Source organism: Nomascus leucogenys, chromosome 12 (genome assembly GCF_006542625.1).
Source record: "Nomascus leucogenys isolate Asia chromosome 12, Asia_NLE_v1, whole genome shotgun sequence".
NCBI lineage: Eukaryota > Metazoa > Chordata > Mammalia > Primates > Hylobatidae > Nomascus > Nomascus leucogenys.
The window spans coordinates 49939551-49999840 of NC_044392.1; the positions used below are offsets into that span (position 1 = coordinate 49939551).

At 48.8% G+C, this 60290-nt stretch overlaps 2 protein-coding genes and 1 long non-coding RNA gene across 15 annotated transcripts; 2 read left to right on the plus strand and 1 right to left on the minus strand.

Annotated features, from left to right (window-relative positions):
• The first annotated feature begins 2073 nt into the window (after nucleotides 1–2073).
• PI4KB (phosphatidylinositol 4-kinase beta) lies at nucleotides 2074–39445 on the plus strand. 10 transcript variants are annotated; one of them, XM_030824557.1, is made up of 15 exons: nucleotides 2084–2517; nucleotides 3409–3610; nucleotides 4867–5037; nucleotides 14931–15867; nucleotides 21184–21228; nucleotides 23665–23892; nucleotides 25110–25337; nucleotides 27818–27927; nucleotides 29168–29272; nucleotides 29499–29622; nucleotides 32202–32467; nucleotides 36709–36841; nucleotides 37111–37231; nucleotides 37787–37849; nucleotides 38220–39118. In XM_030824557.1, exons 4-15 carry the CDS (start codon nucleotides 14959–14961, stop codon nucleotides 38399–38401), a joined length of 2514 nt encoding a protein of 837 aa, XP_030680417.1. In that variant the 5' UTR covers nucleotides 2084–2517; nucleotides 3409–3610; nucleotides 4867–5037; nucleotides 14931–14958; the 3' UTR covers nucleotides 38402–39118. The 10 variants fall into 10 exon arrangements, with proteins under 10 accessions (XP_030680419.1, XP_030680416.1, XP_030680423.1 ...); XM_030824562.1 differs by lacking the exons at nucleotides 4867–5037; nucleotides 37787–37849 and adding an exon at nucleotides 37659–37735; XM_030824555.1 differs by lacking the exon at nucleotides 4867–5037.
• Nucleotides 39344–48973, minus strand: ZNF687 (zinc finger protein 687). Of its 4 annotated transcripts, XM_012511222.2 has the most exons (10): nucleotides 48824–48932; nucleotides 45154–46022; nucleotides 42822–44953; nucleotides 42522–42700; nucleotides 41958–42134; nucleotides 41685–41847; nucleotides 41217–41540; nucleotides 40992–41104; nucleotides 40653–40794; nucleotides 39344–40511 (listed from the first exon to the last, which is right to left on the minus strand). In XM_012511222.2, the coding sequence occupies exons 3-10, from the start codon at nucleotides 44934–44936 to the stop codon at nucleotides 40017–40019; spliced, it is 3708 nt and encodes a 1235-aa protein (XP_012366676.1). In that variant the 5' UTR covers nucleotides 44937–44953; nucleotides 45154–46022; nucleotides 48824–48932; the 3' UTR covers nucleotides 39344–40016. The 4 variants fall into 4 exon arrangements, with proteins under 4 accessions (XP_012366676.1, XP_003259274.1, XP_030680413.1 ...); XM_003259226.1 differs by lacking the exon at nucleotides 45154–46022 and having other exon boundaries at nucleotides 48824–48973; XM_030824553.1 differs by lacking the exons at nucleotides 45154–46022; nucleotides 48824–48932 and having other exon boundaries at nucleotides 42822–45131.
• Nucleotides 48974–49207: 234 nt separating this feature from the next.
• On the plus strand, nucleotides 49208–51167 carry LOC105740602. The gene is made up of 2 exons (XR_001116669.2): nucleotides 49208–49676; nucleotides 50933–51167. It is a non-coding gene; the product is annotated as an uncharacterized LOC105740602 (long non-coding RNA).
• The last annotated feature ends 9123 nt before the right edge of the window (nucleotides 51168–60290 follow it).

Here is a 60290-nt window from a genome sequence, read left to right on the forward strand (position 1 = left end):
TCAGCCTCCCAAAGTGCTGGGATTACAGGTGTGAGCCACTGTGCCCAGCTGATAAATTTAAACTATCTTTGGCACTCTTGTCCCCATTCTTTGTTCATCTTTCATACTGTACTCCTGCTTTAACCTAGCTTGTCTGCTTGCCCTCTCCTCATGATATAAGCAAATTCCCATTTCTATTCTTCAACATACAATTTTTTTGCTTTCAGAATGCTCGCTCGTCTTTTATTTTGCTGGGTTATATCCAACATCTATTCTAAGACCTGACTCACAATATTTCTAAGAAGCCTTCCATTCATTCATTCACCATATACTGGTGTGTGTGTATATATGTGTGTGTGTCCATACACATATAGGCCTTCCAAATTAACTTAAACTCTACTATGTCCCTTCAGCAATTAGGTTAGCTACCCCATTTGTTCTACTGTTGTACATACTGCATGTTTTACACAGGCATTTTCAAGCTATTACACTTTATTCTGCCTTCCAATTAAACATTGTAGCAATGACTCTTTCATCATCTATCCTGTATGATTGTCCCAATAATTAATAATAAAGTACTATAGTAGCAACTTGTACTCTCTTGATCCTAACAAAACCCTGTAATTGGCTAATATTACTTCATCCATATGTCTTCTTCATAGACATAGAAACTGAGGTTCAAAGAGGTTACATTAGTTATTCCAAATCAAATGGTTTGTAAGTGGCAGGGAAGATGGCATTCAAGACCCGGACTCAAATAACTAGCCTCAATGTATTAAGTAAGGCCCTAATGAGGGGCATTGTATATTAAGTAAAGCCCTAGGAAAGGCATTGAGATGGAGGTTCTGAGGACCAAGAGGGCTCTAAATCAACAATCTTAACCGAAAAATACACAAAAAACTGGCTGGGCGAGGTGGCTCAGGCCTATAACCCCAGCGCTTTGGTACCTGAGGCCGGCAGATTGCTTGAGGCTAACAGTTCGAGACCAGCTTGGGCAACATAGCAAGACCCTGTCTTTACAAAACAAACAAACGAAAAATACACAAAAGCAACACCAGAGGCCATTTGCATGGCATGTTTTTGTTTATTTGCTTAGCCTAATATGGTTTCGTTTTGTTTGGAAGAAGGGATTGTGCCCTCCAAGCCTTTGTCGTTTCACTCACCTCTCCCAACCTGGCCCTGTCCAGCCCCTCCCTGGAGGGCTGGGCATATGGATGCTGGAGGTCACAGGCTGCCCTGGCAGGTGGTGACCTCGGAGGCAGAACCACGGCCTCGAGTCGGGCCTCTAACGGGGAAAGATTGACGCGGTTGGACCGCGCCATTCCCGAAACGTTAAAGAGCTTAATCTCCGCATCGTCCTCAAAGATAAGTAGGAAAAGCGCAGTGAGGAAGAACGTCTTCCCCGTCCGCCGTCTTCCTGCGCGCCCTTCTAGGAACCCAGCGTCCATCCCACAGCCTGATTTACTAAGGGAGTCTTGTAGCATACGGGAGGGGGAAAAGTCATTGGTTGCAATTACGGTAATTTGGTTAGTTACTCAAACGGTCATTTACATATAACTTGCATGTTAATATACTTCTGGAAGTATGCATATGTCCATACTTCTTTAACAGGGCACCCACGCCCGCCTGCTCACCCTACTCATGCAGCAAATTTTACTTCTCTCTCGGCTTCTGTCGCTTAGGTCCGCTTCTTAAAGATTGGCCCCTCTCGCCGGGCGCGGTGGCTCACGCTTGTAATCCCAGCACTTTGGGAGGCCGAGGCGGGCGGATCACGAGGTCAGGAGATCGAGACCACGGTGAAACCCCGTCTCTCCTAAAAATACAAAAAAATTAGCCGGGCGTGGTGGCGGGCGCCTGTAGTCCCAGCTACTCGGAGAGGCTGAGGCAGGAGAATGGCGTGAACCCGGGAAGCGGAGCTTGCAGTGAGCCGAGACTGCGCCACTGCACTCCAGCCTGGGCGACAGAGAGAGACTCCGTCTCAAAAAAAAAAAAAAAAAAAAAAAAAAAAAAAAAAAAAAAAAAGATTGGCCCCTCCTCCCACCCGTAAGCTCCTCCCTTCGCCCTCTCTCCCTCGAGAGCTTCCAAACATCTTTTCCCCGCCCCCTTTTCTATTTCTGAACAGGCATGTTCCGGGCAGCTCACTCGACTCCTTAGATTACTATGGAATCGGTAGGGTCCTGACCGTTGGGGAAGCAGGAAAGCGTATCCTGGGAAGAAAGGCTTGGCTTGGACTCCGTAGAAGAATACTACATCGAGACCTGCTGGGGAATTTTATTTTATTTTATTTTATTTTGGTCTTGGTTGTACTGAAGGAGGAAGAGGAGATTGTGTGGCCCGGTCGAACTTGTGGCAGCCTGAAGGCCCCCTCAGGCGGCGCCGCGGGCAGCCCCGCAGCCGGGGCCTGGTGTAGCCGCCGCGGCCGCTGTCAGGGAAGCGCAGGCGGCCAATGGAACCCGGGAGCGGTCGCTGCTGCTGAGGCGGCAGTGTCGGCAGTCCCACCGCGACTGCCCGCACCCCCTCCGCGGGGGTCCCCCAGAGGTAAGCTACTCCTCCTCCATGAGTCACCTTTGCCCTGTTGGGGGGATGGTCCCTCTCCCACCCTGTCCCGCACAGTCTTCCCCACCTGAGTTCGACTACGAAACTGCCCTCCTGGTGTCAGCTGCACTCCGGGTTGCTTCTCCACCCTTTCCTCTCAGGCCTGGGGTCCTCCTCCGCTTTTTGGCTTCCTCTTCTATTAGCTCCTCCTCTGCCTCGGGGATTCCCCCCTCCCTCACTCATCCCTGTTGCCTACGTCTCGAATTATTCTTTTTTTCAAGTCATGAACCCTTTCCACATCAGTCGACTCCCATAATGCCCATCCTTGTCCTTCCTTGTCGTCTCTGCCCCTGCCCCAAACCTCTTCCATGGACTCCACCTTTATCTCTTTTCCTAGTTTGCCCTTTTCCTCCAATGTCCCTGTGCAACTCCAGCACTGGGTTCCCATTTCCCTGAGCTAAAGATTGTATCCCTGTCTTCCTGTGCTGCTTCTGATTCCATTACCTCACCGTCACCCACCCACCCAGCCAGCTCCTGGCTTCCAAGAATTGCCTGTTCCCTTCTCCTTAGGGGATCTCGGGCCCTTGTCATCAATCCGAAAGTACCATTTACATTCTTACTTTGAACCTAGTCCTCACCCTTCTCTGGGATGCATTATGATCCCTATAACTTTCTTTAGCTTCTCTTTCTCCCTCCTCAATCCCCCAACCTTCTGGAGGTTTCTGTCTGTAGGGGAGAGATTTGACAGTGCCCTTCCCATTCAGGATTTCCAACTTTGACACCTCCCTCGAGTTTCAAGGATTTCCCTGATCCTTGTGACATTTGGTCTGTTTTTCCCGTGGGCTTCATGTGTTCTCTGTCACACTCTTTATCTCCACATACCACTTATTTCAGGATCAACTAAACCTTGAACTAAGAAGAAAAATGTGTTGTGAGCAGGGGGAGCCTCAGCTGCCTCAGGCCGTTCAGGACAGAAGGGTGTTTCTGAAGGCCGGAGCAAGTTTTGAAGAAGTCCCTATCAGATTACACTTGGTTGACTACTCCGGAGCAGCCACTAAGAGGGATGAACAGGCCTGCGTGGAAATTGAATGAGATTGTGAGAAATCTTGTTTCAGATTATTTAATTTTAGGCTTTTGTTAAAGGAATCACAGAATAGAGTGCCTTCCCACCCCTGTCCAGATCCATGAGGAATCAGTTTATTCTTGTGGTTTACTAGAATAGTTTTGGTTGGTTCCATAAGAACTCAGGCCTGGAGTGGGGTAAGGGTGTAAGTGGAAAAAGGAACATGAGACAATGGAAAGAGCTTGTACATTCAGAATCAGGACTCCTGGGTTCAGCATGTGACTTCCTCACTTGACCTCTAGAGCGATCCTTTTGGAAAATGGCCCACTCTCTATAGGCATCAGTGCAGTAATAAGTTGGTAGCAGGATGTGGGTTGGGGGAAAAAATCAGATTTGGTTTATTTGTTTACAAAACATTTTGGGTTCCTCAGGCAAAAGGTATTTATTAGTAGTGGTTTAGTCATCCTGAGAATTTTCCTTCACCTTGGTCTTTCTGTCAGATGTTTCTAGTCCACAACCAGGGGTGTAAGTCATTTTGAAAGACAAGCTCCAGGCCTGCTGCTTTCATCTGCTTTGCTTTTTCCCCCAGTGCATTAAGTGGCTGATTTTCTGTGCTGTTCCTCATGTACTTGATCCATAACTCCAGATTCTGTAGGTGGAAAGTATGTTTGTGGGAAAGCACTTTGAGGAAGCTGGCTGGAAAAGAGAACTTGGAGTGAACTGAGACTTAGGCAACTAGTTGCCGCCATGTCTCTCTCAGCCTGTGATAGTGAAAGGGCACATGAGATTCCATTCATTTTCTGATTCTAGGCCTGTTTGGGAGTAGTTATGTCATCTTATCCCACTTCTTTCTCTTCCTTGTCGTTAAGTCATGGTGCAGTCTCCTCATAATTCCCCTTATTAGAAGCTTTCCTATAAGGCGCGGTGGCTCACACCTGTAATCCCAGCATTTTGGGAGGCCAAGGCAGGCAGATCACCCGAGGTCAGGAGTTCGAGACCAGTCCGGCCAACGTGGTGAAACCCCGTCTCTACTAAAAATAAAAAAAATTAGCCGGGCATGGTGGCGGGCTTCTGTAATCCCAGCTGCTCCGGAGGCTGAAGCAAGGAGAGTTACTTGAACCCAGGAGGTGAAGGTTGCAGTGAGCCAAGATCACGCCACTGCACTCCAGCCTGGGTGACTGAGTGAAACTCCGTCTCAGGAAAAAAAAAAAAAAAGAAGCAGCTTTCCTCCTTGGAAGTATCCCCAACCAGAAATCATATTTCCTCTTGTTTCCCTGCTTTCTTCTTAGAGTTGGGTCCACACTCCATGAGAATGCTGAACACCATCCAAAGCAGCAAATTGAGATTCCTTGATTTGGGGAAAAGGTTTGGGAGGAACCCTTCAATAATTGGCATGGGACAAGAGGGGACCCAGTCCAAGTGTATTTGGGACTCGCAGTAGGGAGGAACAATTCAGAGAGGTGAGTGCACAGGCTGCTTTCTTTGCCATCTGTCTGTTTCAGTAGCGGCTCCCATAGCTGGCTTGGGCTGTCTGGCTGGAATCTGCTTATACCAGCTCCATGGCTCTGCACAGAGTTCTCAGCCTGAATCAATATTGACTTAACTACCATGAGACCACTGCCCTCCCTACCCTCGTGCTAGTAGCTTGAGAATGCCCTCTCCCCTAATGCCCGCACTCTCTGGGCCCTTGTGTCAGCATTTACCTGGATCCTGGTAGGGCTGGAGCTGGCTTGACTGCCTGGCCCTGAGTTTCTATAAGGAAAAAGGAGTACTCAATCTCTACCTTTACCATTGAGGTCAAAGGGGAGAGATGAGTTGAGACATCCTTAAAGAAAGGTTTGAGTTAGATGTTAAGACATGAGGAGGAACTCCTCAACAGCAGAACAGGCAGCCAAAGATGATAATGGAGTCTCTTTTGAGGAGCAACTTCTCTTTAAAAATTATTTTTGGGCCGGGCACCATGGCTCATGCCCGTAATCCCAGCACTTCAGGAGGCCAAGGTAGGCGGATCACTTGAGGTCAGGAGTTGGAGACCAGCCTGGCATGTTCGAGACAACATGGTGAAACCCCATCTCTACTAAAAATACAAAAATTAGCCAGGTGTGGTGGCGTGTGCCTGTAATTCCAGCTACTCGGGAGGCTGAGGCAGAGAATCACTCGAACCTGAGAGGCAGAAGTTGCAGTGAGCTGAGATGGCCGCCACTGCACTCCAGCCTGGGTGACAGAGCGAGACTCCATCTGAAAAAGAAAAATTTTTTTTGAAGGGATGCATGCATTTGGTAACAAATCCAATGGTACTCAAGGAGTTTATGAAGAAAAACAGCAGTCCTGTTTCCGTTCATCCCTACTCCTGTTCTCACAGAGTTAACCTCTTTAATTATCTCAGTGTTCTGAAGGTTATCACCATAGCTTTAGATAAAATGCTAGTTCCTCTATTTCTTTGGTTTTTTTGTTTGTTTTTGTTGTTGTTTTTGTTAGTTTGTTTGTGTGAGATGGAGTCTTGTCCTGTCGCCCAGGCTAGAGTGCAGTGGCACGATCTTGGCTCACTGTAACCTCTGCCTCCGGGTTCAAGCAGTTCTCCTGCCTCAGCCTCCCAAGTAGCTGGGATTACAGGCACCCACCACCACGCCTGGCTAATTTTTTGTATTTTTTAGTAGAGACGGGGTTTCACCATGTTGGCCAGGCTGGTCACAAAGTGCTGACCTCAGGTGATCCACCTGCCTCAGCCTCCCAGAGTGCTGGGATTACAGGCATGAGCCACTGCGCCTGGCCATTTGTTCCTCTGTTTCTTATTGTTACACACAAGGATTTAGCTTTAGAGGATATACCTCTCATTTATGTAATTATGTCATTTTTATTTCTTCTACTGGACACCTGTATAACTTTAAATAATATTTAATATATTTGAACCTTTCTTTTCCATTAACTTTTGACAGTCTCTCTTAATTCACCTTGTAGAATGAATGTCAGATATTGGTTTCCTTACCCGTTTTTCCATCTCTTGTGGATCCATCTCCAAGGATTATGAGATGTATAAAAAAGGATAGAGGAGACTAGTTGTGGTGGCTCATGCCTTGTAATCTCAGCACTTTGGGAGGCCTAGGCGGGAGGATAGCTTGAGGCCAGGAAGAAGCTTTCCTCCTTGGAAGCATCCCCAACCAGATTCCACCACTGCGCTCCAACCTGGGCAACAGAGTAAGAGTTAAAAAAGAAAAAGGAAAAAAATAAAAAAGTAAGGGGTGAGGAAATAAAGGATCCTTTAAAAGGAAGAAAACTGAGCCTGCCTGCCTGCTTGGAAGCAGGGCACTAGATCAGATGATCTCTTGAAGCCATTCTATGAAAATATAAGAACATAAAAATATCAGAATTGGCACAAACCAATCCATATTTATCTAGTCCATGGAAAAAGATTTGAAAAAGAGAATGGTGATTAACTGGGTGAGGGGATTGGTTTGGGGCTCTTTACCATTCTGTCCTAGCAGAGACCGATCCAGTAAGTCCTTTAATGGAGGCCAGTAGAAGGTTGTTTGCCTGGAATCTTTTGAGGTGATAAGAAATGGGGAGCTAGGTTAAGCGATAGCATCTCCTCCCCACAGAGTCCTCTGCAGACATGTATTTTTAACTGCTCAGTCACACAGAACATATGTGTATATCTTCTGTGTCTTCTCCAGCTGCTGCTCTGCATGACCTGTAACAATTCCTTGTCACTCAGACCAGAATTCCCTACTTTGCCCAGTTGGGAGTTGTGGAACTCAGTCAGTTGTCAACTTTTCCTAGGGGCCAGCTGTTAGGCTGTGGAACAGGGGAGGCCTCTTCCATTTCCCTTCCAGTCTGACTGGAAGGAGAATTTAGGTTCCCAATGTGAAGTGTAGAGCCTCAGTTGTCTGAACCCCCTTGAAGGCCATAGGAGTCATTTAATATTAAAAATTTAGATTGTCTTCTGTCACTTTTTTCTTATTCCTCTGACTTAGAAGGGGAAGGCTGTTGAATACAGGACTTTTTCCTTCACTTTTTCTTTTGCTTTCTAGTCCTTTCACTTTCTTTAGAACAGTTACCCTCAAAGGCATTTTTTTTTTTTTTTTTTTTTTTTTTTTAAGACAGAGTCTCACTCTGTCGCCCAGGCTGGAGTGTAGTGGCATGATCTGGGCTCACTGCAAGCTCCGCCACCCAGGTTCATGCCATTCTCCTGCCTCAGCCTCCTGAGTAGCTGGGACTACAGGTGCCCACCACCACGCCCGGCTAATTTTTTGTATTTTTAGTAGAGACGGGGTTTCACCGTGTTAGCTAGGATGGTCTCCATCTCCTGACCTGATGATCTGCCCTCCTCAGCCTCCCAAAGTGCTGGGATTACAGGCGTGAGCCACCACGCCCTGCCCACAAAGGCATATTTTTTTGGCATTCAAAAATAAATGAATCAAGCTGGGCACGGTGGCTCACACCTGTAATCCCAGCACTTTGGGAGGCCAATTGCTTGAGGCAAGGAGTTCAGGACCAGCCTGAGCAACAGAGCAAGACCCTGTGTCTATAAAACAATTGTTTTAATTAAAAAAATTAAAGAAAATGAATGAACTGATGTTGAGAACCATATCTGGATTTAGGTTTTGGAGAATCCCTTTCCTATTTTTTTTTTTTTTTTGAGATGGAGTCTCGCTCTGTTGCCAGGGTGGAGAGCGCACAGTGGCACGATCGGACTCCCTGCAATCTCTGCCTCCCGGGTTCCAGCGATTCTCCTGCCTCAGCCTCCTGAGTAGCTGGGACTACAGGCATGCGCCACCACGCCCAGCTAAGTTTTGTATTTTTAGTAGAGATGGGGTTTTACTGTGTTGGCCAGGATGGTTTTAATCTCTTGACCTTGTGATCCACCCGCCTCGGCCTTCCAAAGTGCTGGGATTACCCGCCCCCAGCCTATTTTTTATTACTATTATTTTATTATTATTATTATTTGAGATGGAGTTTCGCTCTTGATGCCCAGGCTGGAGTGCAATGGCACGATCTCGGCTCACCACAGCCTTCGCCTCCTGGGTTCAAGGGATCCTCCTGTCTCAGCCTCCCGAGTAGCTGGGATTACAGGCATGCACCACCAAGCCCAGCTAATTTTTTATTTTTAGTAGAGATGGGGTTTCTCCATGTTGGTCAGGCTGGTCTCAAACTCCTGACCTCATGTGATCCGCCCGCCTTGGCCTCCCAAAGTGCTGGGATTACAGGCATGAGTCACCACGATGGCCATCTTTTATTATTTAAATTGCTAAAGCAGGCTGGGTGTGGTAGCTCATGCCTATAATCCTAGCACTTTGGAGACTGAGACGGGAAGATCACTTTGAGCCCAGGAGTTTGAGACTAGCCTGGCCAACATGGCGAGACCTCATCTCTACCAAAAAAATACAAAAATTAGCTGGGTGTGGTGGTGCATGCCTGCAGTCCCAGCTACTCGGGAGGCTGAGGTGGAAGGATCACTTGAGCCCAGGAAGTCAAGGCTGCAGTGAGCTATGATCTCACCACTGCACTGCACCCTGGGCAACAGAGCCAGACCCTGTCTCAAAAAAAAAAAAAAAAAAAAAATAGGCCAGGAACAGTGGCTCACACCTGTAATCCCAACACTTTGGGAGGCCGAGGCGGGCACTTTGGGAGTCTGAGGCCAGGAGTTCAAGACCAGCCTGGCCAACATGGCGAAACCCCATCTCTACTAAAAATACAGAAATTTGCTAGGCATGGTGGTGCATGCCCGTAATCCCAGCTGCTCAAGCTGAGGCAAGAGAATTGCTTGAGCCTGGGAGGTGGAGGTTGCAGTGAGCTGAGATCACGCCACTGCACTCCAGCCTGGGCAACAGAGTGAAACCCTGTCTCAAAAAAAAATTAAAATAAAAATAAGGCCAGGCACAGTGGCTCACATCTGTAATCTTAGCACTTTGGGAGGCCAAGGCAGGCGGATCACCTGAGGTCAGGAGTTTGAGACCAGCTTGGCCAACATGGTGAAACCCTCTCTCTACAAAAAATACAAAAATCAGCCCGGCATGGTGGCAGGTGCCTGTAATCCCAGCTACTTGGGAGGCTGAGGCAGGAAAATCCCTTGAACCTGGGAGGCGGAGGTTGCGGTGAGCCGACATTGCGCCACTGCACTCCACTCCAGCCAGGGCAACAGAGGGAGACTCTGTCTCAAAAAAATAAATAAAATAAAATAAAAATAATAGTAATAATAAATAGCTAAAGCAATTTAACCCTATTCCCTACAACACCTTCTTCTCCATATGACTTGCTTCAGATGCAGGCAGTGCCTGGGTTCCTGAGAGGCCAGGGAAGAGACCAGCTCCAGTTTGGTGGTTTCTAGTGGCAGAGCTGCATATATAGGAGAGGAATCTGTTTTTCTTGCACCTCTCAACATTGTCTAGCTCCCTGAGGAGTAAAAGCTGCCAGGAGGGAGAGTGTTGAGTAGCAAAATCCTCTGAATACTGCGATGTGATTCTTAGCTGAGCCCTGGGAGTTTTTCTTTTGCCTGTGAGATAAAAGAGGTGATAGTATCCTTATTTGCCTTCCTGGTGCCAGTAATAATCCCAATTGTAGTTAATTGGGGCAGGCATTTGCTAAATTTTCTAGTGAGGTCTGAGACACTATTATGTGGGAGAATGTCTGAACTGTATTTCCCTTGAAAGTTTTGAAAAGTGGACTTCTAGGAGCTTCCAGTGACTTAAAAGTCTATGGAATAGAGGGAGAGGAAAGGATGTACCAAACATAGAGACTGAGAAAAAGAAGTTGATTGTTTAAGTTGATTGAGGCTATCACATGAGTTTCTAAGCAGACGTAAAAGGTAGTGGTCCCAGTAGAATCGGTGACCCTCTGATGAGAATGCCCTACGAAGGTGTGGCAGGGAATGATTAAAGCTTCCGTATTATTCCTGTGCAACTCACAGTTGCGAGTAGAGACAGATCCACATAGGCAGCCATGCTGGTTCTACTGCTCAGAGGGCACTACCTAATTTTGAGAGAGAGCATAGTGAAAGAGTTGCCACCTTCTTACCAATACCAAGCTCAGTCTGCATCAGGGATATTAAATTCAGGAATGAACTTGCTTGGCAGAGTTGGCAGAAAGAAACAGAAGTAGCCTTTTTTGATGATCTCTGAGAACAGAAGAGTTCCCCATCCGTCTTTCTGCAAAACTTCAGTGGTGACTGCTGGGAGGCAGGGAGCTGGACTATATGATATTGGGCAGTTAAAAGTAACCGGCCGGGTGCGGTGGCTCACGCCTGTAATCCCAGCACTTTGGGAGGCCGAGGAGGGCGGATCACGAGGTCAGGAGATCGAGACCATCCTGGCTAACACGGTGAAACCCCGTCTCTACTAAAAATAGAAAAAATTAGCTGGGCGTGCTGGTGGGCGCCTGTAGTCCCAGCTACACGGGAGGCTAAGGCAGGAGAATGGCATGAGCCCGAGAGTCAGAGCTCGCAGTGAGCCGAGATCACACCACTGCACTCCAGCCTGGGTGACAGAGCGAGACTCCGTCTCAAAAAAAAAAAAAAAAAAAAAAGTAACCTTGGGCCAGGCGCGGCGGCTCACACCTGTAATCCCAGCACTTTGGGAGGCCGAGGTGGGCAGATCACGAGGTCAGGAGTTTGAGACCATCCTGGCTAACATGGTGAAACCCCGCCTCTACTAAAAATACAAAAAATTAGCCAGGCATGGTGGTGGGCATCTGCAGTCCCAGCTACTTATGAGGCTGAGGCAGGAGAATGGCATGAACCCGGGAAGCGGAGCTTGCAGTGAGCCGAGATTGTGCCACTGCACTCCAGCCTGGGCAACAGAGCGAGACTCCGTCTCAAAAAGAAAAAAAAAGTAACCTTAACATTTCAGAGGTACAAGAACAGACACTGGAAAGGTGGTGGTAGAAAACAGCCTCCCAGAGGGACTAAAGAATCTCTAGGCCTCCTTATTCCACCTACCCAAAGTGTATGCATCCAGGGTCACCAGGGTTGAAGGTGATGTCACTAATATTTGGAAATTACCTGTATTCCAGCTCTACAAAATCTTTCCTCTTGCTCATGCTCTTGAGTGTGTCTTAGACTCACTCTATTAGCATTTTTGTGAAGAGGCCTCTGAGTCTGAGTCCTTTGTTAGCTGTAGTCAGATTCTGGAGCCAGGTTGATCTGATGAAGTTTCCCCAGTTCTGCACTGATTCCAGATTTGGTGAGGCTCTGAAGGATTGCTCTTGGAGAGCAGTGGCTTTGGTCAGCAGTGTTCTTTCACTGAACTTCCTTCCAACAGTCCCTCCAGAGGAGGTGTTCTTTGTTTTGTGACTCCTGTTCCTCCCTGTTCTTTGGAAGGCCTAGATCTATGAGTCCTAGTCTGATTTCTTTTTGCCTTTTCAGTTGTCCCTCCAGTTGTTAGAATGTGTGTATGACAGTGGGGGGAGTGGTATTGGGGCAGAGAAGGCTGTCATAAGTATTTCTGGAAGATTCTCAAACAATTGGAACTCTTTGCTTCCCTTATAAAACAATATAAGTTGTATGTTACACACACACTGGTTAGTAACCTTTTAGGTGATGAGGATTCAACTAGCATTTCTTTTTTTTTTTTTTTTGAGACAGAGTCTCGCTGGTCTTGAACTCCTGACCTCAAAGTGATCCACCCGCCTCGGCCACCCAGTGCGCTGGCATTACAGGCATGAGTCACTGTGCCCGGCCTCAACTAGCATATATTGAGTACTACTATGTATCAAAGACTGTGCTAGATTCTTTCATACACATGATGATATCACATAGCAACAATGAGAAGGAAGTGTTTTTTCCCAATTTGCAGTTGCGGATAAACGGCTTGCATAAGTTGCACATTTCTGAAAGGCTGAATGAGGATTTTGAACCCCAGCCTATTTGCCTTCAAGTCCAGAGCTCTTTCCATTATACGTCAGCAGCCACGGCACTGGAGAAAGAGGGCGTGATGTCATGACGTCAGACAACCCGAGAAATGGCACAGCTTCGGCAGGGTTGATGATAGTTGTTTTAGAGCTGCCTTCTTCTAAGTGAAGCCTGGCATGGTATTTGCTGGCCTTTATTTTCTGGGAGCTTTGAGTTTAAAAGAGAAGGTAAGAAATACCTGTAACTAGAAAAATATATCAAGACTTTAATTTTATTTATTTATTTATTTATTTATTTATTTATTTATTTATTTGAGACAGAGTTTCGCTCTGTTGCCCGGGCTGGAGTGCAGCGGCGTGATCTTGGCTCACCACAACCTCTGCCTCCCGGGTTCAAACGATTCTCCTGCCTCAGCCTCTCAAGTAGCTGGGATTACAGGCATGCACCACCACGCCCAGCTAATTTTGTATTTTTAGTGGAGACGAGGTTTCTCCATGTTGGTCAGGCTAGTCTCAAACTCCTGAGCTCAGGTAATCCACCTGCCTCAGCCTCCCAAAGTGCTGGGATTACAGGCATGAGCCATCGCACCCGGCCTTTTTTTTTTTTTTTTTTTTTTGAGACAGAGTCTCACTCTGTCTCCAGGCTGGAGTGCAATGGCATAATCTCGGCTCACTGCAACCTCCACCTCCCAGGTTCAAGCAATCCTCTGGCCTCAGCCTCCTGAGTAGTTGGGAATACAGGCGCCTGCCACCACGCCTGGCTAATTTTTGTATTTTTAGTAGAGACGGGGTTTCACCATGTTGGCCAGGATGGTCTCGATCTCTTGACCTTGTGATCTGCCCTCCTCGGCCTCCCAAAGTGCTGGGATTACAGGCGTGAGCCACTGCGCCCAGCCAAGACTTTAATATTAAGTAAAGATGGCTGGGCATGGTGGTTCACACCTGTAATCCTAGTGCTTTGGGAGGCTGAGGCAGGAGAATTGCTTGAGGCCAGGCATTCAAAGCTAGCCTGGGCAACACAGCAAGACCCTATCTGTACAAAAAAAATTTTTTTTAATTAACTGAGTATGATGGCACACACCTATAGTCCTAGCTACTCGGGAGGCTGAGGCAGGAGGATGCCTTGAGCCTAGGAGTTCAAGGTTACAGTGAGCTATGATCATGCCACTGCACTCCAGCCTGGGTGACAGAGCAAGACTTGTCTCTAAAAAATAAAAATAAAGGTGAGATGCACAGGACCTGTGTGTAGAATGTTATATGAGTAAGGAAATATAGTCTAAAGAGGAAAATAAAAAGGTTATAGCAGGCATTTAAAGGGAGACAGGAAGAGCAAGTGGATAGAAAAGTATTTGAAGAGTTAGGGAACAGGGGAGTAACACCTGAATTGCTTCTCAGTCTACCTGAAGAATCTGTAAATCACCAGGCATGGTGGCTCATGCCTGTAATTCCAACACTTTAGGAGGCTGAGGAGGAAGGATTGCTTGAGCTCAGTTCAAGACCAGCCTGGGCAACATGGTGAGACCTTGTCTCTACAGAAAAATTTAAAAAATTAACCAGGCATGGTGGCACATGCGTGTAGTCCCAGATACTTGGGAAGCTGAGGTGGGAGGATTGCTTGAGCCCAGAAAATCAAGGCTACAGTGAGTTCTGATCGTGCCACTGCACTCCAGCCTGGGCAACAGAGCAAAACCCTGTCTCAAAAATAATAAGATTAAAAATTTAAAAATAAGCCAGGCATGGGACCTGTGGTCCCAGCTACTTGGGAGGCTGAGGTGGGAGGCTTGCTTGAGCCCAGGAGGTCAAGGTTGCAATGGGCCCAGATTGTGCAACTGCACTCCAGCCTGGGTAACAGAGCAAGACCTTGTCTCAAAAAAAAAAGAATTTGTAAATCTAGGCCAGGCGCGGTGGCTCACACCTGTAATCCCAGCACTTTGGGAGGCCGAGGCGGGTGGATCACGAGGTCAGGAGATCGAGACCATCCTGGCTAACATGGTGAAACCGTGTCTCTACTAAAAATACAAAACAAAATTAGCCAGACATTGTGGTGGGCGTCCATAGTCCCAGCTACTTGGGAGGCTGAGGCAGGAGAATGGTGTGAACCCGGGAGGCGGAACTTACAGTGAGCTGAGATTGCACCACTGCACTCCAGCCTGGGTGACAGAGCGAGACTCCGTCTCAACTACAACAACAACAACAACAACAACAAAAAAGAATTTGTAAATCTATATAAATACAACATATACAAAACAGCATTTCACATATATAAGCTAAGAACAGAGGCTAAGCTGAGTAACTACAGGAGGAATGATGAGTAATGTAATCAGAAGTGGAGGTAGTCAGGAAAGCTTCCTAGGAAATGTCTTCTTATCTGATTTTGAAGGAGTCCAGGAAGACAAAAAGAGGAGGTGCCTGGGAAGGTGTCATAGCAAAGGGAAGATCTGAGGATGGCACCACTAACCAGTGTGTGTATGTGTCTCCCTTTCTGTTCTTTTCTCCTTCCCTCTTCCTGTAGCTTGGAAGCTCGAAGTCTGGCTGTGGCCATGGGAGATACAGTAGTGGAGCCTGCCCCCCTGAAGCCAACTTCTGAGCCCACTTCTGGCCCACCAGGGAATAATGGGGGGTCCCTGCTAAGTGTCATCACGGAGGGGGTCGGGGAACTATCAGTGATTGACCCTGAGGTTGCCCAGAAGGCCTGCCAGGAGGTGTTGGAGAAAGTCAAGCTTTTGCATGGAGGCGTGGCAGTCTCTGGCAGAGGCACCCCACTGGAGTTGGTCAATGGGGATGGTGTGGACAGTGAGATCCGTTGCCTAGATGATCCACCTGCCCAGATCAGGGAGGAGGAAGATGAGATGGGGGCCGCTGTGACCTCAGGCACAGCCAAAGGAGCAAGAAGACGGCGGCAGAACAACTCAGCTAAACAGTCTTGGCTGCTGAGGCTGTTTGAGTCAAAACTGTTTGACATCTCCATGGCCATTTCATACCTGTATAACTCCAAGGAGCCTGGAGTACAAGCCTACATCGGCAACCGGCTCTTCTGCTTTCGCAATGAGGACGTGGACTTCTATCTGCCCCAGTTGCTTAACATGTACATCCACATGGATGAGGACGTGGGTGATGCCATTAAGCCCTACATAGTCCACCGTTGCCGCCAGAGCATTAACTTTTCCCTCCAGTGTGCCCTGTTGCTTGGGGCCTATTCTTCAGACATGCACATTTCCACTCAGCGACACTCCCGTGGGACCAAGCTACGGAAGCTGATCCTCTCAGATGAGCTAAAGCCAGCTCACAGGAAGAGGGAGCTGCCCTCCTTGAGCCCGGCCCCTGACACAGGGCTGTCTCCCTCAAAAAGGACTCACCAGCGCTCTAAGTCAGATGCCACTGCCAGCATAAGTCTCAGCAGCAACCTGAAACGAACAGCCAGCAACCCTAAAGTGGAGAATGAGGATGAGGTAAAATTCTGGGGAGGGCCAGAGACAAAAGGTGGTAGAGGGCTGCATGGAGACAGGATGCCTCCTATATACACACAGGGTTACGCTGTTCATAATGTCCTCCCTCTGTTTCATTTCACTGATAAAAGCATGGAATGTTAGAATGGAAAGACCTTAGAATTCATGTATTTTGCCTGCCTTAGTTTACAAAGGAAGAACTCAGACCCAGAGAGATAAAGTGAGTTGCCTCAGGTCATATAGGTCATGGCAAGGCTGATGCTCCTGACTGTGTCCCAAATCATTTTTGTTAAACTGCACTGGCCAGGCGCGGTGGCTCACGCTTGTAATCCCAGCACTTTGGGAGGCTGAGGCAGGGAGATCACGAGGTCAGGAGTTTGAGACCAGCCTGGCCAACATGGCAAAATGCCATCTCTACTAAAAATACAAAAATTAGCCAGGCGTGGTGGCAGGCGCCTGTTATCCCAGCTACTTGGGAGGCTGAGACAGGAGAATCACTTGAACCCGAGAGGCAGAGGTTGCAGTGACCAAGGATCGCACCACTGCACTCCAGCTTGGGCGACAGAGTGAGACTCCGTCTCAAAATAAATAAATAAATAAATAAACTGCCATTCCATTAACATCTACTACGTTCATGAGAAATGTGGCAGAAGCCCTCCACACCCTGACCTGAGACTTGAGATAGCTACCAGAGCCTCTCAGAGCAGCATCTGTGGAAAAGGAAAAGGTACTATTGTCTTTGTGTGTGCTGAGGTAGGGGAGATGTTAGAACATCAGCTTCATTCTCCTGGCCACTCCTCCTCATAATCTAATCCCTTTTCACTACCCCCTGAAGATCCTACCTTTTGTTGACATAAGTGTAAGATTCATTCTCTTATAACTGAGGCATCTGAAGAATGCCTTCGTTGCCTGCCTTTCCTTATGGGGAAGAGTGCCTTGCTGATATCTTTCCCATACCATTTGGGAGAAGCACAAAGGGAAGAGAAAGCACTCTTAGTATAGAGTAAATATAGTGCCTAGTCAAGGACCTGGAGGCTGGGAAGAAGAGGAAGCTACAGCAGCAGTTGGAGGTATAACTTAGGATATAGAGCAAGGAAGAGATGGCCACATCTCCTATAACAATAGGTTATACCCACTCTTCACATCTGGACAGATAGCAGGGAAAGCTGCCCAGTGGACTACCAAGTGTCAGTGACCTGGTGTCCCAGCCAGACAATGGTGCTCCAGTCCTCCCCTCTGACTCACCATTGGCCAGGCTCCCATCCGAAGCCAGCCCAGCCTAGAAAAGAAGGGAGAAAAAAAGTAGGAATTTGCACTTTTTGAAAAATGCGGATAGCTATGGTCCTGGCATCTGCCTCTGTGGGGCATATAACCCACCCACGTTTTTGATACAATGGGACTTCTTTCAAATAGAGGGAAGTCAGAGTGACTAGAGAAAAGGAAGAGGGAGGGAGACTATAGAGCCTGCTCTCTGGAAATTTGGAATTTTGTTAGGATAGTTTAATAATGGTAAAGCTAAAAGTGCTAACATTTATTCAGCACTTATGTGCCAGGCATCTTGCCAAGTACTTTACATTTAATCCTCACAACCATGCTAAGAGACAGGTATTATTTTACCAGCGAGGAAACTGAGGCTTAGAAAGATTAGATATTTTGCCCAAGGTCCCTCAACTAGTGAATGTCAGACCAGGACTCAAATCTCCAGCTGGTGCTCATAATCATTCAGCTGAACTGCCTTGGTTATTTCTCAATATCTCCTTCCCGAGGTTCCCAGCTGTCAGATGCCATGTGGGGAAGAATGGCCCAGGCAATGGCCATCTAAGCTTCCACATCCATGCACAGGCAAAGCCAAAACTGTTGTCAGAACTAGAATGAACCATTTTCATATCTGGTTGAGCTTGGCAGCAGAGCCCTGGGTCATGAAGAGAAGTTGCTGCAGGACAAGAAGAGTCATCCAGATTCTAGTGGAACATGAAGGGTTGGATAGCTGTCTCATCTTGGAGTCAAACCTGTAGCAGAGGGTGACCAGCTAGAAGTGAATTCCTTGGTGCCTCTTGTCAGGCTTGGCTTTTCTCTATATCTATTTCATAGTGCTCATCTTAGGACCAGAAAAGCTGAGGCCTCAGGGCTTTTCTTACTCTGCTGATCCTTGGTCCCTCTTTCCTTGCATCTAACTGCCACTCCAGGATAAGATTATGGAAGGCACTGAGAGGCAGATATTAGGTGAATACTTACATCATTTAGGGTGGGTTCTGTAGCTGCCATTCTTTCCAACCTGACTCCTTATCTTGGGTCACTAGATCCAGGAAAGGAAGGAGATACTATGTTCCCAGGCACTCCTGCATTATCTGATACTGACAGAATGAAATACCTGAATTCACTATGGCTCCACAGAAAATGGGACAGCAAGAAAGAAACAGAAACATAAATATCACTAGGTTTCTAAGCATTAGAGTCTTCAGCACAGGGGTCCCTCCCAACCCTTTTCCTTCCTTCCTTCCGTCCGTCCTTCCTTCCTTCCGCCCACCCGTCTATCTGTCCGTCCACCCTTTTTCTTGCAACAGGGTCTTGCTCTGTTGCCCAGGCTGGCGTGCAATGGCACAGTCGTAGCTCACTGTAGCCTTTAACTCCTGGGCTCAAGCAATCCTCCCATCTTAGCCTCCCAAGTACCTGGAGCTACAGCTATGTACCACCCACACCTGGCTAATTTTTAAAAAAATTTTTTGTAAAGATGAGGTCGTGCTCTGTTGCCGAAGCTAGTCTCAAACTCCTGGCTTCAAGTCATCTTCTCGCCTCAGCCTCCCAAGTCACTGGGATTACAGGCATGAGTGACTAGACCCAGCCCCTTTGGCATTTTGAGGATGCGTCTGTCAAGGCTTTTGTCCCCTAAATACCAAAGGAATTGGTTTTCCTTTTACTCATCTTTCTTCTCTTTCATGTAACATTCATTCACTCAACATGTAGTTATTGACCTTGTAAATGTGCAAAGCCATGTGCTAGAGGCTGTGGAGGATAGGGGATAAAATGTTATCCTTCCCTCTAGGAACGTGTAAAGTAATAATGAAAACCCCAGTATCTAGGGAACTGTTTAGTTTGTGACTCTTGAAAAAGTTGTTTTCTGCCATAAGCAGGAAGTATACGGCTTACTAAAATGAGGCACATAATTATCTAAGACTTAAGCAGAGATACTGTAGGAGAATCTCTAGGTAGACCCTAACACTCTGCTCCCAATCTCTTGCTTTTCTTTTAGGTTCGGAGTTTAATACTATGCTCCTACCACCAGTAGAGGGGCTCCCAAGGATGAGTTCGGGCCTCAAAGAAGAGGCTCAGGGGCAGCATGTACAGTTCTCTTCCTGCCCATGGTCTCCCTGCAGAGTTGTTCTTTGTTCACCTCTCACAGTGTTCTCTTTCTTACTATGAGGAATCCTTTACACTCTCTCCCACAGTCAGAAGGCTTTGCGCTGATTTTTCACATTTTCCACCACTGCTCCTCAAAGCCTGCCCCTTCAAAGCCATGTTATCAGCCTAGTCGGGGAACTCTGCTCAGGCATTTGTCCTCCCATTTGTAACCAAATGGCAAATATTTTGGTATAGAATGGGGGAGCTAAGAGGAGAGAGTGATTTAGGTATCACACCCTCCCCCCACCCCACATAATGACACTGTTAGTAGATTAGCTTTGTCTTTTCAGGACTGCAACCTTTGTACAGAGAAATCTGCCGCATGTCACACTGGAAGCCCCAGGAGGCCTTCTAGCTTGATACAGTGTGATGTCAGCTTCTTGCTTCATCTTTACTCCCTGGAGCTGACTCAGTATGAGTGACTCAAGCCCAGGGAGTAGGAGGAGAGGAGCAGGTCATGATATACCTCTCTTCCCCTAGGGCTGTTAATGAGTCAGACAGGACCTGTCTGTGACAGAATCAGCTGGAGCGTTGCACAGGGAGCCAATATCCTGCCTGCTGTTCCTTCTCCAACCAGCTCATAGGTAGAAATAGAACCACTAAGTCATAATAGACTCTGACATCCTCACTGCCTTAATTCTGCCACCACCTTCTACCCAAAATGGAAGAGTTGTTGCCTTAGGGGCATGTTTCCAAATGTGGCTTCTCCCTCAAAGTGCTCCAGTCCCCAGATTCTTCAAGGAAGGACCTGACTATAGGACCTCCAGCTAGAATAGAACTGAAACCATGGAATTGAGTTCAAGTGGATGCTTGAATCTACTCAGCAGATTTCAGAGTAGAAACTCACTGACCACTGCCCTCCTGCCCTGGTAGCTCTTAGGACTTTGTCTGTTAAGTCTAACCCCCCGCCACCTCAACGTCCCCCCAACCTAGATTTGTGCACACATGCTGCCCCGTTCCCTGCCCTGGTAGACCATGTTGGACAGAACCCAGGATGAGCCTGTGCATGAGTGTTGCCTCAGAGCTGCTGAGTGAGAGTTTGACACCATCTCTTTCCCCTGTTTTGCACACGGACACGTATGACACAGGAATGGGGTGATGTTTAGATAAATCCTCTGGGCTGGGACTAGGATAGCTGCTCTCCAGTTAGTCAGCTTTCTAGATGGATATAGCTAACTCCCCAACTTATATCAAAAATTGTAATATATTGATTGTCATGTGGATAGCCTGATAGGAAGCCTAAGGAGGTTTGGTAGATAAGAGATTGATTTATCCTTCACTCCCATCAGCATCCAGCCCAGAGATTTTGGGCTCATTGGTCTAGGATGCTCTTTGTCACACAGGTTCAAGGTTGGGATTCAACTTCCCAGGGTGATAATGAGGCTAGAGAAGAGGTATACCTGCCACTGCAAGTTTACCTTTTCTTCCTCCCTGAGGTTTCCAAAAAGCTGGAGGAACATGGGGTTTCCAGTATGGGAGCCGTGCATCTTATTAAGTTCAGTCCTGTGGTGGTCCCCATGGAGAAGGATTTGGTTGAGAGCATGTGAGTGGGTAAAAAAAAAGAGCAGGGAAGCTTGGCAGTGCAGTTACTGCCCTAGGGACCCAGCTTTAGAGCTTTGGCCTATAAGGAAGATCCATTCAGTTGAGAATAGAAGGGAATAAAGTGAAAAGTAGAGGCTGCTTTGTCTCTTCAGTCCTTCTGACCTTAAAGTCTTAGCTGCCCTTCCAGCATCTCCCACAAGTGGTCAAGCATCTGGGCAAGTAGCATTTCTGAGTTGACATTCTTTTATTAAAGCAGAAAGGTAGAACTTCACTAGAGAAGCAGTTACGATCCAAGTTGGAGCTAAATTCTTTACCTTTGTCTCTCTCCCCTCCCTTCCCACCCCCTCCTTCTCCCTTTGCCCTCTGGCCCTTTCCCAGGAGCTCTCCTCCAGCACCGAGAGTATTGATAATTCATTCAGTTCCGTAAGTGGGGCCAGGCTGGGACGGGGTGGCAGGCTCCCCCAGTGGCCGCATTTCCTCTCCGTCCCCAGGTCTTCTGAGCCCCCAGGCCAAGGCTGTAGTTAAAATGCCCCTTTTCTTACTGGGAGATCAGCTCCTCCCTCCCAGACCTTCCAGTTCTTCTGGAGTCCCCCTGACCTTTGTGGTGGAAATCCTGAGCCCAGGCTGAGATGAGCTCAGCTGATCCTTCTCTCAGAGACAACTGGAGTACAGTGCTGCCCAGCCCCCAGCTCCTGAGTGTCTGGAGCAAACAGCTGGGAGAGAGGTAGAATTCACTCCTGGACTGGAGCCAAAAACTGCCTGGCAAAAACCCCCAGGATCCTGTTTCTCCCACCCAGAACACTTTCCCCATGGCTTCTGCCGTCAGATTATCAAATATTTATTCATAATCTTCTAAATGCTAGGCCCTGTGCTGGTGAGCTGACTCCAAAAATAAATAGGACTTGGCCTGAAGGAAAGCTTTGCCTCTCCACAACTGGTTTTCTTTTTTAACTTCAACCACATTTTTTCCAGGTCTGAGTTCTTCCCTTTTCCCAGCTCACTGCCCAGGATGTTCCTTAATCCCCTCTCCTTTCTTTTTCCCTCTGGACTAACCCCTGACCCTTTGGTCCCACAGGGTCTTGGACCTTGTTGCTGGGCAAAGACGTGAGAGGAAATGCAGGACCTCTGGGAGTTTGAATGATTTTTTTTATATTTTCTATTTGATTTGTCTATCAAATCAGTTTTCTCTGTTCTGTGCTAATCCCCTTTCAGTCATGACTCCTATCTCCTCCCATGTGGCAGAGCCTCTCTCTTGAGGCCTGGGGTCACATTTCCAACATGCTCACGTAACTTAGGGGCCCCTAACCCAAATGCTGATTTGAGAATGGGAAGGAATTCTGCCTTTTCTAATCTGAGATGATTATGAATTGGTTGGGGTAGAGGGTCCTTGGGACAGAGATCAGTTGCCGTCTGAGTGGATTCAGATGAAGGAAGAAGTGAGTCTTCAAATTTCCTCTTATTTTCTTTCTCTATTAGACCCCCAGTATATTTCCAGGGACCTTAGAAACCCAATTCCATTGTTTTCCTTTTCTTTCTCTCTTTTCAACAATGTCACCTAAAGCATTCCTGAAGGATTCAGACACCCTCTTTCAGTCCTTATGTGGCACTCTGAACCATCTCCCAAGAGGCAGAGGCCAGGATGAGCTTTTCCTTTGAATCCTGGCACTGTTGCACACGCAGAGGTAGGCCTGATACTCCCCAGTTTTCAAAAGAAGCTCTTTTAGAGTGCGAGGGAGCAAGGATAGAAATTCTCTCAATCCGGAAACTAAGCAAGACACACGGAAAGGGAGAGAAAGGCTCGGTGAGTCAAATGCTGTTTCTACAAGAGGAGGAGAGATTGTTCTTATCCAGCTAAGGGGAGATGGGATGGGGAGTTGGGTGGCTATCTTCATAAAATGCCCCTTGCGGTAGAAGGGCTTAGACTGGGAAGAGAGCCCTTCTTCATGTCTAGCTGAGTCCCTCTTTTCCCCACCTGCACCTTAATTCCATGACCAACTTTGCCCTTTCTGAGGATGACTGAATTACCCAGCACAAGGAGCCAAACTCACAGCAGGGAATTAATATGGGGGACCTAGTCACTGAGAGGTAGGGGAAGAGGACCCAAAGAGGAGTCACTAAGAGACAGGCCTTCAGGGCCATCAGCAAGGGCTAAAAGGAGCTGTTGCTTTCTCCATCCACCTACCTCCTTCAATCTGCTTTTTCTTTCTCCTTGATTAATGCAAAGTCTGCTCATCGGCTCATCCTCTTTCCATCCCCTGCATGTGCATTGACGCCTTGCAAGAGATTGTGGGACGGACAGGGGGATACCATGGAAATCAACAGAAGTAATTTGAGTGACAAGCATCTTCCCTCTGAAAGTGGAAATGTTGATGTGGGGCTCCCTTCTCTAGCCTTGCGGGACTTGGCAGAGCCCCTCGGCAGAGATCTAGCCCAGGGATCCAGATGGGGAGAAGGACAACCCTGTTCTTGAAAAGGGTGAAACAATTCAGGTGTAAGCAGCTCTTCTCTCTGTGGCCCTGGCTAACCTATCCAGATGTTGTCCCCCTGCTCACTCTGAAGCCTTGGTACAGTCCTTAAGGAACCCAAGTCCAAGAGAAGAGGAGTGCATCCCAGTTACCTGGACTCATGGCCTCCCTTACCCTCAAGGGATAGCCTATAGGGAAGGAATGTGCTGGCTATTCTCAATTCAAATTGTGAAGGGTGGGTGGAAGCTCCTACTAAGACTAAAAAGCAGCTCTTTTCCTGGAGTTCTCCAGATACTGGGGTCCCCGGCCTGCATGGCCAGGAGTGACCGAGTGGGTAGGCCATTGTATTCTATGGTTTCTTCACCATCTTTTTTCTTACCCCAAACCCCTGTAGCCTGTTCGACTGGCTCCTGAGAGAGAATTCATCAAGTCCCTGATGGCAATCGGCAAGCGGCTGGCCACGCTCCCCACCAAAGAGCAGAAAACACAGAGGCTGATCTCAGAGCTCTCCCTGCTCAACCATAAGCTCCCTGCCCGAGTCTGGCTGCCCACTGCTGGCTTTGACCACCACGTGGTCCGTGTACCCCACACACAGGCTGTTGTCCTCAACTCCAAGGACAAGGTAGATGGGTTCTGGCCCAAACCCCTACCCTGGACGTGACTCTTCACCCATGGTTGTTCAGGGTTTGTGTGTTTGACCAGTGATGCCCCCACCAACATCCTAGATAGACTCCCTTCATAGTTCATGATGCATATGTCAACCATGGCACTGTCTCAGTGCGATTGTGATTTTGAGAGCCCCCCTATATCCCTTTTTGGGCTTTGTTTTTCTGGACCAAAGAAACCTAATCTTTTTAGCTTCCTTCTTGCTGTATCTTTGGAGAATTGCTCTTCACCCCACCTTATGGTCATTTTGGTAGCTTTTCTCCAGCCCTTCTATAACTCTTGGGCTTTCCAGATACCGCAACCATAAGGACAGAGAAATATTTTGTTTATAAGACCTTTTCTGATAAGAATGAGCAGACAGAAGGAGAGAAGGATGCCCAATTCACACTGGAGAGAATTAGCTGAATTTGTGTGCTGACTGGAATGAGTATTCATGGTTCAGATTCTTCTTTTTTTTTTTTTGAGATGGAGTCTCACTCTATCGCCGAGGTTGGAGTGCAGTGGCACAATCTTGGCTTACTGCAACCTCTGCCGCCCAGGTTCAAGCGATTCTCCTGCCTCAGCCTCCCGAGTAGCTGGGATTACAGGCACCTGCCACCACGCCCAGCTAATTTTTGTAGTTTTAGTAGAGACGGGGTTTCACCATCTTGGCCAGGCTGGTCTTGAACTCCTGACCTCATGATCCACCCGCCTCGGCCCCCCAAAGTGCTGGGATTACAGGCGTGAGCCACCGCACCCAGCCCATATTCTTCTTTCAAAGGAAATATTGAAGTTTGGGACGCTCCTTGGGACAGTGCCCAGCTTTGTCCCAGTCTTTTTGTCCACTGTAGCTCCCTGGGCCCTGTCGTCAGGACAAGCCCACAGAGGCATCTAGGCCTCCCTTACAGCCTGTAATTGATAGTCTAGAGGGGTTTGGTCCAAGTGCATCATCTGTACATTTTGGAGCTCAGTTGAAACATTTTGAAGACTTATGTATTCTCTCACCCAAATTCTTTACATAGGTGATCATAGGACAAGTATCTGCCCTAAATACAGTGTTCATAATTTCAGAGGACTATTGGATGAAGGCTGGAGCTAGGAGAAAGGACAGCAGGAAGAACCCTGCTAACAGAGTTGAGATTTGGGGGTTAGTGGTGGAAGTAAGTTGCAAATACTGTCTCACTCTTCCCCCAGGCTCCTTACCTGATTTATGTGGAAGTCCTTGAATGTGAAAACTTTGACACCACCAGTGTTCCTGCCCGGATCCCCGAGAACCGAATTCGGAGTACGAGGTCCGTAGAGAACTTGCCCGAATGTGGTATTACCCATGAGCAGCGAGCTGGCAGCTTCAGCACTGTGCCCAACTATGACAACGATGATGAGGCCTGGTCAGTGGATGACATAGGCGAGCTGCAAGTGGAGGTGAGGAAGCTTCAAGGAGGTAATGCTGGGTCACAGGAGCTTTCTCCAGGAGCTTTCACTATATTGGAAACAAGACAGCATATCCCAAGGCAGGGTAAGGCAAGTACCCAAATGAGTGGTGAAGGTAGTGAGGGGTAAGAGGGGGAAAGCTCTGAACAACTCTAGTCTGGAATAGATTCAGGAGCTCGTTTTCCAGGTGAAGGAATTCAGATTTAAATGTAAAGAGGAACTTCTAGGCCAAGGGGAGTGAGGGAAATTTAATGAAAATATTTATTGAACACCTATATAAAGTTGTCATAGAATAGCAGAGGATGAGAAGTCATACATTAATTCATTCAAGAAATATTTATTGAGGGCCTTCTATGTGCCAGACCTGAGTGCTGTGTGCTAGTGAACAAGACTTGGCCCCTGCCTACAAGGGATTTATGACCTAACTGGAAAGAGAACAAGGCCAGTAAGCAAGTAGTTGTAGTGTGGTGAGAGTCAAGTCATGGGGGAAAGGATAGGACATTATAGGAGCAACAGACTTGGGGCGGGCATCACAAGAGATTTCCTGGAGGAAGTAATCTCTCAGCTGAGGCTGGAAGCATGGGTAGGAATTAGCTGGACAAAGAGTGCTGGACAGAGGGAACACTGTGTGCAAAGGCCAGAAGACAAGAGGGAGCTTGGGCCATTATAGGAATTGAAAGAAATTTAGGGTCTGGCTGTGATGTGCAGGTGTGAGGTAAGAAGGGGTGAAGAATAGGACTGGATATGTGGGCATGGACCAGACTATAGGAAGGACCCTGTAAGCTAGGGAAAGAAACTTGAACTTTATTCTGGGGCATGAAGAGCCAGAGCAGAATTTTATGTAGAGCTATTAAGACAGCTGGCCAGACGCAGTGGCTCACACCTGTAATCCCAATACTTTGGGAGGCCGAGGTTGATGGATTGCTTGAAGTCACGATTTCGAGACCAGCCTAGCCAACAAGGTGAAACTCCATCTCTACTAAAACTAGAAAAATTATGCCGGGTGAGGTGGTACACGCCTGTAATCCCAGCACTTTGGAAGGACAAGGCGAGCAGATCACCTGAGGTCAGGAGTTCGAGACCAGCCTGGCCAACATGGTGAAACCCCGTCTCCACTAAAAATACAAAAATTAGCCGGGCATGGTGGCATGTGCCTGTAATCCCAGCTAATTGGGAGGCTGAGGCAGTAGAATTGCTTGAACCCGGGAGGCGGAGGTTGCAGTGAACCAAGATCACGCCACTGCACTTCAGCCTGGCTGACAAGCAAAATTCCGTCTCAAAAGAAAAAAAAAAAAAAAAAAGCCAGGTGTGGTAGAGCATGCCTGTAATCCCAGCTACTCGGGAGGCGAGTGATTCTTGAAGCACAAGAATCACTTGAACCTGGGAGGCGGAGGCTGCAGGGAGCTGAGATCACAGCACTGCACTCCAGCCTGGGCGACAGAGTGAGACCCTGTCTTAAAACAAAACAAAACAAAAACACAGCCAGGGCCGGGTGTGGTGGCTCACGCCTGCAATCCCAGCACTTTGGGAGGCTGAGTTGGGCAGATCACCTGAGGTCAGGAGTTCAAGACCAGCCTGGCTAACATGGTGAAACCCCGTTCCTGCTAAAAATACAAAAAATTAGCCTGGCATGGTGGCACGCGCCTGTAATCCCAGCTACTCAGAAGGCTGAGGCAGGAGAATCCCTTGAACCTGGGAGGCGGAGGTCGCAGTGAGCCGAGATCACACCATTGCACTCCAGCTTGGGCAACAGGAACAAAATTCCGTCTAAAAAAAAAAAAAAACAGCCAGGTTTCACTTTGCCAAAAGACAGAATCTCTGTCTTTGAGCTTATAGTCCAGTTGGAGAAATTAGACAAGAAAAAAAAATTTAGATATACAATAAAGCAGTGTGTACTAGGTGACAAATGGAGTTGAGAAGAAATGCTCTGGTATAAAGGAGAGAAGAAACTTGACATGGGCCTTGGGGTCTGGTAGAATATTCTGTATTTAGAGAGAGATGAGAAGATAAGATTGAATTACTTAGATTGAAGAAACTGTCAGAAGCTAGTCTGCAGAGGGTCTGCTTTGGACCCTAGGGGAGAACGCATCCCTATCCTTGGGGGACTCTCAGTGAGGCTGAAATTTTGAGCTCCTGTGATGGTCATGGCAGTGGTTTGCAAACTTTAGTGCATTGGAAGTCTTCTGGAGAACTTGTTAAAAATTCAGACTTTCAGATCCCATTCCCAGTAATTCTAATTCAGATTGATGGTGGGGCCTGGGAATCTGCATTCTGGGTAATTCTCCTGCAGGTAGTTCACATGTTGAGAAATGCTGCTCTGGGCAGCCTGGGGTCCCAGTAACCAACATGTGTGTAAGCAGAGTTTGAAAGAGAGGGATGAGCATGCTGCAGTGATAACAAGCAAGCAGGAGGGGAAAGACGGGAGACCTATACTTTAGCACTTCCGACCAGCACTCCCCTGCTTTCTCCAGCTCCCCGAAGTGCATACCAACAGCTGTGACAACATCTCCCAGTTCTCTGTGGACAGCATCACCAGCCAGGAGAGCAAGGAGCCTGTGTTCATTGCAGCAGGGGACATCCGGTATGGCCAGATCACATTGCCCCTCATTTTTCATCCCTCTTTCAGGAACTTCCCATCTCTTTGTTACCTTCCTCTCCATCTCAATCATCTATTGTTGGCCTGTGTCTTTCCCTCCTCTTTCATTCTGTCCTTGTTTGGGGCCACCAAACTTGAGGCAATGAAGGTGTAGGTTGAGAAATTACCTGGGCTACCAAAGAAGGAAATTAAATTTTAAAAGGACTCCAAAGGGATGAAAGCACCAGAGGGGCCGGGCACAGTGGCTCACACCTGTAACCCCATCACTTTGGGAGGCCGAGGTGGGCAGATCACGAGGTCAGGAGATCTAGACCATCCTGGCTAACACGGTGAAACTCCGTCTCTATTAAAAATACAAAAAAATTAGCTGGGCATGGTGGCGGATGCCTGTAGTCCCAGCTACTCGAGAGGCTGAGGCAGGAGAATGACGTGAACCCGGGAGGCGGAGCTTGCAGTGAGCCGAGATCACGCCACTGCACTCCAGCCTGGGCGACAGAATGAGACTCCGTCTCGAAAAAAGAAGAAAAAAAACAAGAAAGCACCAGAGGAAGGAGTTTGAGCAGTGTGTCTCAAAGTGGGGTCTGAAAGCGACTGTGTCAGAATCCAGGGGGAGGAAGGAGGACTTGTTGAAAATGCAGATTCTATGCCAGGCGCAGTGGCTCAAGCCTGTAATCCCAGCACTTTGGGAGGCCGAGGCGGGTGGATCACAAGGTCAGGAGATCGAGACCATCCTGGCTAACACGGTGAAACCCCATCTCTACTAAAAAAATACAAAAAAAAAAAAAAAATAACTGGGCGTGGTGGTGGGCGCCTATAGTCCCAGCTACTCAGGAGGCTGAGGTAGGAGAATGGCATGGACCCAGGAGGCGGAGCTTGCAGTGAGCCGAGATCTCGCCACCGCACTCCAGCCTGGGAGACAGAGCGAGACTCTTATCTCAAAAAAAAAAAAAAAGAAAAATGCTAATTCTAGAGACATACCCATTCTGAATCAGCCTTGGTAGAGGAATATGGAGGGCCTGGTAATCTTAATTTTAACATGATTATAATCACTAAGTTAGCAAAAAGGTGTCATTGGTTATGTTTTCTTCCATGAGTCCCTTTCAGCCTGGGTTCCTATCTTCGTGTGTCCAGAATCCAGGACACAGTGCAGGAAATGTCAGTATAGACTGGGCATGGGGCTTGGGGGTAGCTCCTCCAAGCAAATGATGTATTTTCTTCCTGCCAGCCGGCGCCTTTCGGAACAGCTGGCTCATACCCCGACAGCCTTCAAACGAGACCCAGAAGATCCTTCTGCAGTTGCTCTCAAAGAGCCCTGGCAGGAGAAAGTACGGTGAGTTGGGTGTGGGTCTCTGAACCCCTCTCAAAGCTCAGAGGCAGTTGCAAGTGCTCACTGCACCAACTTTATTGTCCATCGGCCTCCAAAAAAATCTGTCAGACTTCCAGGCCATCTAGGTCCTTGCCCTATGGGGCGTTTGCTTGGGATTTTTTGTGGAAGCCATGTCTCTTGTCCTCACCCTGGCATCAACCTTTCACACCCTTTACTTCTCTCTTCACAGGCGGATCAGAGAGGGCTCCCCCTACGGCCATCTCCCCAATTGGCGGCTGCTATCAGTCATTGTCAAGTGTGGGGATGACCTTCGGCAAGAGCTTCTGGCCTTTCAGGTGTTGAAGCAACTGCAGGTAAGAGAAGAGAAGGAGAGGCCAGGCACAGTGGCTGTAATCCCAGCACTTTGGGAGGCCGAGGCAGGTGGATCACGAAGTCAGGAGTTCAAGATCAGCCTGGCCAAGATGGTGAAACCCTGTCTCTACTAAAAATACAAAAATTAGCTGGGCGCAGTGACAGGCGCCTGTAATCTCAGCTACTTGGGAGGCTGAGGCAGGAGAATCGCTTGAACCCAGGAGGCGGAGGTTGCAGTGAGCTGAGATCGTGCCACTGCAATCTAGCCTGGGCGACAGAACAAGACTCTGTCTCAAAAAAAAAGAGAAAGAAAGGGGAACTCAGCCCAACTCCAGCCAACCTGAGGTGACTACACAGATTATTCTGCCGGGGACTACCTTCCTGCCCAGGTCTAAAACAAAAGCAGAGTAAAGAAAAGCTAGTGCGACTTTCCCCTGGGAAGAATAGCCATAGGAACAGTGCCACAGCGGCCTCTTTTGGCCCTTTTGTGACCTGCACCTGCCCTGTTCCAAGTCTGATCTTTAGAGTGGTAGGTTTGCCTTTTAGATCAAAACTTCCAAAATGTCCTGGCACCCTGGCATGAGCCTATAGTCTCAGCTAGTCAGGAGGCTGAGGCGGGAGGGTGTCTTGAGCCCAGGAGTTCTGGGCTGCAGTCCGCTATGCCAACTGGGTGTCTGCTCTAAGTTCGGCATCAATATGGTGACCTCCTGGGTATAGGGGACCATCAGGTTGCCTAAGGGAGGAGTGAACTGGCCCAGGTCAGAAATAGAGCAGGTCAGGACTCCCGTGCTGATCAGTAACAGGATCAAGATTGTGAATAGCCACTGCACTCCAGCCTGAGCAACATAGCAAGACCCTGTCTAAGAAAAATATGCATTTGGGGTGCAGCAAACCAACATGGCACATGGATACATATGTAACAAACCTGCACATTGTGCACATGTACCCTAAAACCTAAAGTATAATAATAAAAAAAAGAAAAGAAAAATATAAATATGTATTTGAAGAAATCAGCATTTCTTTTTTTTTTTTTTTTTTTTTTTTTTTTTGAGATGGAGTTTTGCTCTTGTTGCCCAGGCTGGAGTGCAATGGCGCGATCTCGGCTCACCTCCGCCTCCCAGGTTCAAGCGATTCTCCTGCCTCAGCCTTCTCAAGCAGCTGGGATTATAGGCATGCGCCACCACGCCCGGCTAATTTTGTATTTTTAGTAGAGATAGGGTTTCTCCCTGTGAGCCAGGCTGGTCTCGAACTCCCGACCTCAGGTGATCCTCCCACCTCGACCTCCCAAAATGCTGGGATTACAGGTGTAAGCCACCGCTCCTGGCTGAAGAAATCAGCATTTCTAACTTAAGTGAGCCAAAAAGAAAATTTTGCGGAGGCAAAGTTTAGTGACCCACCTTTTCCTAGTGTTAAGTGTGTGCTAAGGCACATGGAAGACCAATTTATTTATACAAGGCACTGAGATTTTTTCAAGAAATAGCTGTCAAATCTCAAGGTGAAGATCTAAATGTGAACAGTTTACTAATGCACTACTGAAGTTTAAATCTGTGGCACATCATTGTAAACATGGGGTTCATTTCTCTAAATTGATTTCTAATCTGAAATTACCGGAAAACTTCCTTTCCCGTTTTTGCCAAACTCAATTTCTGGTTTTTGGCATATATCCATTATTCAAACTTAATGCCTCTAATTTTAATGCCAACACAATTGGTTGTAATCAAATTTTTAAATAATAATAATTTGGTCCTCCCCCTTTAAAAAAACAACATAAAAACTTCCCAAATGGTCTGTAGCAGGTAGGTTATAGTGTGCTGAAATATTGATCTTCTGATCCCCCTGGGTTGGTCACCTGCAAGCCACTGAATTTGTTTAATACTGTTCTTTATACCATATAAATATTTTCATTTTCCAGAGAAGTCTTCTCTGGACCTAAATCCTTTCCTTTTTTTTTTTTTTTTTTTCCTCGGAGACAGTCTCGCTCTGTCACCCAGGCTGGAGTGCAGTGGTGCAATCTTGGCTCACTGCAACCTCCACCTCCTGGGTTCAAGCGATTCTCCTGCCTTAGCCTCCTGAGTAACTGAGATTACAGGCATACACCACCACGCCTGGCTAATTTCTGTATTTTTAGTAGAGATGAGGTTTCATTCTCTACTGAGGTTGGCCAGGCTGGTCTTGAACTCCTGACCTCAGGGGATCCGCCCTCCTTGGTCTCCCAGAGTGCTGGGATTACAAGCATAAGCCACCGTACCTGGCCTCTTTTTTCTTACTATTTGAACTTACAGCTCCCATTCACCCTGCTTGAGAGGGGATAGTGAAGTTTCCTGTTCTCCCTGCCTGTCTTGGGCTTTCTACTTAGGTGATACCTTTTCCCACATACCTGAGTGTAGTTTCCTGACTTTGTCAGGCCCTAGACTTCCTTTCAAAACTCCCTGGTCCTCACTGGGATAAGTGAGTCTTACTCACTTGATGGCTTAGAATTCAATGCTACCAAGGAGAGAGGTTGGAGAAAGGGAGGAGTTTTAGCCTCCTTCTCTAGTTTTGAGAAAGATAAGAGTCCTGTATCCTCCATGTCTCCTCACAGTCCATTTGGGAACAGGAACGAGTGCCCCTTTGGATCAAGCCATACAAGATTCTTGTGATTTCGGCTGATAGTGGCATGATTGAACCAGTGGTCAACGCTGTGTCCATCCATCAGGTGAAGAAACAGTCACAGCTCTCCTTGCTCGATTACTTCCTACAGGAGCATGGCAGTTACACCACTGAGGCATTCCTCAGTGCCCAGCGCAATTTTGTGCAAAGTTGTGCTGGGTACTGCTTGGTCTGCTACCTGCTGCAAGTCAAGGACAGGTAGGTGACTTCTGCTGCTCATCCTAACATTTCTCCAGGGTTCTCTCTGTCCCTTCGTGTGTAGTTCTCAGTTACTTATTACTGCCCTCCATGGCAAAGATGTGAAAAATGAAACAATATATTTTAAGCAGAGACAGATGTGTTCACATGACATTAAGTCAGGAGGCAGACTAATAAGAACTAGGGTAAAAGGGCAAAGAAATGAAGGATTTATGGAAGGACTAAGGGTTTGAGTGAGCAGGGTCTTCAAGGACAAGGGAGAATGATGACAGAGGAAGCTGCAGGGGAGGTACATCCCAGCTAGAAGAAATAATTGAATGTGATTAAAGCACAGACTGCACTGCATGGCAGTGGAGTAGGAGGTGGTACCATCAGGCAGGTAAATTGAGGCCAGTTGAAGAAGGGCCTTCATTGTGAAGCTTAGGTGTTTTATTTTGCAGGCAGAGGAATGACATGATCCAGTCTGTGTTGAGTAAATGCCCTGTGGCACTGTGGGTGAAGGTGGATGTAATTGGGTGTTTAGCAACAAAGCGAGAGATAATAGGGGCTGGCACTGAGGGTAGTGGTTAATGACTGAGAGCAGAAAGGAGAAACATGATGGAGATGAAGTGGAAACTCTCAGCCATGAACTCTCCTCACTTCTTATTCCAGCATATGATTTCCACAGCTTTTAAGTATCTGTTGTTTTGCCCAGAGCTGTCATTTTTTTTCAATATCACATGACCTTGATGAAAACTAACTACACATATAGGTGAGGTACATAATGTACAAAGATAATTACACCATCTAGGCCCTGCCTTCTAAGAGTATCTCCCAACAGTGACCCAGGGTCTCTTCCCTGAATGCTCCTATGAGTTCCGTCTCTAGACCCTCGGCACAGGGCAGCTGTCCTGGAAAGGTGGAAATGCAGTGGCCAGTGCTGCTGGGGCTTCCAGTAACATGGTGGCCCATTAAGATCTAGCTAACAATGGCTGGGTGTGGTAGCTCATGCCTATAATCCCAGCACTTTGGGAGGCTGAGGTAGGCGGATCACGTGAGGTCAGGAGTTTGAGACCAGCGTGGCCAACATGGTGAAACCCCATCTCTACTAAAATACAAAAAAAAAAAATTAGCTGGGCATGGTGGCAGGTGCCTGTAATCCCAGCTACTTGGGAGGCTGAGCAGGAGAATCGCTTGAACCCAGGAGGCAGAGGTTGCAGTGGGCCAAGATTGCACCATTGCACTCCAGGCTGGGTGACAAGGGTGAAACTCCAACTCAAGAAAAAAAAGAAAAGATATATATATATATACATACACATACATACATATATTAGCTGGGCTTGGTGATGCACACCTGTAATCCCAGCTACTCGGGAGGTGAGGCAGGAAAATTGCTTGAACCCAGGAGGTGGAGATTGCAGTGAGCCAAGATCATGCCACAGTACTTCAGTCTGGGCAACAGGGCGAGTCTCAAAAAAAAAAAAAAAAAGTCTAGCTAACAAGGCCGAGGCAGGAGGATCGCTTGAGCCCAGGAGCTCGAGACTAGCCTAGGCAACATAGTGAGATTCCGTCTCTACAAAAAATAAACAAAAATTAGCCGAGCATGGTGGTATACAGCTGTGGTCCCAGCTACTTTGGAGGCTGAGGTGGGAGGATCACTTGAGCAGGAGGTTAAGGGCAACAGAGTGAGACCCTGTCTAAACAAAACAAAACAACTAGCTAGCTAGCTAACAGAGCAGCTTATTAGAAATGTAGCATCTAGGCCGGATGCAGTGGCTCACGCCTGTAATCCCAACACTTTGGGAGCCTGAGGCAGGTGAATCACCTGAGGGACCAGCCTGACCAACATGGCAAAACCCCATATCTACTAAAAATACCAGAAATTCACCAGGCATGGTGGCGCATGCCTGTAATCCCAGCCACCCAGGAGGCTGAGGCAGGACAATTGCTGGAACCTGGGAGGTGGAGGTTGCAGTGAGATGAGATCACGCCACTGCACACTAGCCTGGGTGACACCGAGACTCCATCTCAAAAAAAAAAAAAAAATTAGTCTTAGGCTGGGTGTGGTGGCTCACGCCTGTAATCCCAGCACTTTAGGATGCCGAGGTGGGCAAATCGCCTGAGGTCAGGAGTTCGAGACCAGCATGACCAACACGGTGAAACCCCATCTCTACTAAAAATAAAAAATTAGCCAGGTGTGGTGGCAGGCGCCTGTATTCCCAGCTACTTGGGAGGCTGAGGCAGGAGAATCACTTGAACCCAGGAGGCGGAGGTTGCAGTGATCCAAGATCACACCACTGCACACCAGCCTGGGTGACAGAGTGAGACTTCATCTCAAAAAAAAAAAAAAAAAAAGAAATCTAGCATCTATTAAGTTCTGCCATGGCCTGACATTCTTATATTTAAACCAGATGAAAACCCTGTCAGACACGTGTTTCCTCATGAGGGAAATAACAGTCAGGTAGCTTTTAGACCCTGTGCTCATTCCACCCTGCCAGCCCTACAAATGGACCCAGGCTCTGCATTTGAGAGCTGTAGGAGAATGTAATTTTTTTTTTTTTTTTTACGAGACAGAGTCTTGCTCTGTTGCCCAGGCTGGAGTGCAGTGGCATGATCTCGGCTCACTGTAACCTCCGCCTCCCAGAGTTCAAGCGATTCTCCCACCTCAGCCTCCTGATTAGCTGGGATTACAGGCATGTGCCACCACGCCCAGCTAATTTTTGTATTTTTAGTAGAGACGGGGTTTCACCATGTTGGCCAGGCTGGTCTCAAACTCCTAACCTCAGGTGATCCTCCTGCCTCAGCCTCCCAAAGTGCTGCGATTACAGGCGTGAGCCACCGCGCCCGGCCGAGAATGTAATTATTTATAAGGAATTTGATTGCAAGCTTCAGACTATCTCGAAGTGTCAGGATTTTGAACTCAGGGCCCAGGGAGCCTAGAGCTCAGCCCTGGGATTGAGTAAATGGGTGGCAGGGGAGCTGGCACTAGTCAGGCCCCAGGGCTTTCCTTTAGGAAATTAGTATGTTTGGAAAATGAGAGTCCATCCTCTAAAAAAGGAGGGATAGAGGAAGGCAGGTAGCTGATACGTCGTTCATAGTACCTCAAAAAAGAATAGATATAGTCAAGCCATGAATGGAATCAACCACTGGAAAGAAGTAGCAACAATGAAAGAGGCCCCTTACTGGAGTCAGGTTTTAGGATCTCTTTAACTGCTTCAAAAGTAGTCCTAAGCAGCTTTCCAGCTGGAGCTAACTCTGGTAGTGAAGAGAGGCTATGAGCCCTTGGGTGAGTAAATTACTTCCTCTCTCAGGGCCTCTGTTTCTTCACCTGTAAAATGTGAGGTGAACCATGACAACTCCTAGAACCACTCTGGCTCACAAGATTGTGCCTGGATTGCGAAATCTTTAGTGTTTTCCCTGAGCAGGGAAGAACTCAGGTGGGACTAGGTTCTCCTTTTGTCCCTCCTCTTTTGGCCAAACCAACCCCAAAGAAGGTGGCCCTCAGACCATGAGCTCTTAGCCTAACAAAGCCTCTATTGACGCTGAGGAGGCCAGTTATGCTGAATAGACCAGGCCTCACATGCTTAGCATGTTAATTGTTCCTTCTGCTACTGGCCATTCATGTGGGAATCACAAAGACCTGGGATTTATCTCCCTTTAACTCTTCTACAGCTGCCCTGTAGTACTGCCTCCTGAGACTTTTTTACATAAGTGATTTAAAACTTACACCTTGAAGCCCCCATGCTATTTTACATTTCAGCTCCACTCAGCCTGCTTGCCTCTGTTGTTCCCTTCTGGTGAGGCCTCTGATCTGCAGTGGGCTGACAAGAGTTACAAATAACCCACAGGTAAACAGGCTCTGAATGGAGCCTCCCCTGAGTAGAGCACTTGGCCTCTGTGACAGCTGGCTGGAGCCGCAGAGGCCCTCTTTCCTTGCTTCTGGATTCTCTACTAGATTGGGATAGTTTGGGTGCCAGAAGTGCAATTTCTGGGAAATTGGGAGAATCTTAAACTATTTTTATTAAATTATTAATAGCAATTTCAGACCCCATAGCCTTTGTTAGCAGTTTTCTTTTCTGATTTCCTTTCCACTGATAGCTTTAGGTCCTAGGAAACTGGACAGGAGATTGGAGTTACTGGCAGCAGGAAACATGGCAGGGGACCCCCCTGCCTGGTGTCATGTGGCCAGTATTGCTGTTTAAGGTTCCAGCCTCAGTCAGACTGACTACTGCCTCTTCCTCTCCTCTATTCCCCCTCCTCAGACACAATGGGAATATCCTTTTGGACGCAGAAGGCCACATCATCCACATCGACTTTGGCTTCATCCTCTCCAGCTCACCCCGAAATCTGGGCTTTGAGACGTCAGCCTTTAAGCTGACCACAGAGTTTGTGGATGTGAGTCAAGAAGGAGAGGTGCCTCTGGGGTCATTGTATTCTTTCTCTGTCATGGGACGGGGAGCTGATGGGCTCCCTGCAAATTAGGGATGAACAGAACAGGCAGTAATTAGGGGTGAGGCAAGGAGATCCTGGGAGCTTCCTGCCCAATAAGGAAGGGGGAAATAACAGGGCCCCAAGAGGAGGAGGAGTTCTGCTAGGCCAGTCAGGACAGGGACCATCCCCGGTGTAAGACCCCTTGTGCACACAACGCTCTCTTCCCTTTCCAGGTGATGGGCGGCCTGGATGGCGACATGTTCAACTACTATAAGATGCTGATGCTGCAAGGGCTGATTGCCGCTCGGAAACACATGGACAAGGTGGTGCAGATCGTGGAGATCATGCAGCAAGGTGGGGCTGGGGTGAGGGTCAGGTGCCATAGTGCCTCAGGCTTCCCCTTTAAGTCGGAGCCCTGGAGCATAAGAAAGCTGATCCCACCCCGAGACTCGGGTTGAGGGAGGGGGGTTCCCAGAGGGTTTCTAGCTGTGGTCCAGTGCCTTGTTTCTCCTTTAGGACATTCCTTCTGACCCTGGTAAGGCTAAGTCCAGGAGGTTGGGGAAGGGGATAGCAGCACCTGCCTCCTCGGCATCTTTAGGGAGAAAACAGGCCCATTTACAGCCTCCTGGTCCCTCACTTCCCCACCCCTGTCCAGCTCTGAGTTTCTCAGTCTCCTTCAATCTCTCTTCCGCATTCCACTATGACCTGATTGCCCTGTCCTCTGCCACCCTTCAGCTCTGAGAAGTATTTCCCCTCTCATCATTATCTCCTTCCACTACAGTCTTGCCATCTACAGTCTTTTGCCCAGGATCCCCTTCTGTCCTCATCCCCCTCCTCAAGGCTCCAGGCATATACCAGGTCTGAACTGCCAGTCTCCCTCTCCTCCCCATTCCTGCCCCTACCCCACAGGTTGTCGCCGTTGCTCAGGATCATCCCCATCTGGCCCCATGATGACAGTGGCCCAGGTCATCTGTGAGTGTTAGACGTAGCATAGGCAGAGGTCTGCAACCAGATAAGTGCCCAGCTCAGGGCCCACTCCCTCCAGCCTCCTCCCAGCCTGCCCTCTGGGCCCCTCCACCCTTACTGAGGGAGATGTGGTGTTGGTCCCCTTTCTTCCTCTGCCCACATGCCCTCACCTACAGAGAGGCTTAGGCGTGGGGCGATGAGGGGTTCCTGCCGGTTCTTTCTCTCTGCCCAAGCAGAACTGCACCCACATCATCAAGGACCTGAGGTGGGAGGAAAAGGGCACTTCAGATGCCCCAGCTCTGTATTTGCTGTGGCTGACACCACTGCCCCTCCCTCCTGTCCATCCATGACCCTGAACTCCCACTGCTTCCCCCAGGTTCTCAGCTTCCTTGCTTCCATGGCTCTAGCACCATTCGAAACCTCAAAGAGAGGTTCCACATGAGCATGACTGAGGAGCAGCTGCAGCTGCTGGTGGAGCAGATGGTGGATGGCAGTATGCGGTCTATCACCACCAAACTCTATGATGGCTTCCAGTACCTCACCAACGGCATCATGTGACACACTCCTCAGCCCAGGAGTGGTGGAGGGTCCAGGGCACCCTCCCTAGAGGGCCCTTGTCTGAGAAACCCCAAACCAGGAAACCCCACCTACCCAACCATCCACCCAAGGGAAATGGAAGGCAAGAAACACGAAGGATCATGTGGTAACTGCGAGAGCTTGCTGGGGGGTGGGAGAGCCACCTGTGGGGTCGACTTGTTGGGGCTTCCCTGCCCCTCCTGTTCTGTCAGTATTACCACCAGACTGACTCCAGGACTCACTGCCCTCCAAAAAACAGAGGCAACAAATGTGAGGGACACCGGGGCCTGCCTTCTCCTTGTAGGAGTCTCTGAGAGGTTCTTTCCACAGGCCATCCTCTTATTCCGTTCTGGGGCCCAGGAAGTGGGGAAGAGTAGGTTCTCGGTACTTAGGACTTGATCCTGTGTTTGGCCACTGGCCATGCTGCTGCCCAGCGCTACACCTCCCGGGGACCTACCCCTCCCGGGGACCGACCCCTGGCCCAAGCTCCCCTTGCTAGCGGGTGCTGTGTGGGCCCTGCACTTGCTGAGGTTCCCCATTATGGGCAAGGAAGGGAATTCCCACAGCCCTCCAGCGTACTGAGGGTACTGGCCTAGCCATGGGGAATTCCCTACCCTGACTCCTTCCCCAAACCCAGGGAAAAGAGCTCTCAATTTTTTATTTTTTATTTTTGTTTGAAATAAAGTCCTTAGCCACTTGTGTCATTTCCAGGTTTTCTGGGGGAGTGCAGGGGGAGATGGGTGATGAGGTAGGAACAGATGCCTCAGTGTCCAAGACACAAAAGGCACCACACAGAAAGAGGTTTGCTTTCTCCCTGCCTGTCTTGGTCACCGCCATCTCTTCCCTGAGAAGGAAGGGCCTTCCATGTTCTCTAACCTGCTTCAAGTCCACATTGTCCAAGTCACAGAAAAAGAGAGGCCTGAATGGAGATTCGACCACAAACAGTTTTAATGGTCTGGTTTTCTCCCTAGTTCCCCCACTGTTTGTTAGTATTATTATTACTACAAGAATAAAGGATTCCTGAGAGCCTGTACCCTCCTCTCCTGTGGCCCCCTTGATAAGACTCATCCCCACCAACCCCCCCCCCCCGATTTCTGGGGAAAAAAAGAAGTGAAAGGCACTGCAGGGGTAGGGGGCTTGAGTGCCAGTGAGTTGGGGTTGGGGGGGGTCACTAGGGCAGGGCCTGGCCCAGAGGAGGAAAGTTCCAGTCCATGCCTGAAGGAATTGTGGAGGGGTGTGTCCATCCATTGACACCCCCATCAGTCCTTCCCTGAACCTGTCTAGCAGGCATACCTAAAAGTCCCATCCTCCCACCCCCAGGCCCACATTGGGGGTTCTGCAGCAGGAGCATAACATTAATTAGTGTTGGGCTCAGAAAGGAGGAATGGAGGGTCCACTCTACTAGGACTCCCGGGCCAAACCCAAAGGGAGGTTGCAAATAACTAGGATAATCCTCAAATGCTCTTCTTCTTCAGGTTGGAGAGACAGGAATTAACAAAATGTTAATGTTAATGAAACTCCCCAGCCCAGGGATCAGGCAGCAGCAGGGAAAACCAGGCTCCAAGAGGAAGGGGCTGGTCAGTCCCAGGCTTGGAGACTAGTTGTCCCCAACAGCCCCCTGCCGAGCCCTGATGAACGCCATGCCATGCGTGCGGAAGTGGGTCTTGAGGTTGAGAGGGCTGTCACAGCTCTTGCCACAGACCTTACAGGTCAGTGGGCCTCCAGAAGCAGGCAGGGGTGAGTCTCCACCATCGGGGTTAGACCTTGATGGAGGGGCCTCTTCCTCCCCATCCCCCAGCCCCAGGGCACTGGCTTTACCCACACCCCGTCTCTTCTTGTGGCTGATGAAACGGTGCCGGCTCAGGGAGCCAGGGGAGGCAAAGCACAAGCCACAGTCGAGGCACTGCTGGGCACCATCCTCCACCCTCAACCCCACCACGAGGCTCTGTTCTGTGGAGCCGCTGCTCCGGTAGCACAGGGGGCCATGGCCTCCAGATCCAGGTCCGCCCCTGGGGGACTTGGCTGGTGGTGTCGTGCTGTCAGGCTCCTCACTGCAAGAGTCAGAAGACTGGCGGCGTTTCCGACCTGGCCCCTGAAGAAAAGTGGAAGAAACTGGGCCTTACCACCACCCCCACTGTCCCTGGCACCCCCACGCTCGCTTCCTAAGACCATGGTCTCTACCTTCCAGTTTCCCACTCAAAGCCCTAGCACAGCAGGCCGGGCCTCTACCTACCTGGGCTCTGGCACTGGAACCCCGAGCCAAGGTGGTCCCCCGGCCAGGGGACTGGGCCCCAAGCTGCAAGCCGTGCCGGACCTGGACGTGTTTCTCTAGGATCAGGCGGCTGCTGAAGGTGCGTTTTCCCTCTGTGCAATACCTGAAATGGGAGAGGACAGGATGGCAGCAGGGGCACAGCCCGAAGGCCAGGGCCCTTGCTTCTGAGGAGGGGGCTGCCGGAGCAGAGGGAGACCTCAACCATCAGGCCACTTAGACATGTCGCAGGTGCAAAGGTACTTTGGTATACAGGGAGAGTCACGTGCTGGGCAGGAAGAGGAAGCGGGGAGCAAGACTTACCTGCAGGGGTAAACTCGCTTGATGCCCTCGTGATTAACTCTGACATGGCGCCTCAGGCTGGGGGCGGAGCAGAAGGAGCGTTCACACAGGCGACAGGGAAACTTTTTCACTGACTAGGAGAGCAGGGGTAGATGTCAGAGCCAGGCTCCAGGACCCTGTCCCCACTCACACTGGCAGTCCCAATGCTGCCCCAAGCCCATGGTACTCCCCTTGGGGCCCACTCACCTTGCCATGCTCCTTCTTCATGTGGGCCACGTATTCGTCACGCTCAGGGAACCAGGAGTGACACAGGCCACAGGTCCAGCCTCCAGGCCCCCCACCCTTGAGGCCTTTGCTCCCTAGTTCCCGCCGAGGCCGTTTGGCTGGACGGGGGGGCTCAGGGGAGCTGGGTACTTCCTCCTCTTCTGAAGATGAAGACGACTCCTCAGTAGCAGGGGCTGCCCCTCCCTGAGAAACAGCCAGCTCCTCAGGCTCAGTCTTGGGGGTCAGCAGGGCACCCCCAGCCCCTTTCCCAGCAGTCTCCTCCAAGCGCCCAGACTGATGGGTATTCTGTGAGAGGAGACAAGGGAGGTTGCTGTTGTAGGGGAGGGCCTGGCTGTGCCAAAGCCCCCCACTTCTGAAGTATGTGGCCCCAGCCCCAGGTCAGTACAGCTAAGCACCCATCCCCCATCCCCCATCCCTCTGCTCCTGTACCTTGAGATGTTCCAGCATGGTCCTTTTTTGGGCAAAGAGCAGAGGACAAGACGGGCACTTAAAGACACTGACACGCTGGGGCAGCAAGTGCTGGTCGAAGTGTGAGGAGAGGAGGGGTTTGTGAGTGAAGACTGTGTCGCACATGGCGCACTTGTAGATCAGCCTGAGGTGAGGACAGTGCAGACATCAGGCAGGGATGGGTGCAGCCCCTCCCCTCCTGCGCCCCACCAGCCCTCCCTCCCTGGCCCAGCCCGTCCCTCCCCCTGGCCTCACTTGGCCTGCTGAGTTTGGAAGCTGGGATGCTGGGAGTACACGTGGGCATGGGCACTTGGCCCAGACTTGAAGGCCATGGGGCAGATGGGGCACTTGTGGAAAACCTCGCAGTGCGACGTCTGGATGTGGGACTTGATGGAGTTCACACCCCCAAACACCACTGAACAGCTGGGGCACCTAGGGAGGAAGCAGGAGGCCCTGTGGTGAGGTGGGAGGCATCTCCATGCCCACCCCGGGACCATACATTTATTTTCTGGGACGGGGTAGACTACAAGAAGGAAATTAGTAGTGGAGCATGAGCAGGGTGGAGAAAGGAGAGAGGTGCAGAGGCCGTTCCCCAAGGGAGGCTGCCGAGGGAGAGCTGGAGCTCCAGAGGTGGCCCTGCTTCCCCCCATCTCCATGGGGGACGACGGGAAGGCAGGACGTACTGTCTCAGGGTTGAGTTTGTCAAAACAACAGGGCTGAGGGACATAGCAGGGAAGATGGGGGATCTCGAAAGGCCATCTGAGGCTGAGGCTAAGACACCAAAACCCTATAGTTCTATGGAGGAAGGGTCCAAGGCACCTGTATCCTACACGGCGAGAGACGTGCAGACAGGCCTCCCGGAGATGGGTCTGAAAATTGGCTTGCAGGAAGTTGCCCCCACACTCAGGACAGACGTGGGGGGGTCGATTCTTATGCATGCGCTGGTGGGCGCTGAAGCTGCAGCGATTGGGGAGCATCATGGGGCAGGTTGGGCACACCTGTCGAGTGGGTTAAACAAGGAAAGTCGGTGAGGAGTGTCCTGTCTCCACTACTTCTAACCAAGCCCCCAACGCCTTCCTAGATCCTGTCCCCACAGAAAGGCTGTGAAAGGTGACTCACATTGCTGGTGGCCCCAGGGGCAGGGGGGCCGAGCTGCTGGAAGTGAGCTGCCATGCCAGCCTTGTCCCGGCACTGTTCCTTGCACTCCAGGCAGCGAAAGCACGTGTAAGCAGACGTGGCAGGGGCAGCAGGCAGCTCTGTAGAGAGCGGCAGGACAGGGGCCTCAGCAGCAACTGTAGTAATGGCAGAGGAGGTGATGCCCCCCTCACCCTTGCCCAAGGCAGGCAAGGCCAGAGGTCCAGAGACAGGTGGGACAGCTACAGGGAGCAGGGGTGTGATGTCCGGCTGTCCCACCATCTGGTCAAGGGCTACAGGCCTCATGACCAAATGTGAGCACTGCATGACGAGCCCCTTGTCCTTGTGTTCACGTGCATGCAGGAGCAGGCTGCACTTGTTGAAGAAGACCAGGCGGCGGGCGCAGTGGTTGCAGGTGACCTCGATGCGCATGCTCCGGCGGTCATAGTGCCGTGCCAGGCTCTTCTCCAATGAGAAGGCATCCCCACACTCCAGGCAGCGGTAGCCGGTGGGAGGCAGGGCCAGCCCAGCCTCAGCTGGTGGGCTCAGGTTTGGCCTATAGGCAGGGAGCAGGTTCTTGCTGTTGAGGATCTTGTTGAAGGCTTCCACCAGGCTGGACTGGGTCCGTGATATCACTGTGCCGCCCCCTGTACTTGGCCCAGTAGCTGTCTTTGAAGGTTGCACCATCACCACCGAGGCACCATTCACCTTCTGTCCCCCAGTCCCCAGCCCTGCCCGCCCGTCAGCCTTAGGCAGGGCTTGGGGCACCAGGCCTAGCACATTCTTAGCAATCATCTTAGGGCTGGTGGCAGTCCCCCCAGGCAGCACCACAGCCTTGCGGGCCACACTGGCTGCCATCAGCATGGCAGTACTGGCGTTCTGGATGGTGGCCACAGGCAGCACAGTGCCTTTCAGCCTTGTACCATCACCCAACTGTACGCTCACCACCTTTGGACCCTCAGAAGTAGGTGTTGCAGGGGACAGCTTCAAGAGGCTAGCCTCAGCCAAGAAGGCTCCCTCAGCCAAGGGGGCAGGTGGATCAGGATCTGAGGGGACCCGAGTTACAGTCCTTGTGATATTCCCGCAGGATGTTTTAATGGTCTTGATCCGCACCTTAAGAGGCCTAGAGGAGCTGGAGGCAGGGGAGTCATTGCTGTCCTCATCTGCAGCCTCGGCCCCACTAGAGGGACTCTGGGGACTTCCTGGGGAAGACTTGTCCACTGGCCCCTCATCTTCTTCTTCTTCCTTCAAGGGCTGACAGATGGGCACTCCGGGGGAGGCAAGAGGGCTCTGGTGCCCTGGAGACTGTTTGAAGAAGGGCACCCCAGCAACTGGGGGAGGCGAGGCACTGGCAGGGATGTCCGTGGCCTCAGGGCTGGAGCCTGAGCCTTGTTGGGCTAGGACCTGGGCATGATGGGGGCTGCAGCTCTCCTGCTTCAAGGCCCCCAATGGTGGGGAAGAAACAGATGGCTGCATGCCTGGGCCATTCTCCTGGGCTAGCTCAAAGGAAGAGGGGAAAGGAGGCGGGGTCATAGCCCCCTCCTGAGGGGGAGAGGGTGCAGAGGGAGGCAGGGGATCCGGGTGGTCCCCTGGCTCAGGGCCAAAATGAGCAAACAGGTCCAAGGGAGTTTTGCCTTCCATGCCTTTTTCTTTCCAGGTGCCCCCACTGGGAGGATCAGGAGAGTGGGGAGTTCCTGGGAGGGAAGGTTCAGGGCTCCCAAAACCATTCTGCATTCGATGAGGCCCCACAGGCCCTTCCTTAGTTACCCCAGCAGCCTGGGCCCCATCTCCTGCTGAGCCTCCAGCCAGGGCCTCAGACTGCTCGGGACACACAGTGTTCTTGACAATGACACTGACTACAGAAATGTCTGGCGGTGGCAGGCCATGGTCAGAGGCCTGGGCTGGAACTCCAGGGCCATCCCCAGCAGAGGCTGCTGCTGTGTCTCCAGATTCACTTCCCACACCTGGTTCTGGCTTCCCTGGGCCTCCTGGCCCCTCATTTTCTTCTGGCCCAGAATGGATGGCTTCATTCGCATCAATGTCAGGGATATCAAAGGCAGCAAGGAGGTCATCAAAATCAGGGGTCTTCATATCCCCCATATCGGCAGGTCCCAGACCTGATGAAAACAGGAATGAGGAGGAGAAACTGAGATGTCTAGAAGAGAGATCCTGGAGCTCTTCCCTCAGCATCTCCATATTTATCCTCTCTCAGAACCCACATACAGTCCAACTTAGGTATACTTCCGCCACGGCATGAATCCTACAGAGCTGCTAGGTTTGCCAAACACTAAAATCAGAAGAGGGTTAGTGTCCATACCTTGGCGGGCTCCAAAATCCAGAGAAAGCAGGGGAAAAGAGAGTTCTTAGAAATACAGGGAAGGGGCCAGGTGTGGTGGCTCATGCTTGTAATCTCAGCGTTTTGGGAGGCTGAGGCAGGTGGATCACTTGAGGTCAGGAGTTTGAGACCAGCCTGGCCAACATGGTGAAACCCTGTCTCTACTAAAAATACAAAAAACTAGACAGGTGTGGTGGCACGTGCCTGTAATCGCAGCTACAAAGGAGGCTGAGGCAGGAGAATCGCCTGAACCCATGAGGTTGAGGTTTCAATGAGCCAAGATCACGCCACTGCACTCCAGCCTGGACAGAGCGAGACCCTGTCTCAAAAAAAAGAAATACAGGGGGCCGGGCACGGTGGCTCACCCCTGTAATCCCAGCACTTTGGGAGGCAGAGGCGGGCGGATCACGAGGTCAGGGGATCAAGACCATCCTGGCCAAGATAGTGAAACCCCATCTCTACTAAAAATACAAAAATTAGCTGGGCATGGCAGCACGCACCTGTAGTCCCAGCTACTCGGGAGGCTGAGGCAGAAGAATTGCTTGAACCCAGGAGGTGGAGCTTGCAGTGAGCCGAGATCATGCCACTGCACTCCCGCCTGGGCGACAGAGCAAGACTCCGTCTCAAAAAATATATATATATAGGGAACAGGGAAGGGTAATAGAGCTCAGTGAGCATTCTGGTGGAAACCAGCTCATCCCCTCCTGTCCCCAGCATAGAACCAAATAATCGATACTATTATTAAGGAGGATGATGTACATGATGCTCTCGCTTTAAGGGCTCATTCATGTCCACATGGAATCAATTCATATTCTTCATGGATCTTCTGGGGTCCACAGAGATCTGAAAGGCTACGGTGTACAAAGGGACAATGCCGTAAGCCAAGACTTAAGAAATGATCCTCGTTCAGCTTTATCAGGGGCCTGCAGTACAAGCAAGTTTCTTCAGTGCCTTACTTTTGCTGTTTGAAAGAGGACACAAATGGCCGGGTGTGGTGGCTCACATCTGTAATCCCAGCACTTTGGGAGGCCAATCACTTGGGCCCAGGAGTTCAAGACCACCCTGGGCAACATGGCGAAACTCCCCAGGCATGATGGCATGTGCCTGTAGTCCCAGCTATGCCTCCCAGCTGACATGGGAGGATCCCCTGAGCCCGGGAGGTCGAGGCTGTGATGCGCCATGATCATGCCACTGCACTCCAACCTGGGTGACAGAGTGATACCCTGTCTCAAAAAAAAAAAAAAAAAAAAAAAAGACAGAGAGCACAAGTGATCTATATATCATAGGGTTATTCTGAGCATGATACGAAATTGCTAATGTAAGAATCACACTGAGAATACGATTTACTATTCCAGATGAACCAAGCAAGGACATGTCAGGTCAAGGAGGAGCTGGAAAGGAATAAGCACTGGAACTCTAGGGCTGGGGTCGGAGGCAAGAGTCAGGGGTCATGCAGGATCAAGTCTAGGGCACCTGGGCCATCACTGGCACCTGGAGATCTAGCTTGGTCAGCAGGGAGAAAAGGACTCAAGGAAATTACCCAAGAGACCAAGATGGAAAGAATAAGACATAGGAACACAAAGAGACAAAGAGAAGAGACAGAGGGGAAAATGGTGATGGCAGCCTGGTCACAAGGGCCCCAGCCTAGGCCTCTCCTATCACAAACACCTGCTGCTCGCTCACTACCTTCCCCAGAGTGTCTGGCCCTCCCCTAGCCAGCCCTTCCTTCTCCACCCCTCCCCATCTTGCTCTCTCAAGGCTAAAACTCCCAGGATACATACACACTTCTCCAGCACAGCTGCCACAGCGGGGAAAAGCCAGGCTCCCTCACCCCTCACCCATCATTTCTGCTCCAAGCTCCTCACCCCATTCCATCCCCTAACTTAAACTCCTCACCCTTTCCATTTTCTTGTGGCAACAGTAGCCCACAAGTTTCACCTAACCTCAACCTGGCCAAGTGCAAAAAATAAAATTAAAAATCCCACAAGAATTATGTGGCACTAATCCAACAAGCAGGCCAGCTCAGAGTTTGTGGGAGACCCAGGCCTGTCCCCTACCAGTGTCTCCCCATGAGTGTTTCTGTATCTACGAAGAAGCAACTAAAGAGTCTATCCCTATCCCCATTCTCTGCCCAGGTTGCAGGCCATTTCCCAGCCAGTTCTCCCACCTCTCTCCTGTCTTCAGACTGTAACTAGAGACAGTCCCAGGATGTGGCAGCTGGGATTGCTGGGACCAAGTTTGGGGTGGGGGCAAAACCAAAGGGGGAGTCCTTCCCTCACCCCCACCCTATTCAATTCTGCAGAATCTGGGTTTAAACAAAAACCCTTGTCTCTATAGGCCTGGCTCCTAAGCCTGGTTCCCTCCTCACCAGAGGCCTGAGCTACCTTCCACTCAGGTACTCAGAAAAGCGGACTGGTACAGCGAAGACCAGCGGGGGACTAGGAGAAAACACCTGCGAACTCACCCGCCCCCCGACCCCGCCAGCCACCTCCCTCTTGGGTGTCCCAGTGACTTAGAGGTCATCTGATGGCCACCCACCCAGAGCAGACAGTCGACCAAGCAAGCCGCCGAGCTCAAGGCCAAGGAGGATCAGGCCTTCATGCGAGTGCTGAGCCCTGTCTCTAGGGCTCCTATCTCCCCCGCCCCCTTTCCCTCTGTGGTTCCCCAAAAGCCAAAGAGGCTGAACAGGAAAAGGCTGAACAGGGCCAGGTCGAGTGGGGGCTCCATTGACCTTTGCCGGGGCCCAAGGCCTGCAGCGCAGAGGAGGGCGAGGGGCTGGCGGCGATTAGGTTGAGGCCAAGCTGGGCAGCGGGCGGAATTAAATCCCTGCCATCTGCCGAGGGCCGGAGCGGGGAGCAAGTCCTGGGTTTCGAGGAGGGGGCGGGGTGTACACAAGAGAAACTACAAGGGAAACTGAGGCGCGCGGCGCTTCTCTCAGTCGCACCGGCTTGCGAAGCGAAGGCCGGGCCTCAGCCAGGCCAGGCCCTTTGGGAGCTGCTGCGCAGCACCTGGGGACCCAGGACTACACAGGATGGGGTGGGGAGCTGGAAAGAGGGGAAGAGAGAGGGGACGGTCTCTGCGCGACTCTCAGCTCTCTAGCTGGGGTCCGTCCCAACTCGGACCTCGTCCCCTCCCCTCCGGGCGCAGCGGAGCCTCCTCCCGCCGCGCACTCCCGGAGGCTCGCTAGAGACTGGAGACTGATCGGGGGGTGCGCAGCGGGCCGGGGGCGCAAGCCTGAGTCTTGCCCGGGCCCGGACGCTGACCCGCACCCAGTCGGGGTGCAGGTTCCGCTCCGGCCTGGCCCAGTTCCCCCGCCCCCATCCCCGGGAACGGACACCATTTTAGGTCGCGACATCCCGCAGCCTCCAATCTCCGGGCCGCACTTCGGGTGCCTCTGGAGCTGGGGGCGCCAGGACCTGGGGTTCTCGATCCTCCTGGGGTTTACCCGGCTAGGGACTGTGCTTTCAACAGGCCAGGAGTTTCGCCCATCTGCCCCAATGGATGGAGGCGGTGTCTGGGCCTTCCTACAAGCCGCCCCAGGGGGCGGCGCGGAGAAGGGGGTAGTTGACCAAGTGGGGGAGGGGCGGGGGTATTTACCCGCCCCCCCAAGGGGGCGGAGCCAAGGGCGGGTATTTACCCCAGGCTCGCTTACTTGTTCCGCTCCTGGTGCGGGCCGAGACCCGGCGGTCTCTACCCCGCTCCAGCCGCTGCCGCCACCGCCGCCCTCCCCGCGGCTGCCGCTACTTCCTGCTTCTCTCCGGTTCGGCCTCCCCACTCCCTCTCCTCCCTCCGCGCTCCAGGTCTGGGCTGCCCGTTTTCGCACTCGCCATTGGCCCTTGCCCCCGTCGCTCAGCCCTGTGCCCCTCCCAGCCCCGCACTGGGTTGGCCCTAAATACTGCCGCTCGGAACTAGCCCCGCACAGTCCTCTTATGCTCATTGGGCAAGGGGCCGAGGCCCTCTGAAGACACCTCTCCCCATTGGCTGCGCCGGGGTCCGTCTGCCGCATCTGCAAGTCTCGTAAATGATTGGCCTCCGCCACTGTCGCTTAGAAAGAAGCCAGCCTGCTTCCCGGCTTTCCTACTGGAGTGGGGAGCACCCAGGTGCGTCTCCGCCCCTCGCTCCCTACTGGCCGCTCGAAGCTTGAAGCTGCAGTTCACTTTCGCGAATGTAAGGAACCCAGCTTCTGTGTGGTGGGCACTGAGAGCAGAACCGCATTGAGTCGGAGTGGAGCACGGAAGTGTAGGTCCTTTTGCGCTGTTTCAAGCTAAACCCGTGTCACTGATGCGGTGCAGAAGTTACAGAATGGGACGCCACCCCAAACATTACGTCATCCGCTGACCATTTCCTCGCGGTCTTCCCACCGTCTAAATCGCCATATAATCTGATGGATGGGGTCCTCACGCGGGCCAGCTCCTGGGCGACAGCGTAACCCGTCGCTCCTCCCTCTGCGGGAGGGCGTGGACGGGGCACCGGATTTGGAGCGTGGAAGGAATCGGGACCTAAAGGTTGGAAAGAGCTCGCAGACCGGAAGCGGGGGAGGTGACGTAGGAGTGCCGGCGTGGCCTGGGCCATTTCCAAAGAGGCCTTAAAGGGGCAACTGATAGGCTTCCTAAGTATGGGCTAGGGGGACCGCCAGCTCCATTTCCCATTTAAGGACTCCCCTTTTCCCCGCCCCCAGCATGGAATGGGGGTGGGGTCAGGGTCGAGTTTTCCCGCGCTTTGTTACCACGCCCCCTGGAGGCGGGGGAAAGGGAGGAGTCGCTCGGAAAATGAATCTCTTTGATGCTCTAATAGCACTCACTGGCAGAATTCGTCTGCAAGCCCAGTGTGCCACCTCGCGCACGCAGCCGCTCGTTAACGGCGTGGTTTTGGTTTTTTTTTAATTAATTTTTTTTGAGGCAGAGCCTCACTCTGTTGCCCAGGCAGGAGCACAGTGGCGCGATCACCGCTGACTGCAGCCTCAACCTCCCAGGCTCCAGTGATCCTCCCGCCTCAGCCTCCTGAGTAGCTGGGACTACAAGTGAGCGCCAAATCGCCCGGCTAACTTTTTTGTTTTTTGTAGAGACAGGGTTTTGCCATGTTGCCCAGGCTGGTCTCAAGCGATCCTACAGATGTGAGCCACTGCTCCCTACCTTGGCGAAGTTTTTGATTTTTTATTTTTTGAAACGGTGCCTCATTCTGTCTCTGAGACTGGAGTGCAGTGGCGGGATCTCGGCTCACTGCAACCTCCGCCTCCCAGGCTCAAGCAATTCTCCTGCCTCAGCCTTTCGACTAGTTGGGATTACAGGTGTGCGACACTACCCGCCCGGCTAATTTTTGTTTTGCTTTGTTTTGTTTTTGAGATGGAGTCTCGCTCTGTCGCCCAGGCTGGAGTGCAGTGGTGCGATCTCGGCTCACTGCAAGCTCCGCCTCCTGGGTTCACGCCATTCTCCTGCCTCAGCCTCCCCACAATGCCTGCTAATTTTTTGTGTTTTTAGTAGAGACGGGGTTTCACTGTGTTAGCCAGGATGGTCTTGATCTCCTGACCTCGTGATCCGCCCGCCTCGGCCTCCCAAAGTGCTGGGATTACAGGCGTGAGTCACCGCAGCCGGACATTTTTGTATTTTTAGTGGAGACAGGGTTTCACCATATTGGCCAGGCTGGTCTCGAACTCCTGACCTCAAATCATCCACCCCCCTCGGCCTCCCAAAATGCTGGGATTACAGATGTGACCCACCGCGCCCGGCAAGGTTTTTAAAAGTGGTTTTGTTACCCTGCCCAGGAGTCCCAGGACACCAGAACCAGGACTCCCCGGCACGCCCGGAGAGTTTCCGAGCTCCTTTGAAGTATGAATCAGACTTCTGGATGGGAATCTTGGAGCCACCACTTGCCCTTATGGTCGCAATGGGCAAGTCGCTTAACCTCCCAAATCCTGTTTTCTCATGAGTAAAACGGGGATTATAATGCCCACCTGACAATATTATTTTTGTGAGAATTAAATGAGTTTAGAATGTAAACACGCTTTGTAAAGTAATTGTCAGTTGAGATTAGTGTGCCCTTTCTCCCGGAGCCTTGCATCCTGTGCGCTCGGTCCGCCTGCATTTGCTCCCAGTTCCCAGCTCGGGTGCTCTTCCTTCTCTGAGCAACTAATTAAAGGTCCCTAACCCGATGTAACCAACCGGCATTCCATTTCCACCTCCTCTTCTGGTCTCCCTGTGCGGAATAACAATTACTACTCATATACACATAATATTATGGGGGACTCATGCCTGTAATCCCAGCACTTTGAGAAATCTAGGTGGGTAGCTCACTTGAGCCCTGGAGTTTGAGACTAGCCTGTGCAACATAGCAGGACTCTGCCTCTACAGAATATTTGGAAAAAAAGTTAGCCAGGGGTGTTGGCAGGCGCCTGTGATCCCAGCTGCTGCGGAGGCTGGGATGGAAGGATCGCTTGAGCCCAGGAAGTCAAAACTGCAGTAAGCCGGGATCGCACCACTGCACTCCAACCTGGGAGAAGAGCGAGACTCTGTCTCAAAAAAAAAAACACACACACACACAAAGAAAAACTTTATTAATAAACATATTATTAATAACTCATGTAGTCCTTACCACAACCATGGAAGGAGGTACTATTTCAGGTACTGGAGATGTAGCAATGAACAAAGCAGACAAGAAGCCCTGTCATGAAACACCCATTCCTAAAGAGAAGACAGACAATAAATATTAGAAATGATAGCTGCCAAGGAATAAAATAGAGCTGTCAAGCCATGCAAAGACAGAGGAATCTTCAATGCATATGACTAAGTGAAAGAAGCCAATCTGAAAAGGCTGCATGCTGTATGATTCCAGCTATGTGACATTCTAGAAAAGGCAAAACTAGAGAGAGTAAAAAGATCAGTGGTTGGTTGCCGAGGGTTCAGGTGGAGGGAGAGAGATGAATAAATAAATGGAGCACAGGGGACTCTTAGAACAATGAAACTATTCTGTGTGATACTGTAATAGTGGATACATGGTATTATTCATTTGTCAAAAGCCATGGAATGTACAACACAAAGAGTGAACCCTGTGAGCGTGGTGGCTCACACATGTAATCCCTGAACTTTGGGAGGCCAAAGCAGGAGGATCAACAAAAAATTTGAAAAATTAGCCGAGTACAGTGGCGCACACCTGTAGTCCCAACTACTCAAGAGGCTGAAGCGGGAGAGCCCAGAAGTTTGAGGCTGCAGTGAGCTAGGATCCTGCTGCCGCACTCCAGCCTGGGTAACAAAGTGAGACCCTGTCTCTTAATAATAATAGTAATGTATCCATATTGGTTCATCAGTTGTAACAAATGTACCACACTAATGCAAGATATTAATAAATAATAGAGTAACCTGAGCAACATGGAGAGACCCCATCTCTACAAAAAAACTTTTTTTAAGTAGCGTGGCATGGTGGTGCACACCTGTGGTCCCAGCTACTTGGGAGGCTGAGGAGGGAGAATCACCTGAGCCGTGGAGGTCAAGGTTGCAGTGAGCTGTAATCACACCACTACACCCCAGCCTGAGTAAAAGACCAAGATCTTGTCTCAATAATAATAGGGGAAACTGGAGAGAGAGGATGTGTGGGAACTCCCATTTTGTGCTCAATTTTTCTGTAAACCTAAAAATGCTGTAAAAAATAAAGTGTACTGGGAGGCCGAGGCAGGCGGATCATGAGGTCAGGAGATCGAGACCACGGTGAAACCCCGTCTCTACTAAAAATACAAAAAATTAGCCGGACGTGGTGGCGGGTGCCTGTAGTCCCAGCTACTCGGAGAGGCTGAGGCAGGAGAATGGCATGAACCCGGGAGGTGGAGCTTGCAGTGAGCGGAGATCGCGACACTGCACTCTAGCCTGGGTGACAGAGCGAGACTCCGTCTCAAAAATAAATAAATAAATAAATAAAGTATATTAATTTAAAAACAAAAACAAAAAACAAAGCAGGCGGCTGGGCGCAGTGGCTCATGCCTGTAATCCCAGCACTTTGGGAGGCCAAGGAGGGTAAACCACGAGGTCAGGAGATCGAGACCATCCTGGCTAACACGGTGAAACCTCGTCTCTACTAAAAATACAAAAAATTAGCTGGGCGTGGTGGCACATGCCTATAGTCCCAGCTACTTGGGAGGCTGAGGCAGGAGAATCGCTTGAACCTGGGAGGCAGAAGTTGCATTGAGCCGAGATTGCACCACTGCACTCCAGCCTGGGTGACAGAGCAAGACTCCGTCTCAAAAAAACAAAAAAACAGGTCAGGCGCGGTGGCTCACGCCTGTAATCCCAGCACTTTGGGAGGCCGAGGCGGGCGGATCACGAGGTCAGGAGATCGAGACCATCCTGGCTATCAAGGTGAAACCCCATCTCCACTAAAAATACAGAAAAATTAGCTGGGCATGGTAGTGGACGCCTGTAGTCCCAGCTACTTGAGAGGCTGAGGCAGGAGAATAACGTGAACCCGGGAGGCGGAGCTTGCAGTGAGCCGAAATCGTGCCACTGCACTCCAGCCTGGGCGACAGAGCAAGACTCCTTCTCAAAAGAAACAAACAAAAAACAAAGCAAGGAAAGATGACAGTAAGTGTGGGAGGGTTGCAGTTTTAGATAGGGTGGACAATAAAGGCCTTTTCGAGAAGATGGTGGTTAAGTAAAAGTCCGAAGGAGATGAGGGAGTGAGCCCTGCAGCTATCTGGGACAAGAACATTCCAGGAAGAAAGAACAAGTACAAGGTCCTCAGGTGGGGAGTGTGTTCCAGAGGGGGTGGGAGGAGTGAATTGGGTCATGGGTTGCTTTGGAAGCTATGGGAAGGTCTTTGGCATTTTCTCAGAGTGGGTTAGAAAGCCATCAAAAGGAGACAGATGACATGGTGGCCTGACTTAACGTTTTAAAAGGGTTGAAAGTGTGGTGTGGGAGAAAGAAAAAGACTCCAAAGCCTGGAGGCTGAGGAAGTAGAAGCATGATGTTGCCCCATTTCTTGAGCTGAGAAGACTACAGGAGATGCAGGTTTTAGGGGTTAGGTCGGTAGCTCAGTTTTAGTCATGTTGAGGTATTACACATCCAAGTGGAGATACAAATGTAGGTGTCATCAGCTTATAGATAGTATTTAAAACCCAGGTCAGAATGGATGAGATTACCAAGGGAGGATTGAGGCATGGGAAACTCCGAAGTTAAAAGGTCAAGGAGATGAGAAGAACAGCAAAGAGGAAGGAAGGAACCAGGAGAGTGTTGTAACCTTCAAGCTAAATTTAAAAACTATCTCAAGAAAGAGGAAGAGAGAATGATAGTGAGATGCCACTAAAATATCAAATAGGATGAAACCTGAGAATTAACCAATGGATTAAAGCAAAATGGAGGTCACTGGTGATCATGATGAGAAGAGAGTTGATGGACTGGTGGGGACAAAAGCCTGCATGGAATAGGTTCACAAGAATGGAGGAGGAAAAAAGAAAAGTCACTATAAAACTCTTTCAAAGGAAGGAAGGAGAAAAAAGATGGTAACTAGAGGAAAAAGAGCAACCAAGAAAGGACTGTTTCTTTTAATAGTTATATTTTTTTCTCATCAGGTTCTACTGACCCAAGGAAAGGACTGTTTGAAGATGAAGAAGTTGTATGTTAGTACACGGGTGGGGAGGATCCTGTAGACAGGAAAAACCGAAGCTGTAGCAGAGCGATAAGGAAAGTTTCTGGAGTCATGTTCTTCAGAAGGTGAGCGAGAGGGTCAAGTTCACAAACAGAGGAATTGCCTTATACAGCGGCAGGGACAGTTCCCGAATAATAATTGGGAGAGAAGGCAGAGTGAGCGGGCATGGGTCAAGGGAGCTGGGGAGCTGTGGGATATCTCTTTGTTGCTTCTGTTGTCCAGTGGTATAAGAAACAAGAACACGTGTTGTCAAACTCTTTATAGGAATAAAAAATCAAGATCACTCTCTAAGAGTGAGGATGATGAAGTAACTAGGAATTTGAGGAGAAAAAAGGTAGGAAATAGGCATTCAGGAGAGAGGAATGGACTAGGAGGGGAGATCAAGAGACTGAGAGGCCAGTGGCCTGGAAGATTCATTTACCTGGATATTTAAATCAACAGGAATGGGCCGGGTGCAGTGGCTCACACTTGTAATCCCAGCATTTTGGGAGGCCAAGGCCGGTGGATCACCTGAGGTCAGGAGTTCGAGACCAGCCTGACCAACATGGAGAAATTCTGTCTCTACTAAAAATACCAAAATTAGCCAGGCGTAGTGGTGCATGCCTGTAATCCCAGCTACTCGGGAGGCTGAGGTAGGAGAATCGCTTGAACCTGGGAGGCGGAGGTTGTGGTGAGCCAAGATTGTGCCATTGCACTCCAGCCTGGGCAACAAGAGTGACACTCTGACTCAAAAAAAAAAATTCTTGAACTTCATATAGAGAGTATGATTCTATTTTTTATATATATTAATATATATTATATATAAATATATATTATATAAATTTATATATAATATACTAATATATATTATATTAATATATAATACATCATATATTATATAATATATATTATATATTATGTATTATATATATATTATATATTATATAATATATGATGTATTATATTAATATATTAAAATATATAATATATCAATATATTGATATATTATATATTATATGTTGATATATAATATATAATATATCTATATATCGATATATAATATATTATATATTATATATCGATATATTGATATATTATATATTATATATTAATATATCGATATATTATATATTATATATTATATATCGATATATTGATATATTATATATTAATATATTAATATATCGATATATTATATATTAATATATTAATATATCGATATATTAATATATCGATATATTATATATTATATATAATATATTAATATATTATATAATATATATTATATAATATATTATATATATTATATTAATCTATTAATATATAATAGATTATTATATTAATCTATTTTATATTAATCTATTAATATATAATATATAATAATATATAATCTATTATAATAGATTATATATTATATATTATATATAAATAATTATATTTTATAATTACATATTTATATAAATCATATTTATATAAATATATATTTTAATATTTATATATATATTAATATTTATTTTTTAATATTTTAAAATATATATTTTAAATATATAAATATGTAAATAAAATATATAAATAAAATAAATATTTTAAAATATATATTTTTAATATTTATATAAAATAATATTTTATAATTATCTATGTATATAATTATATATAAAAATATAATTATAATTATATTCTAATATGTATTATATATAATATATAACATATAAATATATAATATATAATATATAATATATGTTATATATTATATATTATATATTATATTCTTATATATAATATATAATATATTATATATTAATGTTTATATAGTGTATATAATATATATTATATGTAATATTTATATTATGTATATATAATGTATATATATAGTATGACTATAAATATATAGTATGACTCCATTTATATAAAGTTCAAGCCGGCCGTGGTGGCTCACACCTGTAATCCCAGCACTTTGGAAGGCTGAGACAGGTGGATCACGAAGTCAGAAGTTCAAGACCAGCCTGGCCAAGATCCTGAAACCCCGTATCTACTAAAAACACAAAAATTAGCCAGGTGTGGTGGCACGCACCTGGAATCCCAGCTACTTGGGAGGCTGAGGCAGGAGAATCGCTTGAACCCAGGTGGCAGAAGTTGCAGTGAGCCGAGATCACGCCACTGCACTCCAGCCTGGGCAAGACTCCATCTCAAAAAAATAAAATAAAATAAAAATAAATAATAAATAAAGAACAGGCAAAGTAAATCAATGGTGATAGTAGCAGAATTGTGGTAACCATTGCCTGGGAAAGAGTAAGAGGAATATATATATATATACACACACACACTCACACACGCATTTTTTTTTTTTTTTTTTTTCGAGACGGAGTCTCGCTGTGTCGCCCAGGCTGGAGTGCAGTGGCGCAATCTCGGCTCACTGCAAGCTCTGCCTCCCGGGTTCACGCCATTCTCCTGCCTCAGCCTCTGCGAGTAGCTGGGACTACAGGCGCCCGCCACCACGCCCGGCTAATTTTTTTATATTTTTAGTAGAGACGGGGTTTCACCGTGGTCTCGATCTCCTGACCTCGTGATCCGCCCGCCTCAGCCTCCCAAAGTGCTGGGATTACAAGCGTGAGCCACCGCACCTGGCGTTTTTTTTTTTTAAACACGGTGTTGCTCTGTCACCCAGGCTGGAGTTCAGTGGTGTGATCATAGCTCACTATAACCCTGAACTCCTGGACTCAAGCAATTCTCCCGCTCAGCCTTCTGAGTAGCTGGGACTACAGGTGTGTGTGACCACCTCCCACTAATTAAAATATATATGTGTGTATATATATAGTTTGTAGAGACAAGGTCTCCTTATGTTGCCCAGGCTGTCTCAAACTCCTGGGCTCAAGCTATCCTCCTGCCTCAGCCTAGGATTACAGGCATGAGCCACTGTTCCCAGCCCAAACTCTTTCATTTTCTAGGACAAAGACTACAGACTGTGGTCCCATGGGCTGAGCCTAGACTGTATACATATATTTTTTTAATTTTAAGATCATCCCTTCCCAGCATTGTAGTAAGTGGAACAAAACTGAAATTCCACTTGGTACCAGTGTGCCTTAATATGCTAGATAAAATATTTTAAATATCTTCGCTTCAGATTTTAAAAAATATTTCAATATTCTGAAAAATTTTAAACCATAGAAGTAAACAGAAAGGTATAATGAGCCTCCAGGTAATCATCAGCCAACTCCAGCAATTATCAAATAAAGGCCAATATTATTTTATCTGTGACCTGGCCACTCACCCCTTATTATTATGAAAAAATGAAACAAATTAAAACCGTGTGCCATCTGAACAAGAATAACAATATCACTGTGCTATCCCTGCCAACGATGCATAACCTGAATCTGACATCAGACAAATCCAGATTAAGGAGCAATTCAAAATAACTGGCCTGGGCCAGTTATTTTACAGGCTTATGCTTGTAATCCCAGCACTCTGGGAATCCAAGGTAGGCGGATCAGGAGTTTGAGACCAGCCTGGCCAACATGGTGAAACCCTGGCTCTACTAAAAATACAAAAATTAGCTGGGCATGGTGGCGGGCACCTGTATTCCCAGCTACTCAGAAGGCTGAGGCAGGAGAATTGCATGAACCCAGGAGGCAGAGGTTGCAGTGAGCTAAGACCACGCCACTACACTCCAGCCTGGGCAATAGAGCAGGACTCTGTCATAAAAAAATAAAATAAAAAATAAATAAATAACTGGCCTGTAATGTTCTAAAGTGTCAGGGTCTGGCTGGGCACAGTGGCTCACGCCTGTAATCCCAGCACTTTGGGAGACCAAGGCGGGCAGGATCATCTGAGGTCAGCAGTTCGAGACCAGCCTGGCCAACACGGTGAAACCCTGACTCTACTAAAAATACAGAAAATAGCTGGACATGGTGACAGATGCCTGTAATCCCAGCTACTCAGGAGGCTGAGGCAGGAGAATCACCTGAACCCAGGAGATGGAGGTTGCAGTGAGCCAAGATGGTGCCACTGCACTCCAGCCTGGGCAGCAGAGTAAGACGCTGTCTCAAAAATAAATAAATAGGCCAGGCGCAGTGGCTCACACCTGTAATCCCAGCACTTTGGGAGGCTGAGGCGGGCGGATCACAAGGTCAGGAGATCAAGACCATCCTGGCTAACATGGTGAAACCCCATCTCTACTAAAAATACAAAAAAATCAGCTGGGCACGGTGGCGGGTGCCTGTAGTCCCAGCTACTCTGGAGGCTGAGGCAGGAGAATGGCGTGAACCCAGGAGGTGGAGCTTGCAGTGAGCTGGAATCGCGCCACTGCACTCCAGCCTGGGTGACAGAGCGAGACTCCGTCTCAAAAAATAAATAAATAAATAAAAATAAAATAAATAAAAATAAAGTGTCAGGGTCATAAAAATCAAGGAAAGATCAGGAACTCTTCTGGGTTAAAGGAGTTTAGAAAGACATGACAACTAAATGCAACATGAAGTTCTAAACTGAATTTTTTTCTTTCTTTGCTATAAATGCCATTATTGGGCTAGTTGGTAAATCTGAGGATTAGATGGTAATAATATAACAGTGTTAATTTTCTGATTTGTGTGATTGTCTTCTAGTTATGTAATGGAATGTCTTTTTTTTTCTCTAGGAAATGTACACTAAAGTATTCAGGGATAATGAGCAATTAAGTTGGCAACTTACCCTCAGATGATTCAGGGGGAAAAAAAAGTCTTTTGGACTATACTTGCAACTTTTATGTAAGTTTGACATCACTTCAAAAGAAAAAAAGGCAAAGCACAGTGCAGTGCGCTTGTAATCTCAGCTACTCGAGAGGCTGAAGTGGGAGGATTGCTTGAGCCCAGGAGTTGGAGGCTGCAGTGAACCATGATTGCCTCACTGCACTCCAGCCTGGGCAACAGAGCAAGACCCCAACTCTCAAAAAAGAGTTAGTGGCTAATAGTACTATGAAATCGATGAGACATTAGTCCTCAGTTTCAGGAATCCCAACAAATCCCAAGCACAACATATGAAAATAAATCTATACCCAGACACATTATACTGAAAGTGTAGAACATCAGAAACAAAGATAAGATATTATAATCATCTGTCAGCTCAGGAAAAAAACTTACAAAGAAATAGCAATTAGCGGCCAGGCGTGGTGGCATGCACCTATATTCCCAGCTACTTGGGAGGCTGAGGCAAGAGAATCACTTGAATCTGGGAGGTGGAGGTTGCACTGAGCCAAGATGGTGCCACTGCACTCCAGCCTGGGTGACGGAGCGAGACTCCGTCTCAAAAAAATAAAAATAAAAGTAAAAATAGCAATTAGATTGATATCTGACTTCTGTACAGCAACAGTGAAAGCCCAACAGTAGAATTATATCATCAATGTGCTGGGAGAATATATTCACCAATTCAGAATTCTATATCTAATATATTTATATATGAAGATGAAACAAGGACATTTTACACAAACAAAAGCTGAGAAAGTTTACTACCAACATATCTTCACTAAAAGAACTATAGGATTGCCG

What these genes read in the sequence shown, in the direction of transcription:
- PI4KB (XM_030824555.1), top strand. An exon ending in AAGTGGAGAATGAGGATGAG is followed by an intron (nt 15,868 to 21,183) that starts GTAAAATTCTGG and finishes GCCCTTTCCCAG; the next exon opens with GAGCTCTCCTCCAGCACCGA. An exon ending in TAGGCGAGCTGCAAGTGGAG is followed by an intron (nt 25,338 to 27,817) that starts GTGAGGAAGCTT and finishes TGCTTTCTCCAG; the next exon opens with CTCCCCGAAGTGCATACCAA.
- ZNF687 (XM_030824553.1), bottom strand. Translation starts at nt 45,032, where the DNA reads ATGGAGATGCTGAGGGAAGAGCTCCAGGATCTCTCTTCTAGACATCTC. An exon ending in TCTCGCCGTGTAGGATACAG is followed by an intron (nt 42,135 to 42,521) that starts GTGCCTTGGACC and finishes CTTCCTCCCTAG; the next exon opens with GTGCCCCAGCTGTTCAGTGG. An exon ending in TTCCAAACTCAGCAGGCCAA is followed by an intron (nt 41,848 to 41,957) that starts GTGAGGCCAGGG and finishes TCCTCACCTCAG; the next exon opens with GCTGATCTACAAGTGCGCCA.